The 72,089-nt window shown below is 40.9% G+C and overlaps 5 pseudogenes; 4 read left to right on the top strand and 1 right to left on the bottom strand.

Annotated features, from left to right (window-relative positions):
- Window positions 1-19,841: 19,841 nt before the first annotated feature.
- On the top strand, window positions 19,842-19,949 carry LOC127489453 (U4 spliceosomal RNA; annotated as a pseudogene).
- Window positions 19,950-24,220: 4,271 nt separating this feature from the next.
- On the bottom strand, window positions 24,221-38,314 carry LOC127489450 (delta(14)-sterol reductase LBR pseudogene; annotated as a pseudogene).
- LOC138845439 (CLIP-associating protein 2-like) lies at window positions 37,429-39,412 on the top strand (annotated as a pseudogene).
- Window positions 39,413-39,656: 244 nt separating this feature from the next.
- Window positions 39,657-40,280, top strand: LOC138845440 (CLIP-associating protein 2-like; annotated as a pseudogene).
- Window positions 40,281-40,388: 108 nt separating this feature from the next.
- On the top strand, window positions 40,389-41,417 carry LOC138845442 (CLIP-associating protein 2 pseudogene; annotated as a pseudogene).
- Window positions 41,418-72,089: the final 30,672 nt, after the last annotated feature.

Genomic DNA, 72,089 nt, shown 5'->3' with positions numbered 1-72,089 from the left:
TAAAACAGCTTTGTAAGATCAATATTAAAATGGAATCCTATTGCCACAACACTTGTGTCACATTATATTGTGATCACCAAGATATACAGAGTATAGTCATCCTAAAACTAGTGAGAAAACATGTAAATGAGCTATTTAGCCAGAATACTTTCCAATGATTCACTTTGCAAAAGTTTCTCCATTCCTTCTGGTTCCCCTCTGCATCTGGGTTTATGTTGCCCCATATTCAGTCCATCCCAATCTTGCTTAACATGGAAAAATAGAATGAGGATCTTTCTAATGTGACTGGACCTAGATATTTACATATTAAAATATACCCATTCATTCACCCTTACTGCTGACCTATTTTAAAGCACCATTTGAGATGTGTAGGATAGATGAACAAAACTGATACAAATCAGTGGCTTTGTGAGCCTTACATTGTATGAGAACCACAGTTTGTCAGACACTGAATCATTTTGTTTTTATTTATTTAAAAGGCAAAATAAAAGATAAAGAAGGCAGTAAAGAGAGATGGGGGAGAGGATGAGGAGGGAGAATAGTGGGAGAGACCATCCAACCACTGGTTCTATCCTTAAATGCCCACCTTTAAGACTGAATCAGGCCAAATCAAGAGCCAGGAACTCAGTCCAAGCCTCTCACAGGTGTGGCAGGACTCAAGCCCTTGGGCCATCCTCTACTGCTTTCCCAAGTACATCAGTTGCTAGCTGGATGGTGGTTGCTGGCACTCAAACCAGCACTCCAATATGGGATGTGAGCATCCCAAGCTTCAGCTTAACCTGATGAGATGCAATGCATACCACACACTGAATTATTTTACACAAGTTATATATCCCTCACAACAAGGAGGCTGGTGCCTTTATCATCCACACTTTATAAGAAATTGTAATAAATGTTTAAATGCATGGCTACATGTCCAGGTTTACACACAGGAATGAGTCCAATCCAGGCATCTAACTCCAGACCATACAGACTTAACCCAGGCAAAACCCCACACCTTATGAAATGCTGGTAGCATACAAATACATAGCAAATGAGGCATACACCACAATTATCCCCTAATTTGCTAACTTGTAATTGTCCTAATTATGTTTACTTCCCAGAAGAAAGCACGCTTTATGAGACAAGCAGGCTTTATAGCACAGGAGTTAAGGGTATACCTTATTGTATACTGTCCAGCTGCTTGGCCTCTTTTGGCCTCAGTTTCCTTATAGATGAAATAAAACCCCAGTGTCCAACTCACACAGTAGCAGCAAGGATGAAAAACAAATGTGTGAGGGATGCTTGGATTACAGGAAACACAATAAATTGCTGCTGCTATCAGTATTCGTAGACACAGAACTGGCTCCCACAGCTTGCAGCCAAAGCTGGGTATACAGTAAATCACTTAAAAAAAAAATATGGGCTATGGGCTTTCTCATATCTTCCAGGTTCCTTGGATATTTCTACTCATTCAACAAATATTTTAGCAGTTTCTATTCCACGTCAGGCTGTTCAAAAGGGTGAACCAAACAGAAAAGTTGTCTTCTACTCATTACATAATATTATGGTTGTCACCCTCAACTTGCTTTCCTTCCTAATACAAAGTTAGAAGACATGCACTCTCTCCAGGAAAATTTACCAAAATATTAAACATCTAACCCTAATGCCACAGAATTACTTTACCACATTCTTGCAAATCAATGCAGTCTGAAAATTATTTTTTTGTTTAACCTGTAAAAATAGGCTGGTTGGGGTCAGGGTTTTGAGGTAGGATGTTAAGCTTCCACCTGTGGTGCCAGCATCCCACATCAGCACCAGTTCAAGTACTGGCTGCTGCTCCTTTTCTGATTCTCTAATGTTGTTCTGAGATGGCAGTGGAGGATGGCCTAAGTGCTTGGGACCCTGTGGGCCTCTGTAACCATGTGGGAGATTCAGAAGAAGTTCCTCCACATGTTGCAGCAATTTGGTGAGTGAATCAGATTATTTCTGTCTCTCTATCTCTGCCTCTCTGTAAATCTGCCACTCAAATAAATAAATTTTTTTAAAAAGAAAGCCATAGAGCAAATATTTTTTTAAAAAGCATAGTATCCTGGGGCTAGCACTGTGGCATAATGGGTAAAGCAGCCAGTTGCAGTGCTGTCATCCCATATGGGAACTGGTTCTAGTCCTGACTGCTCCACTTCTGATCCAGCTCTCTACTATGGCCTGGGAAAGCAGTGGAGGATGGTCCATGGCCCAAGTCCTTGGGACCCTGAACTGACAGGGAAGACCTGGAGAAAGCTCCTGGCAACTGGCTTCAGACTGGCACAGCTCCAGCCATTGCAGCCAATTGGTGAGTGAACCAGTGGATGGAAGACCTCTCTCTGTCTCTCCTTCTTTGTCTCCTTCTCTCTAACTCTCCTCCTCTCTCTGTATTAGTCTGAATTTCAAATAAAATAATTTATTTAAATTATAATATTTAAGAATATCAGATAAGATTCAATCATTACATATCAAGATTAGTCTCTGTGTTACTCTGAATTTCAAATAAAATATTTTTAAATTATATCTAAGAGAATCAGATAAGAATCAATCATTAAATAACAAGGTTCTGTTTTCACTGGAGTAGGCTAATTAGAACACACTTTAAAAATAGCATTTAAAAAGTCAAATCTAATCATTTTTCTTACTTAGAATTTGGAATACTTTTATTCCCTCGGCTCATGATTCAACTATAGATTTGAATTCTCTGTGTGTGTGTGTGTGTGCTTGTGTTTGTGAGTATGTGGGGAATGTGTTAGAAAATCTCTTGAAATCAGTTATTTTATTCTCTAAAGAGTTACAACAGTGGCTGACACTGTGGTACAGCATGTTAAGCTGCCATATGCATCCTTTCTCTCTGTCTCTCTCACTGTCCACTCTGCCTGTCCAAAAAAAAAAAAAAAAAAAAAAAGCCGGCGCCGTGGCTCACTAGGCTAATCCTCCGCCTAGCGACGCCAGCACACCGGGTTCTAGTCCTGGTCGGGGCGCTGGATTCTGTCCCGGTTGCCCCTCTTCCAGGCCAGCTCTCTGCTGTGGCCAGGGAGTGCAGTGGAGGATGGCCCAGGTGCTTGGGCCCTGCACCCCATGGGAGACCAGGAAAAGCACCTGGCTCCTGGCTCCTGCCATCAGATCAGCGCGGTGCGCCGGCCGCAGCGCGCCGGCTGTGGCGGCCATTGGAGGGTGAACCAACGGCAAAGGAAGACCTTTCTCTCTGTCTCTCTCTCTCACTGTCCACTCTGCCTGTCAAAAAAAAAAAAAAAAAGCTGCCATATGCAGTGCAGGCATCTGATATGGGTGCTGGTTTGAGTCTTGGATGCTCCATTTCTGATCTACCTCACTTCTAATGCTCCTGATAAAGCAGCAGATGATAACTCAAGTGCTTGGGCCTCTGCGCTCACATGGGAGACCCAAATGAAGTTCCTGGCTCCTGGCTTCAGCCTGGCCTTGCACTGGCCATTGCTTCAGATTAGTGCAGCTCCAGCCTCTCCCTCCCTCCTTCCCCTCCTGCTCTCCCCACTTCTCTGCATTTCAAATACATAAATAAAGGAATAACAACAACAATCTATTGGGCAGCTAGTATGGTTAAAAACATCTTTCCATGGATGAGAAAGACTCTGACACAGCAATTTTCAGGAGACTTATTGGAAAAGGCTGGCTGGAGTGGAAAGCAGAATCAGCAAATTAGAAGTTGAGCCACATTGCAATCACAACAGAAGCCTCCATTGATCTCACAAGATGATCTGAGGTTCCAATGCCCATTCAGAAAAAGCCCAATTTGAGATAAAGGTAAGACTTTGAACACCAAACAGTTGTTGGGCATAGTATCCATCAGAAGAACAGAACCATGGCTGACATGGGAGATAATATCTGAGGAAGACCATCAAGAGCTAACACTACTGACAGATGGCAAAATAAGGAAGAAGTCATGTTGGCTGCAAGCCACAGCACACCTTTTATTAGAGTATTCTCATAAAAAGCTTAATGAAATAAATAATTCTATTATGGCCATTTTACAGATGTGAAAAATGACCTTAGAAAGTGTAAAGTTTAAATAACTTATATAATTCATACAGTGAGTTGGTAATAAGGCCAATGTTTTGCTTCTTAAGTCTGTCTCCAAAGATTCCATTATTATTCATTTTCTCTGAAATGAAGAGGGAGAGGAGAAGAAAGCCAATACACAGGGGAGGGAGAGAAGGTTCTACAATATGGTACAAGGCAAGACAGACAATAGACTGAAATTTCACATTGCTGTGGCATCTATATAGTATAACCACTCTGATAAGGCCAAGAGTTCAACTGCAAATGTGAGGCCTAATTGTGCACATTCCTCTTGGTTAACTTTACTTTTTAAATAAGATTTATTTATTTATTTAAAAGTCAAAGTTATACAGAGAAGGAGAAGCAGAAGGATGGGGGGAGCTTCCATCTGCTGGTTCACTCCTTAATTGGCTGCAACAGTCCAAAGCAAATCCAAAGCCAGGAGTCAGGAGTTTCTTCAGGGTCTCCCATGCAGATGCAGGGGCCCAAGGACTTGGGCCATCTTGTACTGCTTTCTCAGGCCATAGCAGAGAGCTGGATTGGATATGGAGCAGCTGGGACTTGAACTGGCACGTATATGGGATGCCAGCACTGCAGGCAGTGGCTTTAGCTGCTGTGCCACAGCACTGGCCCCTTGGTTAACTTTCAGAAGGAAGTCAACCAGACAGTGTCACGAATGGATGGCACATAGTAGTTAGAGGGCAGACAGATACTATCAACACAGACAATGAACCAGTGGTGGACTACTGAGTTATGCTTCAGAAGCTTCATTTGTATCATTGGCTTCAAATATAAAAGTGAATGAAACCTGTCACAGACACCAAAAAAGATATTGTTTCCTCATCAATAATGCAAAGTTAAGGCAGAGGCATCTGCGCATCTTAGAAGATACTGACAATGACTGGTAAAAGGAGGTAGGACTTTGCTTAGGTTGTGGTAATCAGAAGTATGCCTCTTTCTCCAGCCTTGAAAAGGGGCAAGACTGGTAAGTTACAGACACAAATTTCAGAACACAGGCTTCCAATATGTGGTGATTAACTGAAGCAACTTCTACTATGGCCTGCTTGAGTGTTGATGCTGCAGAGGGGCTTGAGGAAATGTGCAGGCTCCTCGTCAGCATACCCCACCTGTACAAGCACTAGGCTTGGTGGAGAAGAGATATTCCAGAGTGTCCATGCCAACCAAGGATCAGAAATGGTAAGAGAAGTGGGGAGGAACAATACCAGGGTTCATGGTAAAAGAAGAGTCCTGCCTTAATATGTTGACCATGCAGGTATACTAAGGGCTTGTCCTTTTTGCCAATGACCCAGCAGGGCTAGTTCATCACACTGATGAATACCTAATTCAGTGCCCAAGAGGTCACAATTATTTAGGCTATGAGCCCAGTAAACAGGTGACTGTCACCCAGAGAGGTGTCTGTGGAACGCATGAACTACTGTGCCAAGGGACCTGCTATGGAGACTGACTGGGAGGATGAGTCACATAAGTGCCAAGGAGTATCTAAAACAACACATGAGGTTTACCTGAAATGAGACAACTTGGGATCTCCCTTTGGCATGGCATCCAGCAGTGATCACTTTGATGAGGATGGCCAGGTGTGGTACCAGCAATGTGGAAAATGGATGAAGAGATGTCAAAGAAAACAGCACTTGATGGCACACCTCTAGCTGCACAGTTCTGAGTGACAAGCACAGCAGGAAGCTGCTGCGGTAAACACTCCATTGGGTGATTATGCTTGGGTATTTTCTAGGGTGTTGAGGGTCTGCACAGCTAAACTTCAGGGACTATAACCATCAGGGCCAGGAGAGTTGATCTGGACTGCTGTAGGAGTCCTCTTAAAATAATAGAGGGGTGAGCATTGGGGAACAGCATGTAATACGGCTCTTTCAAGACCCACATCCTATATTAGGGTGTGTGGGTTTGAGTCTCACTCCACTTCCAATCCAGCTTCCTACTAAAGTACACCCTAGAAGGCAGCAGATAATAGCTCAAATACTTGGGTCTGTGCCACCCATACTGAGTTCTGGGATCTTCACTTCATAAAACCTGATGTTTTCACATCACAACCTGGTTCAATCCCAGGTGCTGTGAATATCTGGAGAGAGAACAGTGGTTGAGAGATCTCTGTGCCTTTAAAGTGAATAAAATTAATTTTCAAAATTTAAATAAACCTCCTGCATCCATGTGGTCAGAGTGGGATTATTCCAGTTGTGCTCCTTCCCTGTGGGGATGGCAGCCACACAGAATAACTGAAAAATGCCTAAATACCTTAGTGGCCTCCTTTTCTCAGTTGTGCATCATTGTTTGACATAAGGAAGTTCGTGATGGAGTGTGTTATTTTCCACATCACCAACACACACTGCAGCAAAGGAACACCTTATGTACATCCACTCTGCATGGAGGACCCCATCAGTTCTGCTTCCCAGATGATATGAGTCTTCCATGTGGTTACAGGGACCCACATACTTCAGCCATCACTCCTTCCAAAAGTGAGTATTGGCAGAAAGCTGGAATTGAGAGTTGTGACTGTAACCTAGGCACACCAATATGGGATGTGGACTACTAAGCAGGGTTGTAACAGGTGCCAAATGTCGATCCCTCGATGAATTTTGGAAGTGCCTCCGTATATCCAAGGCTTTCAGAGAAAGGAGACAGAGCCTTCTGGGCCCAGCCCCTTCACTACATAGTTTCTACTTCTCCCCAACATTGCACACCGCTTCACATGTCTCTCTCTGTGCATGCTCACATCTGAGGTCTAGACAGAGAAGAGCAGCAGAGCACAGCAAATGGGTGTGGGAGACAAGGCAGATTAGGGATAAAATGCACTGTGACAGTTTCTGCATGGATCCTGCCCAGTTAGAGGCACATCTTTGGGGATGTTGGGACCAGCAAGTAACACCACAGTTACCAAGTGGCTATACACTATTTAGTGACCACATCTGAAGCAGAGGAAAATTGGACATCTACATGCCAAAAACTGAAATATAATATCTTTATATTACACCAGGCATGAAAGTCAACTCAAAATGAATTGAAGGCTTACATAAAAGGTCTGAGAATATAAAACCCATTACAAATGGAAGCAGATTCATTGATATTATTCTCAACAATGATTGTTTAGGTATGACACTAAAAGCACAAGTGAAAAAGCAAAGAATGCAAAAAATCTAAGAAATATTCTGCATACGACAGGAAAAACAGAACAGATAAAGCAAGGAATGGAAGAAAGTATTGGAAAGCCTGAGTTTGAACACAGACAACTCAAAAGCAAATATTGCAATAAAAATCCCACAAAGGATTGATCAGTTTTCCATTGAATATATACAAGTAGCCTACAGATAACTGAAAGGGGGCTCAAAAACTGCTAATGAAGACTACAGTGCTAATCAAGACCACAATGGTTATCATCTCATATATGTTAAAATGATTATTATCCAAAAGTGAAAAGCTAACATTGAACCATGGAGGAAATAATGGAATATAAAAACTGTTGGTGAGAAAGTAAATTGGTACATCCTATATAGAAAACACTGTGTAGGTCTTCAATCAAGATTAAACAGAACATAGTGACAAAGCAATCCCACTACTGCATATGTATACAAAGGAAATCAAATCAGTATCTCAAATACACACAGATCTCCACATTAAAGGCAGTATTATCTACAAGAAAAAGATATGGAAACAACCCCATTATCAACAGATCAATAAAGAAAATGTGACACACACACACACACACACACACACATATACACAGAAATCACAGCCAACCTTAAAAAGGAAATTCTTCCATTTTGTCAGAACGTGGATCCAAAAATATGAATGTGGATATTAGACTATTTGAAATAATGCACAGAAAAATAAATGCCATACAGTCTCACTCATATATGTCATCTAGGAAAGTCACACTTAATCACAGGACAGAATGGTGGTTATCATGGGCTGAGAGTGAGGACATGGGAAAATATTTGCTGAACACACATTTGCAGCTGTGAGATAAATTAACGCCCCAAGACCTTAATATTCAACACAGTAACTAGATGATTATGGTATCACACACTCAAAACTTGCTAATATCTTACATATTCTTTAATAACATAGGGGTGTAAAGTGATGGATATGTTAGATTGTCCTAATCATTTCATAATATACATATACAAAAGGATTCCAGAAAGTGTATGAAAAAATGTAATCAAAAGATAATGTGAATTGCCCATAACTTTTTAAAATCCCCTCACATAGCAAAACATCAGGGTACACACCTTAAATATGCACAAATTGTGTCAATCATACTCTGACATTCTTGAAAAAATTAAAACAACCAAAACAAAACTTCTATATCAAAATGTAAATCCAAAATAACTTAGTAAACTAGACATATCTTCGAGATTGGGAAGGCTTTAATGGAACAGAAATCGTTTTTAAAACACACACAAATTTAAGTAGCCAAATTTGTATCTTGAAAGTGCAAATATAGATGGCATCTGTTAGGAGGAAGTGTAAGGGCTAAGATGATACCCCAGTACCAAATTACAGGGGCCTCCTGCCCTTCTAAAACCTCGGTAAAAACTCTGAGCCAAATAAAACTTCTGTTTCTACCTTACTCAATCTATGTTACTGTTTTACTGCAAACAGAAAACGGAGACATCCCAGAAACAGTTACGTGAAGAGGCCAGCGCCCTGTAAAAGACCCTGCGGCGACATATTTAGAAATCTCGGGGGAACCAGGTCCGTGTTGGGAAGGGAGGAGAAACCCACAGCGCCTAAATATAATCGCATACACAGAGCCCGCGTTCTCCCTAGTGACCACCCAGACCCCGCTGCACAATCAGGGAGACGCGGAGCTGCCGCCACACAGCTGCCCGCTATGGCTCCGGGGCCCAGAAGTCCCCGGGAGCAGAGAAGGGGCACGACGTCGGGGGTCCTGGTGCCGGCAGAGCCCTCAACCCAGGGGTCTGGGAGACCGAGGGAAGCCCTGTGCCAGCGCCAATATGGAGTCCACGGTGCCGGGCCCGCGTCCGTTTTCCCGACTCGGGACCCCCAGGCCCACACACTCACCGTGGCGCGGTTTCCGGCTCTCTAGGTACCCAGCGTGCCCGGCGAGCGAAGGTGGAGAGAGGCAGAGCCCGACTTCACTTGGCAGACTCACGGCAGCTGAGCTGCCTCCCCAAACCTCACTCCACCGGAAGGCTAAGACGATTGTGACGTCAAGGCCCCGCGTGCTGACGCAGCGTGGACGGCACCATGCCTGATTGGACAGTTTCTCTTTTCTCTTGTCAATATTTGTTGTCCACTCTGCCTATTGACTTTTAATATTGTCTATTTCTTTCTTTCTGGTACTTGGTAATCTAATGGATTTTTAAATCATTGCTCTTTCCCACAAACTCATTAAATTCATTTATCATTTATTTCCAGTCTGTTGTGAGCCTCACATTGATAGTACATCTTGAACCAGGAACTCTGAGTCTCCCACATGGGTGGCAGGTGCTTAACCTTGAACAATCCTTTTTTCTTTCCCAAGCCTATTACTGGGAGCTGTGTTGGAAGCAGATAAGCTGGGACTCTAGCAGTCCAACAACAGATGCCAGTTAAGCAGTAGCTTAACCTGCTTGGTCACAGTGCTGGCCTCTCACTGTTTGCTTTGATTCTCCATAATACTGCTATTCAAAATTCATTATCTTAAAAACTTGAGAAACACAGTGAGAAACATCGCTAATTCCTAAATCTGTATATATGAAATACATCGAATTTGGTACCTTAAATATAATACAAACTGTGTAAAGAAAGGGAGATCATTTTATCTTGAGAAACCATAAATGAAAAGCTAGGAGGAGCAGGTATGTGCGTGTGTATGTGCATGTACACATATGTAAGCCCTAGGAGATCTATGCCTTCTTTCAAGCTTTAGGTCCTCCCTTTTAATCAGATTTGAGTGTCATTTCCAAAAGTTCTGCCCATATATTTCTTCACCCCGATCCTATTTAAAAAAATTAAGTCAGGCTTATCAAGAAAGAAGAATGGTAAATCAGTGATGGTGTTGGCCTTAGCCAGCTATGCTAGTAGTGGGGCTGGTCTACCATGATTCCATGGCCCTCACTGTTCCTTTAGTTTCCAAAATAGAGAGGATTTCAAGTTAAATTACTATAGACGCTGGAAGAAATAATATACTATAATTTCAAAGGTCTGGGACAGGTATCTATGTCTGTTCTACCACCAGGCAGGTGATTCCAGTAGAAACAGATGTGAGGTGTAATTATAAATTTCTTGGTAGTCATATTAAAAAAGTAAAAGTAAGGAGGTAAAGATATTCTAATGCTATTTTCTTCAGCCAAATAAAATACATAAAATATATTTCAATTTATTATAAAAATTATTGGTGAGGAATTTTAAATTATTTTTCCAGTCTGTTGTGAGCCTCACACTGACAGCACATCTTGATTAATGCTAGCTGCATTTTAGGCACTGGGTAGCAATAAGTGCACTCAACATTGCAACTCTAAATCATCCAAGACAGTTTTGTCAGGGAGAGGAAATCCACATTTTTTTTCTTTTTTGATTTTGTAAGGACATTTATATAAGATACATACTTATCATTCTTATTGTTTCAAAACATTTTTATAAGGTAGTGTTCTCATTTTGTGTATATCATTTGCTTCTAGTGTGAGTACACTCTTTCATAAGTGCTGTTCAATCTGTAACACTCCAGATACCTTTTCATGTATGACACTTACAAGGACTCTCAGAGAATGTGAGCAAGGAGTCATATCTAGATATATATATATATATATATATATATATATATATATATATCTGAGTGAATCTCTGCTATACTCTACTATAATGTAAATAAATCTATTTATATAAATGTATATAAGTATATGTATTTCTCAGTACTACCAAGGACAGATGAAATGTTATTTTTATTAAGCAGTGAAAGAGTTATTTTATATGCTATTTGGGATGGAATTTCAAGGTGGATGTGTACAGAAGCAGCATAAAGCTGTTCCCAGATAAGAAGAGTGGAATAGAGCAAGTATAACATCATAAATGGAAAATACAGAATAAAATATATGAATTTTATTAAGAGAAATTAAATATAAATGTAAATCCCTAAAAGAATGCCCAGTTGCTAGTGAATTTGAGTTCTATTTTATAAATTCAGGAATACTCTCAGTATTCTAAGCAAGGCAGAAGGAGAGTCATGGCAGTTTGTTGAACAATTAAATTTATACCACTATAAATCAAATAAGGAGGTTTAAGAGTTCTGAGAAGAAAGCATGCCTTATAGATTAGGCACACTGTCCATAGTGTAATAAGTAATTTTGCAGTTGGTACAATGAAGAAAAAATAAGAACAGAGACCTGCATTATCTGGGATAAACCAGGTTATACTAAATAAAAGATTCAAATGTGTGATAGCTCAATGTAGGAAGTTTGTTTCTCACCCATATAAAATGGACCAAGAATATTCTAGGAAGTTAGGTGGTGTATTGGGCCCATTTAAAAATATTCAGTCTTCTATAGTAATGCCTTTCTAATAGGCTCCCAAAATCATCCCAGAGGCTCTTCTCCTGTCAGCCAGTACTGAAGAAATCATGTATAATTATTTAATGCCTCAAAGCTGGAACTTTTGCTAATATTCCTTGATTAGAATTTTGTCTAACAATATAACAGTTAGTCATAAGGGAACTTGGGAAATAGGATCTAACTATGTCTCAGAAGAAGAAAAAATATTTTGGCAAATGTCTAAAATTCATGGCCACAAAGGTCATGGGGAGAAACAGGTAATTCCAACTCTTTGGATAAGGAGAAAGGAAGAAAACCAGTCACGAAAACCATCATAATAAAACTATAATGAACACTGACTAACTTCTCATCTCATGCACAGAATTGTGCTTTTTGCATTTTACATTTAATAACATTGTCATTTTTGAGGGAGGTAAAACTATTTTTATAATTTTTATTTATGATTTTTAAGGATATGAGAGAGGCCCTAATATGAATATATTTTAAGACATAGAGTCTAAGGCTCATAGTTAACATGCAAGAAACATGAAGAAAAGCAAAATGGTTCATTTATCGACTTCATCCTTCTTCTAAACCACTTGGGTTAGGTGTATTTATGTAGACTTCAGCACCACAAGACTACCCTCACTTCTAGCATCAACTACAAGTTTAGGAATATCCAGGATTACACTCAGGTTCAATAATATACCAGCAAGACTCATAGAACTTACTAAAAATTGTTGTACTCACATTTGTGGTCTATCACACTCCTCTCCCAGTGGAGTGGTAGAGGGCAAACTAATTTCCCCAGAAATCGTATGTGGCAATTCACGTGGTATGCTGCCAACCAGGGAAGCTCATCTGTGCCTTAGTGTCCAGTATTTTATCTGGGGCAGGTCATATCACAGAATTGACTGCCTACATGGTTGCTCTTAGCCTCTCACTATTCTGGAGATAAAACTGATATCCTATAACCCAAGGCTACCAAGTAAAGAAAATATTGTTATCATCCAGGAACTTCCAACTACCTAGAAAGTACTTTCTTGGAGCTCAAGGCAATTGCTGGACCTCTCCATAGGTTGGTTTACTTCTTTACTTGGCTTTATTGAACATCAGACAAGGCAGGCATGCCAGACATGGGTGTGTTGGGGAGTAAATGTAGTCTAGCAAAAGGTTATGTTTCATCTTTTTCTTGCACGAATCTTTAAAGACTGCTTTTCTTCCTAATTTTAAAAGACTACCACATATTTATTAGGCTCTCACATTTCTCACAGTTTATTCCTTTGTACTTGTTGGACTAGGGGATATAGTGATGTTCAATCATTCATTTATTTAGTGTTTTTTTTTAAACTTTTATTTAATGAATATAAATTTCCAAAGTACGGCTTATGGATTAGTCACTTGATACAGCATAGGCAAATACCCAGTCATCACTGCAACCCAGTATCACACCAAGAGCTAGTTTTCAAGTGGTACATATTTGGTTGCTATAGATGATATGTTCTTTCTTGAGAACATCTATGGTTTCTGGGTTGTGATCCTATCAAGGCTAGCCATGAAATCCCAAGAGTGTATTTTCTCACCAGGAATATCTCTGCTACCAGAGTATCTTTCTGGTTTTTTTTTTTTTGACAGGCAGAGTGGACAGTGAGAGAGAGACAGAGAGAAAGGTCTTCCTTTGCTGTTGGTTCACCCTCCAATGGCCGCTGTGGCCGGCGTGCTGTGGCCGGCACACCACGCTGATCCAATGGCAGGAGCCAGGTACTTATCCTGGTCTCCCATGGGGTGCAGGGTCCAAGCACTTGGGCCATCCTCCACTGCACTCCCTGGCCACAGCAGAGAGCTGGCCTGGAAGAGGGGCAACCGGGACAGAATCCAGCGCCCTGTCCGGGACTAGAACCCGGTGTGCCGGCACTGCAAGGTGGAGGATTAGCCTATTGAGCCACGGCACCGGCTCTTTCTGGTTTTATAGTAAAAGTTGTGGTTTTATAACCCGCATCTCAGAACTACTACAAAATTCTTTCCCTGTTTGAGTTCATTGTATAGCTGGAAGATCTTTTTACCAAGTAAAATAGTTCAGGGAGTGCGAACTGTGCTGCCTCTTGAAAGCCTACTAACTGTCAGCCTTCTTTCCTGGTAGGAACTGAAGTCCATCCCAAAAAGGAGACTTTTTTTTATAAGAATGGATCCCAGCATACTTCAGATCACTGGATCCCAACATAATTACTTATACGAAAGTCTTAAAGCTTGGTGCAGTTTACCTCTCATATTCTTAGATAAGTTTTAATAAGGTTTGCAATGTATTATTTAGATTTGCTCAACTGGTTTAACTCACATGGTGGCAGCAATTGAGTGTAATGCTGTGTTTTGTACAATAACTGAAAACAAATGTTTTCTCATGAGCTAAAGGAGAATGACAAGCTGAGGTTCTGATAAGACAAAAGGATTATGGAATGGGCAGTGATACACAGTAGTTACAAATTCTATCACAACTGAGATTTTTATGATGATTTCTTTTTTGTTTTGTTTTCTTTTGTTTTAAGGGAAAGGGTTTATTGGGGGAATCCCAACAGACCTGATGGAAGGGGCAGAGAAGGAAAAGAGGGAGAAGGAGAGTGCAAGAGGGATATCAAGAAAGAGAGTGAGAGATTAGGAGATGGAGAGAAAGAGACATGTATTCCGAAACAGCTCCACTTAAAACCTTACTTGGGGGTGGGCAGCAAAGTATGAGCAGCAAATCCCATTAGGATGGGGGGTGGAGCTGACACTGGTGGTTGGCCCATGGGGTCACCTGGCTTCCAGCCATGGCAGTGGGAGCTAGAGCCTAGGGTGGTAGTCATTGAATATTACTTCATTATTTTGTTATGAATGTGTTTATGTAAATATTTCTGTGCTTTAAATACTGCTCCCTTTGATCATGTTATCATATAACAGTTTGCCTCAGAGTATTTAAGTATTTTTAACTTTAAATCCTAAAAATTTTAGTTACAAGATATCAAGAAGAGTGACTGTTTATTCAAGGAATGTGCATGCTCTTTTAGGGAGTTTGTGCATTTTTGGTTCTAAGTATTTTTGTATTATTTGACATGGAAGTAGGACTGTTATTTCTTTGGGGATTACATTTGTTTTAGGAGATGTTTTGGATTCAAAATTGATAAGGATCCTATTGTAAATATTAACTCAACTCAGTCAACTTAGTTGGGCTGTTGTGCTGAGTTTGACCAAACACTGTTATTGATGTTGCTGTGTAGACATATTGTACATGTGATTAATATCTACCATCATCTAAATAAAGTATATATATAGTATATGTGTAAATATATGCAAATTCCTCCATTAAGAACCCAGACTGATACAGTACGCAAATACAGGTAAGAAAATATAAAGTTAAATTAGTAATATGCAAATCTACTTGTATTCTGAGAAATGGAATGTGAGTATAATTAGAAAGCTCATGGGTATAATTAGAAAACCTATGCTTAAGAATGAGCTTATTATTAAATTAATTAAATATTTATACTCTGTATAATGTAAATACATTTTTAACGGTACATTCTAGCATGTTGCTAGAGCAGTGCTTTTCAAACCATCTGTAGGAAAGGACCAAGATTTTCCCATCACATGGTAAATTGATATTTTGTAAAATGAACAATAATTACTATAAAAGTGAAATTCTGGGAGGACAGAAAAAGTGTAATCTTGCTTTTTCATTTTAAATTAGTTGCTCCACAAAATTAACAATTGCTTCTCGTGATAATTACCATGTTTTTAAAACACCAGCAACCTTTATATTTTGTTGCTGTCTTTGAATATATAACTACCACAAATACAGATTTAATGTAATTTGAATGCTCTATTTTTAGGTAATTTCTCTTTTCTCCTGTCACATTAGTATTGTTTCAAACAAAATACTTATTCCTTGTCACAATAATGCCAGCATATTGCTTTTCACTTCATAATATTTGCAGCACTTTAGAATTTTTTTGATCCTTGACATTCAGCATACCATTTACAGATTTCATGTATTTTATAGGCACAATTCTAAGAAGATAACCATAGTTCCTTCTCTCTCTCCTTCACCCCTCTTCACCCTTCTTTTTTTCTTTAATTTTTGCAAAAACATAAAATTGAAAAAAACATATTTTTTTTATCTTTTATTTAATGAATATAAATTTCCAAAGTACGACTCATGGGTTACAATGGCTTCCCCCCCCAATACCATCCCTCCCACCCACAACCCTCCCCTTTCCCACTCCCTCTCCCCTTCCATTCACATCAAGATTCATTTTCAATTATCTTAATATACAGAAGATCAGCTTAGTATACCTTAAGTAAGGATTTCAACAGTTTGCTCCCACACAGAAACATAAAGTGAAAAATAATAGATGATTTTTTTAATGATGATGAAATCAGATCAGACCTATTGTCATGTTTAATCCCAGTGAGAGTCAAGTTGGGAATTGATAATTTTTTTTTTTTACAGAAGATCAGTTTAGTATACATTAAGTAAAGATTTCAACAGGTTGCACCCCCATAGAAACACAAAGTGAAATATACTGTTTGAGTACTCGTTATAGCATTAAGCCTCAATGTACAGCACATTAAGGACAGAGATCCTACATGAGGAGTAAGTGCACAGTGACTCCTGTTGTTGACTTTACAAATTGACACTCCTGTCTATGGCATCAGTAATCTCCCTATGCACCAGTCATGAGTTTCCAAGGCTATGGAAGCCCCTTGAGTTCTCCGACTCTTATCTTGTTTAGACACGGTCATAGTCAATGTGGAGGTTCTCTCCTCCCTTCAGAGAAAGGCACCTCCCTCTTTGAAGACCTGTTCTTTCCACTGGGATCTCACTCACAGAGATCTTTTTGCCAGAGTGTCTTGGCTTTCCATGCCTGAAATACTCTCACGGGCTTTTCAGCCAGATCCGAGTGCCTTTAGGGCTGATTCTGAGGCCAGAGTGCTATTTAGGACATCCGCCATTCTATGAGTCTGCTGAGTATCTCACTTCCCATGTTGGATCACTCTCCCCTTTATTTATTCTATCGGTTAGTGTTAGCAGGTACTAGACTTGTTTATGTGCTCCCTTTAACTCTTAGTCCTTTCATTATGTATAATTTGGGACATGCTCAAGCTGACTTGCCCCAAATGGTAGAGTTAGAAACATACCAGGGGATTCCAGTTCAATCCCATCAAGGTGGCATGTACCAATGCCATCTCACTATTCCAAGTGATCAATTTCAGTTCACAATTGATCATAATGAAAAAAACATAATTTAATAATTTCCTTTATAAGCTCAGATTTAGTGCACCACTAACCATAATATTCAGCAAATAAAAAGTACAAATACCACAGTTTCACTAGAATATATATAAGGACAAAAAACAATAATCAAATCATATGTCCACTTCATTCTTATACTTTTTATATCCTTATTAATTCACATATATCAGGGAAAACATGATATTTGTCTTTCTTGAATGGCTTATTTCAATAAACATCATGGTTTCCAGTTGCATCCATCTGTTGCAAAGACAGGATTTTATTCTTTTTTATGACTGAGTAGTATTCCATGCTACTCATTTTCTTCATTCAGTCATCAGCTAATAGAAATCTGACTTGATTTCATATCTTAGTTATTTTCATTCAAGCTGAAAAAAACATGAGGGTTAGAAATAACTCTTCCATAGGCTGAATTCATCTTGTAGATTTCATCTGATTTCATATCGTAGATCTATTTTCAGACTTCTGAGGAATATCCTTACTGTCTTCCATAATGGTTGTACCACTTTACATTCCCACCAACAGTGTATTAGGGTAACTTTTTCCCTCACATCCTTACCAGCATTTTATTATTTTTTTGGTTTTTGGGTAATAGACATTCTAACTGAGATGAAATGAAACTTCATTGTGGTTTTCTTTGCATTTCCCTGAGGGTTAGAGATACTGAGCATCTTTGCATGTGTCTCTCAGCCATTTATATTGCATCCTTTGAAAAATTTCTGTTCATGTCCTTTGCCCATTTCTTACCTACATTGTTTTCTTGTTGTTGTAGTTGAGTCCCTTCAGGTCTTTATAGATATTGGATATTAACCCTTTATCAATTATATAGAGTACAACTATATTCTTCCATTCTGTACGTTCACCTTGCTGCTGAGTGTTTTCTTTGCAACACGGAAGCTTCTTTGCTTTTGCCTCTTTCTTTCATTGCCTGTGCTTCTGAGGTCTTTTCCAAGACATCTTTGCCTATGCCAATGTCTTGCAGAGTTTCCCCAATGTTTTCCTCTAGTAATTTGATAGGATCAGGTCATAGATGTAGATCCTTGATCAATTGTGAGTTGATTTTGTATAGGGTGTTAATACAGGTCTTATTTCATACTTCTGAATGTAAAGGTCCAATTTCTCCAGCACCATTTGTTAAAGAGACAGTCTTTTCTTCAGGGATTGATTTTTAGCTCATTGGTTGATTATGGATGCATGGATTAACTTCTGTGGTTTATATTTTGTTTCTTTAGTGTACATGTCTATTTTTGTGCCACTTCTAGGCTATTTTGTTTATAACTGCCCTGACCCTGTAGTACGTCTTGAAATCTAGTATTGTGATGATTCTGACTTTATTTTCCTTGTTTAAAATTTCTTTAGCCATTTGGGGTCTCTTGTGTTTCCATACAAATCTGAGAATAATGTCCTTGGTAATTTTACTGGGATTTCATTGAATCTATAAATTGCTTTGGCTAGTTTGAACATTTTTATGATATTAATTCTTCCAATCCACAAACATGGAAGATTTTTCCATTTTCTTGTGTGTTCTTCTGTTTTTTTTTTTCTTTAATGTTTTATAATTTCCATTGTGGAGATCTTTCACATATTTAGTTAAATTTTTCCAAGGTATTTAATTTTTTGGTAAACATGTTCATAGCATCAACTTCCCAAGGGTTTCAAGGGTTATATTTTGATACAATATTAAAATTATAAAAGGCACTGTTAAATACGCATCCCAGATAATAATTCCTGTCAAATCATGTGAAAGTAGATATAATTATAGATGTGAATTTTAATTACAAATATAGATATTGATTTTTACTTTTTACTATTGAATTTACTATGGTATTTTTGTTTAAATTTTAAGTCATTCCTGACATGAGTATCATAAAATTTGTGGCAGTGAAGAGTGTTCATAACTTACATTCCTACTTTCTCTGCATTCTGATTGATTCAAACCTAGACATGGAAGGAAAGGTGAGCTTTATATCCCAGAGTTATTAGTCTTGGTGCTTAGCAAAAAAAAAAAAAGACTCTCTTCTGTTGCTCCAGTACCTTGTATCCTTACCTAGTCACTAACAGAGCACAGATTTTGTGCTAAATTTACAGTATAAATGAGGGCAGACAAGAACTCATGTTCATTTGTAGGCATCCTAAAAACATCCTAAGTACAACACAAGGAAGTATGGTAGCTCATTTACTCCTCCCCATATCTCCAATCATGTAAGTCATTAATAAATCCCATATAGAGGAACAACTGAGGAGGGGTCAGGAGCAATGCTCTAATATTTAGGCATTTTTCTTTGTGGAGTAGGCTGAATCCTTGTCAGCCTAAATTCAAAGAAAACACTCTGTCCCAGAAAAATAAGAAGACTTGAAAAGTGATCATATCCAAATTGTTTCTTTTAATTTTAGAGAATCACTTGTGTGGGACCAGCATTGTGGCAGAGTGGGTAAAGCTGTTGCCTGCAGTGCTGGCATCCCACATGGGTGATGGTTTGAGACCTGGCTGCTCCCTGTCCAATCCAACTCTTTTCTATGGCCTCGGAAAGCAGTAGAAAATGGCCCAAGTCCTTGGGCTCGTGCACCCACATGGGAGACCTGGAAGAAGCTCCTGGATCCTGGCTTCAGATCAGTGCAGCTTCCACTGTTGCAGCCATCCAGGGAGTGAACCAGCAGATAGAAGACCTCTCTCTGACCCCTTCTGCCTCTGCCTCTCTGTAACTCTGCCTTTCAAATAAATAAATAAATAAATATTAAAAAAGAGAATTTCTTGTGTCCAGCTACAGTCACCATATTAAATACTGAGAAAAATGTGAAAATTTTGAACATTGATCAAGGAATTCCTCTCATATGACATGGGTATGACTATATTGTAAGAACAATATGTATTAGTACATGTTTATAGAATATTCCTGCAGTGGTTTTAGAGTTCTATGGACTTCAATTTTGTAAAATGATGCCAAATTGTTTTATTTACTTGTTTTCTCAAGAGATATATCAATTATTTTTCTTTGAAGCGAAGAGACAGTTTTGCACAGTGGCAGTATCATAGCCAATGAGGTTTATCTGAGGCGCGATTATTGCTAATTGAAGTCAAGAAACAAATTGTAAATGGTTGGAAGCAATTCTGGTAGGTGGTAGTTTGCAATAACCAGTAAGGATGAATGAAAATACTTATATATAGATAATGTTACAATTTTAAAATGCAAATGAAGTGCAAGATGCATTTCAAAATGAACATTTTATAAATGGTTCAAAATGAACATTATAAATTCTCTCCTTAAAATGTATTTCACTTTATAAACTGTCACTTCTTATTCTCAAGACATTAAACTGTGACATGCTTTTATTTGGAAGCAAAGAAAAATGTTGCATTTCACAATATTGAAAACATACAACTTTAAGTTTTGTTGAACAGTTTGCAATAGTTGTACTTAAATTTTTAGGCATAAATATATTTTCTTCATGATGCACTATGATAGATATATTATTTTAAAGGTAGTGGAATATATGGGGTAAGTGATCTAACAAATTTGTTTTCATTAGAGCAAGCAACTTGCCCCTGTGTATCTAAACTTAGACTGAGTTTCATATCACAACATAATTTACCTTCTGTGCAGGAAAAGTAAAGGATGTTAGATTTAAAATCACAAAATAAGACAGTCCAATTTACTTCTGGTTCTCAGTGATATATTAGTGTGGTTTATAACACCATGCATTCATGAAAGCTAGATTTTTATTCAAAAGTTCACATTTGTACATTTTTTTGTTAGCTCTATTGGTCTAAAATTTTCCTAAAGGACACATTTTTTTAAATATATGTTCATATGTGTTTTCTGCTGTAATCAATTTCTAAAGTATATACACTGACAAAAAGAACTACACAAAGTACGCTCATTGAACAAGGTATATCTTTGCTAAATTTAAAGATCGTGGCTTTACCCACTATGCCACAATGTCGGTGATGAGTACTTGTTTCTTTTTTTTTGTAAAGATGTATTTATTTATTTGAAAGGCAGAGTTACAGAAAGGCAGAGGCAGTGAAAGGGAGGGAGGGAGGGAAGGAGGGAGGGAGAGAGAGAGAGTGTGTGTGTGTGTCTTCCATCTGCCGATTCATTCCCCAGGTATCTGCAATGGCTGGAGCTGCACTGATCCAAAACCAGGATCCAGGAGCTTCTTCTGGGTCTCCCTAAGGGGTGCAGGGGCCCAAATATTTGGTCCATCTTCTACTTCTTTCACAGGCTATAGCAGAGAGCTGGATCAGAAGTGGAGCAGCTGGGTCTCGAAGCAGCACCATATGGGATGCCGGCACTGGAGGCAAGCAGCTTTACCTGCTATGCCACAGTGCCAGACCCTATATTTGGTTTTGAGTAATGTTCATCTGCAGTTTTCATAGGTTTTATCAGAAAGTGTCATTTGGTATTAAGATCTCAGTAAAAAATAAGAGTGGGGATAAGAGAGGGACAAGTGGGGTGGGAGTATGAATGGGAGGGCAAGCACAGTGGGAAGAATCATCATGTTCCTAAAGTTCCAATTATGAAGCATATGAAGCTTGTAACTATAAAGCTTTATAGTTCAGCATACACTCCTACGGACTTACTTCTAAGGGTACAGTTAAAAACTTGCCATAGGACCCCAAATCCCCTTAGGCTGCATGGTAAAAATACCGTCATTTTTTAACAATTTATTTTATTTATTTGAAACACAGAGTTACAGAGAGAGGTAGAGATAGAGAGGTCTTCCATCCCGTGGTTCACTCCTGAGATGGCTGAAATGGCCAGAGCTGCACCGATCTGAAGTGTGGGTGCAGGGGCCCAAGGACTTGGGCCATCTTCTACTGCTATCCTAGGCCATATCAGAGAGCTGGATCTGAAGAGGAACAACCAGGATTGGAATCAGTGCCCATATGGGATGCCAGCACTTCAGGCCAGGGAATTAACTCACTGCGCCACAGTGCCAGCCCAAAAAATACCATCTTAAATGTTAAAGTGATCATATGGATAGGGTTGAATGTCTGGTAATAATAATAATAAAATCCTCACAACAGACTCATAGAATGGCAATCACTTTAAATAGCACTCTGACCTCAGAATCATCCCTTAAAGCATTCTGGCCTGGCTGAAAAGCACAGGAGAACATTTCAGGCATGGAAAGCCAAGACACTGTGGCAAAAAATCTCCTACATAAAGGATCTCGGTGGGTGAGACCCCATTGGAAAGAGGTGGTCATCAAAGAAGGAGGTACTTTTCTCTGAAAGGTGGAGAGAACTTCCACTTTGCTTATGGCTTTGTCTAAATACTGGTAGCATTTGTGGATTCAAAAGACTTCCTATTTCTAATGTTGTGCTTAAGAAATTTATATTCCTTAAAACATAAATTTAAAAAATAAAAGCAAAAATTAGCCTTGAGTTATCACTGATGTCATACATAAGAGTGTTATTTATTAAATTAAGAATCACCATGCACTAACTTCTCATGAAGGTCCTCTGTTCAAGGAATTGTATTATTACTATGTATAAGTGTTCACAAAAGATGTATCATTCTTGGGTGCTTGTTTAAAGTTAAGTTTCTAAAAAAAAAGAAAGATTTGAAATTAACTATAAGATGCAATTATTTTGAAAAGTTCTTGTATCAACAATCAAGGAACTGTTTTTTTTTTTTTATGGGAATTGTTGAACTTTTTACTTAGTATAGAGTTGGTCTTTTGTGTATGCAGTTAATCGAAAATGGAGCTTAGTGGAGAATGGGACAGGGGATGGGAGAGAAAGGGGGGGGTGGAGACCAGGTGGGAGGGTGGGTGTGGTGGAGAGAATCACTGTATTCCTAGGGTTATACTCATAAAATGTGCTGGATTCTGTCCCGGTTGCCCCTCTTCCAGGCCAGCTCTCTGCTATGGCCCGGAAGTGCAGTGGAGGATGGCCCAAGTGCTTGGGCCCTGCACCCCATGGGAGACCAGGAGAAGCACCCCGCTTCTGCCTTCGGATCAGCGTGGTGCACCAGCCGCTGCACGCCAGCCGCGGTGGCCATTGGAGGGTGAACCAACGGCAAAGGAAGACTTTTCTCTCTGTCTCTCTCTCTCTTACTGTCCACTCTGCCTGTAAAAAAAAAAAAAAAAGATTGCAAAATGCAGACTGCTAGAACAAGCCAACTCCATGATCACATTCACATATGCTACATTATATGCACTTCAAATTGCAATGCAGAATGAACACTGCATATTCAAATGGCTCATATATAAAAGGAATATTTAAAACCCAACATACATACTCTTATGTATTACACTTCCCTATGTTTAAGATACTGAGAACAATTTAACTCTGAATATAAAAGTTGAGTGAATTTGCTACTGTTACATTATTAGACTGTAACAACTTCACTAGAACTTTAACGGTTATAGCTACCTTATGCACATCTGTTAAACTAAAAGACAGAAATGATTTTAAACTATCCTTTCCTTGTAGATAGTAAATATAAAGAATGCATAAAATACAGTAAGCACTGCCTGAGCTAAACAGTACCAAAAACACTGTTGGATTTAAAAAGTCAAAAACCAATAAAAATATTAGCCTAAAATGGAAAATTTCCAAACACCAGTGTGTGTAAAAATGTTTAAATAAGGGTGTTACTTCAAAAATCCCTTTTTTTTTCTATTTGCAGCAGTTTTAAAGGGCAAAAAGGCTGGTGCTGTGTCTCAATAGGCTAATCCTCTGCCTGCAGCGCCAGCATGCCAGGTTTTAGTCCCAGTCAGGGCGCCAGATTCTGTCCCAGTTGCTCCTCTTCCAGTCCAGCTCTCTGCTGTGGCCCGGGAGTGCAGTGGAGGATGGCCCAAGTGCTTGGGCCCTGCACCCGCATGGGAGGCAGGCACCTGGCTCCTGGCTTCAGATCAGCGTGGTGCACCGGCCGCAGCACGCCGGCCGCAGCAGCCATTGGAGGCTGAACCAATGGAAAAAGGAAGACCATTCTCTCTGTCTCTCTCTCTCACTGTCAAAAAGAAAAAAAAAAGGGCAAAGAAACACCTGCAGTTGAGGTAGCAAAACCAAATTCACAAACTTTGGACTAGGAAACATACTCTTCCTATGTTTTAACAGCATCTTCTATACAATATTGATTCTAATTTCAGCAGACTTTTTAATTCATGTGTTATTGTATAAAAATTTAAAATACTGAAAATGTTTCTGTTAAAAAATATTTAGTCCTCACAATTATCTCACATTCAAAATACAGAAAAATCTCAAGTCACCATATATTACATAAAAGTATAAGCTATACTACATTTGCAAAGGTAAATTTCTAGAAGTTGAGGTTAAGCCAACTGCTACTAATGGTTTCCTTTAGATGGTGCCTGCTACTGTCTCTCATCACTTTTTACATAACAGGATTTAACAGAGCATGAGTTTTGAATTTTAAATCATATCACTAATAAATGAAAATTCTATTCTTGATGCAATAAATGTAAATGCAATTTAAGTGTAACAGTATTTTTCATGTAGTCAAGAACTGGTGAAGTAAACAGTCAAAAATTCAAAGTAAACAACAAGCCATAAGCATCAATACTATTCTTTGCAAGTGCATTTATAATAAGAATTTTATTTTCAGATTTTTAAGGATTACAAATTCTCCATTAAAATGCTAATTCTAATATTTTGTTTGCGTTTTTCCTTATTGCTATCATAAAAAGAAATGGAGCTATATTAAAAGACCTCCTACTTGGCTCTGTAGTCCTGTCTTGGGAAAGAAAGAAACTTACAGGTCCCATCAGTGCAAGGAGAGGGAATTCATTTTGGGTTCTGCTGGCCTAGTACAGACAGGGCATGAGGGGTAGGGCACGCGGTGGCAGTACTTCTCCCAGGCCAGGCTGTACTTGCTCTGGCAGCAGTGCTCATCATGGGCCTTGTGGTGCAGGAGCAGCACTGTGAAGTAGATGACATAGAAGCAGGGCAGCGTGTGTGAGAAGCTGCATGGATGGACCAAGCAAGCACCATCAGGAGATCACCCAAGTAACTGTGGTGGCGGACAAAGCCCCACCATCCAGAGATGAGGAGACATTTCCATCGAAGTATGAATGGTTTTCAAATGTGCCAGCTTGGGATCAGTCCGGTTTTACCAGAATGCATTTTTCCTGAGAATTTGCGCATCAGAAGATCACATACCCTGAGAGTTTCAGAACAATAATTAAAGAAGCCAATGGCCAAGACACTTCATTAAGATGATGGACTTAGTAAAAGGCTTAGAAGCTGTAGATAAATGACACCCACACCAGATCTCCAAAAGCCAGCATGAATCCGAATCCAACACGGATGATATCCATGGTGTCACCACTGCTTCCTCATTCCAGAGAGCATCTACCACATATAAGAGCTGGAAACTGTTAGCCAAAATCATTTACAAGGATGGAGCAGCACGGTTGTTTAATTTCACTTCAGTCAAAAGCAACACCAAGTTAATAAGCACCCATCCAATCAATCCAGGGTGCAATTCACAAAAGTATTTGAGATCAAAAGTACCAATTCAAGGATTTAATTCATGGCCAATGAAGAAATCATAGACAACATTTCCAGAGCTGGCAGGTGACAATTCTTCTCTGGGTGCTTTCAAAGAGCAGAAAACACAGTGGCTGTGAGCACAAACTGAAGGAAATTAGGGTACATGTAATGAAGCTCCAGGCTCCAACAGCTGATGTCAGGAGGAATGCGTAGAAACCATTTAATCTGTTCTTGAGTCTTCTCCCATTAATAAGAGGCATTCCTTCTACAACCTTCCCAATTGGCAGTAGGTAGAACAGAGCTTGAATGAAAAACCAGAGGAGGTAGACCCCAAACACTCTCATTTCCCAGAAATCATCCCAAGCTGGCAGAGGAGGAGGGAAGTTGAGAAGACTGAACTCATCCTGTTTACACATCAACAGCAACAGGAAGAGGAAGACAGGCAGGCCAATCATGATGAGGAACACACCAGGGACTCCTCTGAACTCCAGGTCCTCTGTCTGGGTGGTGCTCACTTCATAGGTCCTGAACAATGCAGGTCTTTTGGTAACAAGTTTTTCTTCATTAAAATCTGTTTTTTTAATTTGATCTCTTCTAGGATGAAGGCTATACTGTGTAGATACGTAACTGCTCCTTGTGGTAAATGGAATTTTCCTGCGTGTTCTTATCAGGCAGCTCATTCTTCTCCACATTCCACTCCACATGCTCTGCTTCCCCATTGTATCTGCTGATGCTATTTCCAAATGGCCTCAACACCAGAGGAGTCAATTTGACTTCCAATATTTCCCTCTTTGTTTCCTGAATGTCAGGCTGGTGGGAAGTAGAGGCAGATCTTTGGGAACTTCTAGGTGGTCAACCAGGGGCCTGGGAGTGTGATCTTGACTGACTCCTTCGACTCCCTTTGCTCCCCCACCATCTGGAGGGAGAATTGGAGGTTGAGCCACTTTTATTTTGCTTAAAAGTAGTTAAAGGCTTGATGTCACTTTCCTCCAATTCCAGCTCAGTTCCATGCTCGTATTTTACAGTGTATAGTTGAGATTTGTCATCGTGGCTCAAAATCTCCACTTCATAATAAAGTGAACTCTGGGCCACCGACCTCTTACCACTTCACCATCTGCAAACTTTCTACTTGGCGTTTTCTAATAGCCTACAGCAAGCTCCAGTGGGAACTCAGACTATGACAGGGAAGAGTCCGCAGCAGCAACTCCCTGGTGGTTCTGCATGCGTGACACTGCCTGCCGTGCTATCCTCCATATTCTTTTTTTTTAAAGATTTATTTTATTTATTTGAAAGACAGAGTTACAGAGAGAGGTAAAGACAGAGGTCTTATATCTGCTTGTTCACTCTCCAGATGGCAGCAATGGCCAGAGCTGTGCTGATCCAAAGCCAGGAGCCAGGAGCTTCTTCCAGGTCTCCTATGTGGTGCAGGGGCCCAAGCACTTGGGCCACCACCTATTGCTTTCCCAGGCCATAGCACAGAGCTGGATCAGAAGAGGAGCAGCCAGGACTACAGCCAGCACCCATATGGGATGCTGGCACTTCAGCCCAGGGCTTTAACCCATTGTGCTATAGCACTGGCCCCAGGATTTATTTATTTATGAGACAGAAAGAGCTACAGAGAGAAAGGAAAGACACACAGAGAGATCTTCCATTTATTGTTTCACTTCCCAGATGGCTACATATCTGAGACTGGGACAGGCTGAAGTTAGGAGCCAAAAGATTCTTATGGTTCTCCCACAGGGGTAGCAGGGGCCCAGAGACATGGGCCATTTTCCATTATTTTGGAAATATATTTTAAAAATAATTACATAATATTTATTTTAAATAAGTTCACACAATGCCTAGATATAAAATGCATTGTGGGCCAGTGCCATGGCTCAATAGACTAATCCTCTGCCTGTGGCACCAGCACCTCAAGTTCTAGTCCTGGTTGGGGCACACTGGATTCTGTCCTGGTTGCTCCTCTTCCAGGCCAGCTGTCTGCTATGACCCAGGAGTGAAGTGGAGGATGGCCCAAGTGCTTGGGCGCTGCACCTGCATGGGAGACCAGGAGAAGCACCTGGCTCCTGGCTTCAGATCAGCACAGTGCACCGGCCACTGTGTGCTGGCTGCAGCGGCCACTAGGGGGTGAACTAATGGAAAAGGAAGACCTTTCTCTCTGTCTCTCTAACTGTCCACTCTGCCTGTCAAAAAAAAATGCATTGTGTTCTTCTGTCAGATTATAACTTCCTTACACACACAAACAGCACCTTGCTTATAGCATGGAATTAAGGTAATCACAGGATCTCTGGCATGATTTGCCCACCTTCAATCTCCAACCTTCAATGCCACTGCAGAGAGCTCTTAAAAGGTAAATTTTATCCAGTCACATACTGCTTTACAATTCCATCAATAGCATTTAGATTAAAATGCAAATTCCTGAGTTTGGCATACTAGATCCTCTAATATCTTACTCTTTCTAATCTATCTCCTATTTTCATAGAACTATGTGGCTTGAGCTATGCTGAACTGTATGTACATGAGTTGTGTACTTCACTCTGCTGTCCCTAGGTGTGGGACTATATGTCTCATTTGGCACAGTGTGTCCATCTTTTTTCTCAGTGAATTTCACTTCATTCTTAAAGGCCAGTCCAGACACATCACTTTCTTCTAAGAATCCTTTCCAGGCCGGCGCCGTGGCTCAATAGGCTAATCCTCCACCTTGCGGCGCCGGCACACCGGGTTCTAGTCCCGGTTGGGGCGCCGGATTCTGTCCCGGTTGCCCCTCTTCCAGGCCAGCTCTCTGCTATGGCCAGGGAGTGCAGTGGAGGATGGCCCAGGTGCTTGGGCCCTGCACCCCATGGGAGACCAGGAAAAGCACCTGGCTCCTGGCTCCTGCCAGGATCAGCGCGGTGCGCCGGCTGCAGCGGCGGCCATTGGAGGGTGAACCAGCGGCAAAGGAAGACCTTTCTCTCTGTCTCTCTCTCTCACTGTCCACTCTGCCTGTCAAAAAAATAAATAAAAAAAAAAAAAAAAAAAAGAATCCTTTCCTGACCGGAGACTAGTTAGGGTGACTCTTTTGTACTCTAAGAGCAAAAAGATGTTTGAGTACTTATCATAAGATACCATCAGTTTTGAAGCCTCCAAGAGGATTATTTTCTTGCTTAGTGGCCTCAGCAGATGGCATATGGCAGTAATTAAGGCATGTTAAATAAATCATATAAAGAATCAAGATATTAAGGATTAGAACTGCAAATACATGATAAAACACTTTCAACTTAACCTTACATGGTAGACTATGAAAAATATTTGAAAGGAAATAAGCTACAGAACTATCTGAATGTTTATGTAAATTATCTTTAAGTTTTTGTTTTTTATTCTTAAGCATAGGTTCCTTAGGTAAAAACAAACATAAGGTGATTTTTTGAAAATTAATTAATTTAGAGATGAAACAATAACTACAAATTTTAATAAATAGAATACAGCACTTTGATAAAAACAGAAGCCATAGAAATTAATGTACAATGCAATCATATTTATGTACATAACATGAAGCAAATTACTTAAATTCACTACTTCTCAGTTAGATGCTATTCTTCTAATCCTAACTTTTCTATGAAAGTAGCAAGCAAGTAGGAAACTAGTTAGAATAGTAAAATATTACAAATATCTACGATCTTGAGTAATAAATATTGGTGCCAATTTTGAAAGCATTTCAGAAAATGCTTAATTTCCAGAATTAAGTACTATTAATCAGAAACAGAAAATAAAACATCTATAAGGAGCACAGCTTTGTGATTCTACCTGAAAATAATCTCATTATAGTTGGATATCTATAAATTTCAAATGGTGAAAATACTAGAAAGGAGATTACAAAAACAAACACCTCTGGATCTCCAGAGCACTTTTCAATGAGGTGCAGAGTTGACTAGACATAGTAAATAAGGTTAATGCCCCAAATTTCACTTAAATAGGTTATAGAGATTCTGTAAACAATTAAAAATAAACACAAACACAAAATAACTGTTTATAAATTCTATGTAGGGTTGTCATATGGCTAGCCCACTGTAGGGGACTATGTAGAACCTGAGATCCTTTGTTGGAGGATGTCCAAATGTCAGTCTGTATAGGTCACATCATCTATTGAAGCCAATTCTCTAGAGAGAAGTGTGTTGAAAATAGTGTCTCATCTTTGATAGTGCAGTCCTCTATGAAGATTTTCTTTGTCTATCTCTCCTGAGAGCAAATCTCTAAATCTTTTGTTGGAATGAAGAATCAGCAATCATGTTGTTGAATAAGGTTGTTGAAAGGAATAAGAGTTATGCTCCTTAAATCCAAGCAACCACCATAGCCTTCACAAATTTGGATCAAAAATTCTAAATTAGCTATAGAATTCTGTTTTAGTCTTGCTGTTCCTTGCAGCATCCAAAACTAAGATCTTCTGACTTCTGTTTGTTTCTTTCCTCTTCTCTCTGCTCCAGCACAATATGGCTTCTTAAATGTCCTAAGGTATAGGGGAGGTAGCTAGAGGAAATGCACTTATTTATCACAATTCATTTAACCTAAGGGTACATTATTTTATTTTTATATTTTACAATTGTTATAACTTAAAATATTAATTATATATTTAGTAGTGTTATACCAAAGCTAATGAAATTAAGTACAGACTTCTGTTAGAAATTTCCCATTTCTTCTTCCAACATCAGTAAAATGGTGTCAGGTCTCAAAAATGGAGGCTGGGTAAAGAGGAAAGAAAGCAGAAAAAGAAAGAAAACAGAGTTTCTGAATAATTTTTTCCATATTTATTTCTTCTTTCAAAAAATACCTACATCTTCTGCTTCCAAATACCTATATTAGGCACTACTTGGTATGGTATAATGATTTTTCTATCCATTGCTGGAATCTTTATAATTAAATATGCCATTTAAGAAAACTTGCAAAAACTAGCTATACCAAATGCCAGCTCCTCAATTTTATTTTTAAAAAATAGTTCAATATCCTATTAGTTCTTTTTTAAAGATTTATTTATTTATTTGAAAGTCAGAGCTACACAGAGAGAGGAGAGGCAGACAGAGAGGTCTTCCTTCTGCTGGTTCACTCCCCAATTGGCCGCAATGGCTGGAGCTGTGCTGATCCAAAGCCAGGAGACAGGAGCTTCTTCCAGGTCTCCCACACTAAGTATCCCATCAGTTCTAATGTATGGTAATATTAAGTAGGAACAGCATGGAATACCTAATGATTTCAAAAATTTGCAAGGCTGAGAAAATTTTGATCAGTGTAATTAAAAGTTTTTCTGTGAGACTTCCAAGAAAAGATGAGAAAAGCTCCATTTATTACACACTAATTTTTCCATATTTTAGGTATGATAGAAGCCTATTTTTACACTTTCCTGAATTTTATAAATAATGAAATACTTTCTCTGAGATTTTGAGTAAGGAAATTAAAACAAATATTATTTTATCATTAAATGCTTTTAATTTAAAAAAGCTGTAATAGTATATAATTATTATTTGGTTTGTGAAATAGTTAAAGTGATAAAAGTGTAAATATCTTCAATATTGGATATAACTTTTCTATGAGCTCTGAAAGAAATCTTATTTTTCAAATTAAAAATATCCTGGTGCCGTGGCTCAATGGGCTAATCCTCCACCTAGTGGCACCAGCACACTGGGTTCTAGCCCCGGTTGGGGCATCGGATTCTGTCCCGGTTGCCCCTCTTCCAGGCCAGCTCTCTGCTATGGCCCGGAAGTGCAGTGGAGGATGGCCCAAGTGCTTGGACCCTGCACCCCATGGGAGACCAGGAGAAGCACCTGGCTCCTGCCCTTGGATCAGTGTGGTGTGCCAGCCACAGCGCACCAGCTGCGGCATCCATTGGAGGGTGAACCAATGGCAAAAGGAAGACCTTTCTGTCTGTCTCTCTCTCTCACTGTCCACTCTGCCTGTCAAAAAAATATATCCTAATATACTATAATTCATTGGGAAATTATTCTGTTGAATATTCTCACCTAATACTGCCTTAAATGGTAATCTTATGGTCACTGCAAAAAAAAAAATTATCATTATTGATAGAACACAGAAAAAGCCTTTAAAATATCATCACTTAAAACATTATAAGACCTAAAATATAACATCATATCTTAAAACCCAAATGAGTTAATACTATTCAAAATTTTCAAATATGCATATATTTCACACCGTCAAGCAAATAACCCAATTAATTGGCATGTATAGGCGGTGCTGGCATCACAGGCAGTGGTTGAACATGTTGAGCCACAATGTCAGCTCCAAACTGCAAATAATTTTCTTTATATTGAACCCTGGAAATGATTAACAATCTGTTAGTTCTCACTCTGTCTCTCCTTCTCTCTGTCAGCCGCCTTTCAACTAAATAAATCTCTAAGAAAAATGAGACCAGTGCTGTGGTACAGTGTGGTGAACTACTACCTCCAAGTCCCAGCTGCTCCACTTCTATTCCAGCTCCCTGCTAATGTGCCTGGGAAAGCAGTGGAAAATGGCTTAAATACTTTGGCTCTGTCACCCCATGGGTGACCCAGATCATGGAGTTTCTGGCTCCTGGTTTCCATCTGGCCCAGTCTAACTGTTGCAGCCATTTGAGGATGGATGGATGATGGATGATCAATTTATCTCTCTGCCTTCCTCCCTCCCTGTCATTCTGCTATTCAAATAGATAGAATAAAACTTTTTATTTTTAATTTTATTAGATTGAGAGAGAGAGACTTCATCTACTGGTTCACTATCCAAGTAGCTTCAATGGACAGAACCAGGCCTGTCTGAAGCTAGGAGCCAGCAGCTTCTTCTGTACACAGGGGACCAAGTATATTATTTAGTACATAGAATAAGTACTAGATATTATTGTTAGTATTGAAAGAAACTACAGAAATAATCTAGGCAATAAGCTTTAAAATGCAAATTGACATTAAGAAGTCTAATATGAAATTTCTGTGTTCATGAAAATACTCTAAATTTTCTCACCATTTAACTTTATACTCAATAAAATATTTGACCTCATATTAAAAACAAATGTATAAATGTTATCATAAAAATCAATTACTGTATTATAAGATCCCTTTAATTCTAAATGCCTGTGACTCTTAAATCATTAGCATTTACTGACTTCTTTTCACCTAAGAAAGCATAATCCACACTTACTTGACTTTTATGTATCAATACATGCTTTTGCAAGAGTCATATAATGTATGTAGGGAATATACCTTCCTTCCAGTAAAGTTGCCATGCTCAGTCCTGTAAGCTGTGAACAAGACAGTTTCAATTCTTCAGCATTACACACAGCTGTAAATTCCAGCAGTATTATCAGTATATACAAAGGAAGATAGAGATTTACAGAATTTTTGGAAAGGCATTATTATAGTAAATAAATATATTTATTCTAAAGTTAATAACATTTGAACATTTAGAACAGGAAAACTAAGCATGTCCTTGCCAATAATAACCTATATTGGGGCCTATACAGAACTCATTTTCCATCCTATGATACTAAAAGAATTGGGGTTATAATGAAAAAATGAAGTCACACATGCAGAAATTTTAACCAAAACAGAATATAGATAGTGTATTTGTGTCATCTATAATCAAACACATAAGAACATACAATATTCCAGCAAATGATTTCTGAATATTTTTAAGTTTTATTGATGAAGGAATTTCTTTTTCATTGTACAGCAGTTATTCCCCTTTCCATAAAAGTGAAAATGATGTTTCTTTTTTTTTTAAGATTTATGCTATTTATTTGAAAGACAGGGCCACAGACAGAGGTAGAGACAGAGAGAGAGGTCCTCCATCTGTTGGCTCACTCCCCAGATGACCACAAGTATTCCCTTTCACCCAGTTTCCTCCTTCAGGACTTCTCCTTGTCCTGCTTTCCAAGGCCTCAGAAGTCCTGATTCCAGTGCCCCAATAGCAAACCAGTTCTTAAATGGAGAATAAGAAAGAGAAGAAGGGGAAAAGTAAAGTGGTTGCGGTGTCTGCTATAGGTAAAATATGCCACTTTTCCTTTTTTATATGTCTACTGATGTCCTTTTATGTCACCAGGACTCTCCCTGGTATATATTTTATGTTACCTATTTTGTTTTCATTTTAAAAATTTAGACAGGGGCTGGCGCCGTGGCTCACCTGTGGTGCCAGCATCCCATATGGGCACTGGGTTCTAGTCCTGGTTGCTCTTCTTCCAGTCCAGCTGTCTTCTGTGGCCCAGGAGGGCAGTGGAGGATGGTTCAAGTGCTTGGGCCCCTGCACCCGCATGAGAAATGAGGAAGAAGCACTTGGCTCCTGCTTCAGATCAGTCCAGCACCAGCCATAGTGGCCATTTGTGGAGTGAACCAATGGAAAAAGACCTTTGTCTCTGTCTCTCTCTCACTGTCTATAACTCTACTTGTCAAATAAAAAAAATTTAGATGGAGGGAGAGGGAGAGAAAGAGAGAGAGAGAGAGAGAGAGAGAGAGATATTCCATTCACTTGTTTACTTCTTAGATGGCTGCAATGGTCAGAGCCAGGAGCCTCTTCTGGGTCTCCTACAGGGTTCGAGGGGCCCAGGTGCTTGGGCTACCCCAGGCACATCAGCAAAGAGCTGGATGGAAAGTGGAACACAAAGATCATGAACTGGCTCTCATATGGGATGTTGATTCCACATGTGGCAGCTTTACCTGCTACATCACAGAGCTGTCTGCCAATATGCTACTTTTCTAAAGAAAGACCTCAGAAAAATTAACCACAAGAAATGAGCCCAGGGTCTGACATTGAGCCTCAAGGGGTTGAGACACAGCCCACAGTGCCAGCATTTCATATAGGTACTAGTTCATGTCCTGATTACCCTACTTCTGATCTAGCTTCCTGATAATGTACTTAGGAAGGCAGTGGAGGATGGCCCAAATATTTGCATTCCTGCCATCCATGTGGGAGACCTGGATGGAGTGATTGGCTCCTCACTTTGACATTGCCCAACCCCAGCTGTTGTGGCCTTTTGGGGAGTGAACCAGTGGATGAATTCTCTCTCTCTCTCTCTCTCCCTCTCCCTCTTTCTCTGCCCTCCTTTCTCCTTCTCTTTTTTGCTCTATAACTGTCTTTTCAACAAATAAATACAAATAAAAAAGAAAGTTTCAAAAATATGAGCCCATTTTTCTTTGACAGGGTCCTATTCCTCCTGTCTCCCAAGTGCCCAATGTTGAGGTTCTCTTCTTCCCCTCCTACTTACTATAGAAGCAGCTCCCACAGCAACAGGTTTATGCAGCCTAATGGTGTAGGCCTGCAAGACAGTTATAGTCCTAAAGCCAGGAACAACCAAGGCATGCAATATGGTAACTGCTGCAGCTGCCCTCAAAGTACACACCAAGCACTTCAGGATCATAATGTACATGCCTCCCTGCTGCCACTGCATGCTTCTAGAACAACTGTATGAGGTAAAAAAAAAAAAAGTCTTTGAGCACAGTTAGATATAAAAGACAATAAGCAAGCCAAGAAATTTTCTTTTCCACCTACCAAAAATGTACTTATTTAGTACACATCTAAGGTTGCTCTCAAGAAATTATCCCAGCTCTGGCATTAAAAGTCATTAGATCATTAATCGTTACTGTTCACAGATCCTGTGAGTTGGGAATGTGGAAAATGATTGAGTAGCTGTGTGGTGCAGGGTCTTTCCTGCAGCTGAAATCAGACACCCACTGAGCTGCAGTCATCTGAGTGCTTGACTGAGGCTGATGGACTCACTCAAAGCTCATTCACATGATTGACAAGCTGTCACTGGACTTTGCCTATATCCCGATTTCTACATACATGTGCCTGTACACAGGGTTTCCTGGGTGTCCTTGCAGCATGAGAATTTCCCTCAGAGGAATTGATCCAAGGCAGATTGGAGTGGTCTTTACAACAGCCTCAAAAGTCACATGTCATCTCTTCCATGACATACTACCTTTTCTACAGGGCTGTCTCGGACTCAGTGAGTGTGCAAAGGGTGTGAATACTGATAAGGATCATTGGGGATCATTTTGGAGATTGGCTGCAATAGCGCTTAAAAGAATGAGAAGCGTATCAGAAAGTAGATGGAGAGAAAGAGAGAGAGGATGGAAGAGAAGGATATGTTTCAATTCATAAGAGCTGAAAGCAGAGAGAAAAAAAGCACCCAGGTCTTCCTTGAGACCTCTGAACCCACTGTGTAGGGTCTACTCACCCTAGAGTGCCTAAAGCAGGTCCAGCTTCTAAAGCAGACTCCAGAGAAGTCAGAAAAAGCCAGGATGCTATGAGAAAGCTCCTCTGGGTCTTAGGAATCACAACCATCCCACCCCCCTTTCCTACCTCAACTTTATAGAAGCTATGATGTGACAGCTACCTGAGGATGAATTTGTGGCTTGACACACATGGTCTCAAAATCTAAAATGTGGTGATGCCTCTGAGGAGGGAATGATGTTATTGTCACCATGGATGCATTAATGCAATGGCAATCAACATTCTAGCAAATATGGAGCACAAATCTTGAACAGAACAGGGATAAAATAAATGGGAACTTAGCCCCTTACTTGCTCTCAAAAGTAAATACAAGGAAAGGGAGTTGCTATATTCTGAAAAGATGACAGAATTTAAAAACAGAGAGGCATTGGCCGGCGCCGCGGCTCACTAAGCTAATCCTCCGCCTAGCGGCGCCGGCACACCGGGTTCTAGTCCCGGTTGGGGCGCCGGATTCTGTCCCGGTTGCCCCTCTTCCAGGCCAGCTCTCTGCTGTGGCCAGGGAGTGCAGTGGAGGATGGCCCAAGTGCTTGGGCCCTGCACCCCATGGGAGACCAGGACCCCATGGGCTCCTGGCTCCTGCCATCGGATCAGTGCGGTGCGCCGGCCGCAGCATGCCGGCCTTGGCGGCCATTGGAGGGTGAACAAATGGCAAAGGAAGACCTTTCTCTCTGTCTCTCTCTCTCACTGTCCACTCTGCCTGTTAAAAAAAAAAAGAAAAAGAAAAGAAAAAACAGAGATGCATCTAAAATTTTAGGGAGGAAAGTAAAGATGAGAAAGCCTGGCCACTCCTCCAGTACTGTGTCCACTGAGGCCCTGCCCTAACTAGTCTTCAGTAATGCTCTCACAACACTTCCATCTCCCATGTCTCTGCCTCCCTCTTCTAAATCACAGTACTTATTACTGGAAGTTCAAAACCTTCACTCCAGTACCTGATGTATTATTACAGCTCTGAGTCTCCCAAATTATTTTCAAAACAGCATGCAACACTGGCCCTCAGTTGTAGATGGAATGCTGAAGCTCAAAAGAGGGAAGTTTGAAAAGTCTGTGAACACTATGAGTGGCCATTGTTCACATAAAAGCTCAGGGGAAGAGACCAAGGCTTTCTGCTCAGCCTAATTAATGATCACTTGCCCCAGATTTCCTGTCTCAGCTTGGGCATCTTTGCACAGTCTCTTCCTTTCTCCCAGTGTGAAAACAATGTCCACCACAGGGGAGTTTGCTCAGGACATTCTGGCAATTTCTCAACCCCCTACACTAGGAGGTAGCACGCTGGGGGATTGAAAAAGGACTGAAAAGTGCAGGTGACTACAGCCTTATGCTTTTCCATTTGCTGCATTCAGTCAGACCCACTCTCCCCAGAGGCCCTGAATAACTACAGGACTATTTAAATATAGAAAGAAAGAAAACACAAATTCAGTAGTAATGGGAGCATTGCTGAAATTCTCTAAAGTTTTTCTAAATATGTGAAAAAATTATTTGCTCTTGACATTTTTTCTTTGAAATTTGCAAGATGTCTGACCTTCAGAAGCCTAATTAAATATAAAAATCAGGGGCCAGTGCTGTGACACAGCAAGTTAAAGCCCTGGCCTGTAGTGCCAGCATCCCATGTGGGTGCTGGTTCTAGTCCTGGCTGCTCCTCTTCTAATCCAGCTCTCTGCTATGGCCTGGGATAGCAGTATAAGATGGTTCAAGGACTCCTGCAACTGCCTGGGAGACATGGAAGAAGCTCATAGCTCCTGGCTTCAAATTGGAGCATCTCTGGCCATTGTGGCCATCTGGGGAGTAAACCAGTGGATGGAAGACCTCTCTGTCTCTACCTCTCTCTGTAACTCTGTCTTTAAATATATATATATATATATATATGTGTGTGTGTGTATACACACACACACACACACACACACACACACACATATATATATATAAATCAAGGCTTGAGCTGGAGCCATGGCACAGTAGGTTAATCCTCCACCTACGGCATCAGCATCCCATATAGGTATTGGTTCTAGTTCTGGCTGCCCCTCTTACAAGCCAGATATCTGCTATTGCATGGGAAAACAGAAGATGGCCCAAGTACTTGGGCCCCTGCAACCACATGGGAGACCAGGAAGAAGCACCTGGCTCCTGGGTTTGGATCAGCACAGCTCCAGCTGTTGTGGCCATTTGAGGAGTGAACCAACGGAAGGAAACCCTTTCCCTCTGTCTCTCTTTCTCACTTTCTATAATTCTACCTCTCAAATAAATAAATAAATAAAATATTTAAAAATCTTTTTTTAAAAATCAAGGCTTAAAGTTCACTTACAAATAACTCAAGTTTCAAAAACTAGAAACAATAAAGGCAGCAATTTTGTGCCTTTCCCCTTTTTAAACCCAACACCTACAGTTCTCACTAACTCAATTTTCAAACAATGAATTTCACTTCCTAGCCAAAAATTGCCACGGAAGCAGGCTGGAGTCCAGGGGATGCCAATTTTGACTAGTTTGGGGGCTGCTGGGCACCTGGCACTGCTCCTATCACCAGCTTAGCCCTGAGAGCTGCACCTCTGGTGGGCAAGGCACTTCCTGTGGGTTCCTGGCACCAACCCACACTAGAGGCTGGGTGAAAGTTGGCCCCTCACTGGCTGCAGCCGTGGAACCCTGCAGCATGGAGTACTTCAGCACCCAGGTGTTGCAGTAGGACATCAGTGGCAGGTTGCAGGTTGTCCAGGAGCTCCTGCTGTATCTCAGTACCCCCAGTGCCATCTCAGACCTGGAAGAGGACCAGAGCCACCGAGCCAAAATCATCGATGCACTCACTGGCTGGATGAGGTCGAGCAACTATCAGGTATCATTTATAGGAGTGGCAATTTTAAGTGCCTTTTTCATAAATTTTCAACGCAATTTAAATCTTATATAGAAATGATTATTGAAACTTTAATAGAATGGGAAATGCCAAAAACAAGGTTTGAGATGAAGCTCAGAGATATTGAAGTTGAATGAAGTAGCACTACCTGTGTATGTATAAGGGACTGTTGGCTTCAAGAATTTTTAATCGTGAGAAGGCACATGTCTGTGTCTTATTGAAGCATTAAACACTTTTGGGACTCAGCCATTAGTCCTCAGCAAGTTGGTACCACATTTGTGTGTCCTATTGGGGATTCTAATAGGTGAGAGGAGCTGCACTATTGGCTATAGTGGAGATTTACAGACATGTGCGAGAGAAAGTGTGAGTAGATCTTTAACAAGAGGAATTCCTTCTGCTAGATAAAAAATGATCATTGCCAAATTTAATGAGGTGCAAAATTCAGATGGTATGATTTTGAATGTCTGCAAAGATAAAAGCTTTGGTGATGAAAAAATCTTGGTTGGAAAATGGGCCATCATCAGCCACTTCAGCCTTCAAGGTTCCTGAACCCAAAACATCCAGAAATCCTGTCAATAGTGCAAGGAAACCTGGTTCAGCAGGTGGCCCTAAGGTTGGAGGTGCTTCTAAAAGAGGTTCTGGAGCAGTTGACAAGGAAGATTTTATAAAAGCTTTTACAGATGTCCCTTCTACTCAGATCTGTTCTAATCAAGAACTTGAAGAAACTTTAAATAAAATCAAGGAAATTTTGTCAGATGACAAACATGATTGGGATCAGCATGCCAGTCACTGCTGGTTGCTGGAGCTGCACAATATGATTGCTTTCTCCAACATTTACACTTATTGGATGGGTCACTTAAACTTTCAGCTAAAGATTTTAATCTCAAGTGGTTCAGGAAGCTTGCATTACCATAGCTGGAACAGTCACGGCAACTTCTGGATATGCAACAATCATGTTCATCATTCAGAATACTCATGTGCCCAGACTTATACCTTTAATAACAAGCAATTGTGGCTGGTGCCGTGCCTCACTAGGCTAATCCTCCACCTTGTGGCACTGGCACACCAGGTTCTAGTCCCGGTCGGGGTGCCGGATTCTGTCCCGGTTGCCCCTCTTCCAGGCCATCTCTCTGCTGTGGCCAGGGAGTGCAGTGGAGGATGGCCCAAGTGCTTGGGCCCTGCACCCCGTGGGAGACCAGGAGAAGCACCTGGCTCCTGCCATCAGATCACCGCAGTGCACCGGCCGCAGCGCGCTGGCCACGGTGACCATTGGAGGGTGAACCAATGGCAAAAGGAAGATCTTTCTGTCTCTCTCACTGTCCACTCTGCCTGTCAAAAAAAAAAAAAAAAAAAAAACAAGCAATTGCACATCAAAATCAGTCTGTGAGAAGGCGTTCATTTGAATTTTTAGATTTGCTGTTGCAAGAGTGACAGACTCATTCTTTATAAAGACATGCAACTGTCTTGGTCAAAACTATCAAGAAGGCAATTCATAATGCTGATGCCGATGCTGAGGCAAGAGTAGAAACAAGAAACACATATATGGGTCTTAGAACCTATTTCCTGGTGGAGCTGAGACACTGTATAATTCCCTTGAACAACCTTATCAAAAGAGTCTTCAAACCTGCTTAAAGAGTTCCAGCAGTGTAGCATCTCTTCCACAGACAGGTCCTCATCTAGCTCAAAAGAAAGTCTCAATTGCCCTTTTTCTTCCAAATGGTCTACAGAAAATCTGTCAGCTGTGGCTGGAAGAGTATCAGCAGGTAGCAGCAAAGCCAGTTCCCTTCCAGGAAGTCTGCAGTGTTCACGAACATTGATGTGAATGCTGCTGCTGGTGCCAAGGCACATCATGCTTCTGGACAGTCTGCAAAGTGGGCAGTTGGGTGCAGGTGGGTGCAGGTGCCCTAAATCCAGCTTCCTAGGTTTCCCTAGGCCAGGTGATAGCAGAGCTTTCAGCACCACATACTGGCATGGGAAATGCCAAGATGGGTCCTAGAGGACAAATCTGAATGAAAATGTTCTCTCAGCCACAACCTGATAGCCAGTCAGGTTATCCTGAGCTCTGGTGTTCCAAGAGTCCTGGTCAATTTGCCCCCAGTGCAGAAAAGAAGAAAGATACCAGGCAGCCAGGGATGTAGCAGAGAGGCTAGTCCATCAAGGTCTCAGTTGCCCAGAGTAGTCATATTCCTCCACCAAGTATGAGTCAGGTATGCAGCCAGGAAGCAAGTCAGGAGAGCAGCTGGGATGCAGGTCCTGTTTGCTGTTTTCAGCCCCTGCATCTAGGGTATGAGATCAGCCAATCAAGCTGACTGTCATCTTCTGTCAGTGCCATGCATGTCCTGAACACAGGTTCCAATGTGGAAGAGGCAGTAGCAGATGCCCTGAAAAACCTGCTCAAAGATATGAATCATAGGGAATGTATTCAGGTGATGATGCCGATAGTGATGTGTCTAGTGCTTGTTTAGAAGGCTCATATAGTTCTTGAAATGGTAGTATTCCTATGTATCTGAAGCAGATGGAAGATGTTTCAAAAGTCCTTAATAGATGTGCTAGTTCAAATTGGTCAGAAAGGAAGGAAGGACTCCTGGGTTTGCAGAACTTATTAAAAAATCAGAGAACCTTAAGTCAAGTTGAACTGAAAAGATTATGTGATGTTTTCACAAGAATTTTTGCTGATCCTCATGGCAGGGTGTTCAACGTGTTTTTGGAGAGTCTAGTGGATTTGATACAGGTCCACAAGGATGAGCCTCAAGATTTGTCATTTGTGCTGCTGACACAGCTACTTATAAAATTGGTGCTGACTTGCTTGGGTCTGCTCAGGCAAAAGTTAAGAAAACCCCTGATATCACCAGAGAATCTTTTCCAATTGATCTTCAGTTTAATATTCTAGTGAGATTTACAGTTGATCAGACCCAAGCACCAAGCTTGAAGGTGAAGGTTTCTATCCTTAATTACATAGAAACTCTAGCCAATCAGATGGATCCAGGAGATTTTAAAATTCCAGTGATGATTATGCCAACCAGTTTCCTGATGATCTTTTCCTAGACCATTCTGACCTAGTGGGCAGAATTATTGAAGGAGTTGCCTAATCACAATGAACTTGTGGAAGAAAAGTCAACCTCTATGAACTCATGAAACTAGCATAGGAAAAATCTTTCAAGGATTAGGATGAACATTTCAAAACAGTATTGCTTTTATTGCTTGAAACCCTTGGGGATAAAGAGCCAACAATTAGGACTTTGGTGTTAAAGGTTTTGAAAGAAATCCTAAGGCATCAACCAGCAAGACTTAAAAACTATGCAGAGGGGCCAGTGCCATGGCTCACTTCATTAATCCTCTGCCTGTGACACCGGCATTCCATATGGGCACTGGGTTCTAGTCCCGGTTGCTCCTCTTCCAGTCAAGCTCTCTGCTGTGGCCCAGGAGGTCAGTGGAGGATGGCTCAAGTGTTTGGGCCCCTGCACCCACATGGGAGAAGAAGCACCTGGCTCCTGGCTTCAGATCTGCGCAGCCATTTGGACAGTGAACCAATGGAAGGAAGACCTTTCTTTCTGACTCTCTTTCTCAATGTCTATAACTCTACCTGTCAAATAAATAAATAAATAAATAAAAAACTATGCAGAACTGACTGTGATGAAAACATTGAAAGCACATAAAGATCCTCATAAGGAGGTGATGAGATCTGCTGAGGAAGCTGCAGCAGTATTAGCTACTTCAATTAGTCCAGAGCAATGTATCAAAGTGCTTGGTCCTATCATCCAAACTACAGATTACCAAATTAGCCTGGCTGCAATCAAAATGCAAACAAAGGTGATAGCAAGAAAGTCCAAGGAAACCCTTAACCTACTTTTGCCAGAAATTATGCTAGTCCTAATACAGGATTATGATAACTCTGAGAGCAGTGTTCAGGAAGCTGGTGTCTTCTGTCTGGTTGCTGTTCATGCAGTGATTGGGGATGAACTAAAAGCACATCTCAGTCAACTCACCAGCAATAAAATGTGTGTCATCTTTACAGCCCAGAATACTATATCCTGGAAAGCTCTCATTTGTGAATGAAGGTGAAATAAAGACCTTTCACAGCAAATAGAAATTGAAAGAATTTGTTGCCACTTATCCAGCTGTGCAAAAAATGCTTAAAAATGTGCTACACACAGAAACAGAAACAGGGCCATCAATATGAAAGAAGGTAAAGGAAGAAAACCTCACAGTAAAAGATCACAAGTTCAAAGCATATACTAGAAAATATCTTTGGGAAAATGGCAGGGCAAAATTACTACGTATACATAGTCACATTGAACGTTAATGGCCTCAGCTCTCCAGTTAAAAGACACAGACTGGCTGAATGGATTAAGGAACAAAACCCATCTATTTGCTGCTTACAACAAACACATCTTTCCAACAAAGATGCATGCAGACTGAAAGTGAAAGGTTGGAAAAAGATATTCCATGCCAACCGAAACCAAAGAAAAGCTGGAGTAGCCATATTAATATCAGACACAATAAACTTTAACACAAAAGCTGTTAAGAGAGACAAAGAGGGGCACTATATAATGATTAAGGGAACAATTCAACAGGAAGATGCAACTATTATAAATGTATATGCACCTAATTACAGGGCACCAGTTTATTTAAAAGGTATGTAAAGGAACTTAAAGGGAGACTTAGACTCCAATCCAATAGTACTGGGGCACTTCAATACTCCACTCTCAGAAATAGATCAACTGGACAGAAGATCAACGAGGAAATAGCAGATTTAATTGACACTATTGCCCAAATGGATCTAACAGATATCTACAGACTTTCAATCCTACATTTAAAGAATTTACATTCTTCTCCACAGTGTATGGAACCTTCTCTAGGATTGACCACATACTAGGCCATTAAGCAAGTCTCAGAAAATTCAAAAGAATTAGAATCAGACAATGCAACTTCTCAGAACACAGTGGAATGAAGTTGGAAATTAGCAACTCAGGAATCCTTAGAGCATATTCAAACACCTGGAGATGAACAACATGCTCCTGAATGAACAGTGGGTCACAGAAGAAATCAAAAGAGAAATCAAACACTTTCTGGAATTAAATGAGGATAACAACACAACATGTCAAAATTTATGGGATACAGCAAAAGCAGTGTTAAGAGGAAAGCTTATAGCAGTAGGTGCCTACATCAAGAAATTGGAAAGGCACCAAATAGATGAGCTTCCAATGCATCTCAAGGATCTAGAAAATCTGCAGCAAACCAGACCCATAACTAGTAGGAGAAGAGAAATAATTAAAATCAAAGAAGAAATCAACAGGATTGAATCAAAAAATTATAAAAAGCCAGCCAAATGAAGAGCTGGGTTTTTTTGAAAAAATAAAAGAGATACACCATTGGCCCAACTAACGAAACTAAAAAAAGAAGAGAAAAGACCCAAATCAATAAAATCAAAGATGAAAAAGGAAATGTAAGAACAGACACCACAGAAATAAAAAGAATCAAAAGAAATTACTACAAGGAGTTGTATGCCAGCAAACAGGGAAATCTATCAGAAATGGATAGATTCCTGGACACATGCAACCTACTTAAATTGAACCAGGAAGACATCAAAAACCTAAACAGACCCATAACTGAGACAGAAATTGAAACAATAATAAAGGCCCTCCCAACAAAGAAAAGCCCAGGACCAGATGGATTCACTGCTGAATTCTAGCAGGCATTTCAAGAAGAACTAACTCCAATTCTTTTCAAACTATTCAGAACAATCGAAAAAGAGGGAATCCTCCCAAAGTATTTCTATTAAGCCAGTATCACCTTAATCCCTAAGTCAGTGAAAGATGCAGCATTGAAAGAAAATTAAAGACCAATATCCCTGATAAACATAGATGCAAAAATCCTCAATAAAATTCTGGCCAATAGAATGCAACAACACATCAGAAAGATCATCCACCCAGACCAAGTGGGATTTATCCCTGGTATGCAGGGATAGTTCAATGTTCACAAATCAATGTGATACACCACATTAACAGACTGCAGAAGAAAAATCATATGATTATCTCAATAGATGCCAAGAAAGCACTTGATAAAATACAACACCCTTTCATGATGAAAACTCTAAGCAAATTGGGTAATAGAAGGAACATCCCTCAATATAATGAAAGCAATTTGTGAAAAACCCATGGCCAGCATCCTATTGAATGGAGAAAAGTTGGAAGCATTTCCACTGAGATCTGGTACCAGACAGAAATGCCCACTCTCATCACTGTTATTCAATATAGTTCTGGAGGTTCTAGCCAGAGCTATTAGGCAAGAAAAAGAAATTAAAGGGATACAAATTGAGAAGGAAGAAGTCAAACTATCCCTCTTTGCAGATGATATGATTCTTTACTTAGGGGATTCAAAGAACTCTACTAAGAGACTATTGGAACTCATAGAAGAGTTTGGCAAAGGAGCAGGATACAAAATCAATGCACAAAAATCAACAGCCTTTGTATACACAGGCAATGCCACAGCTGACAAAGAACTGCTAAGATCAGTCCCATTCACAATAACCACAAAAACAATCAAATACCTTGGAATAAGCTTAGCCAAGGATGTAAAAAATATCTACAATGAGAATTACAAAATCTTAAAGAAAGAAGTAGAAGAGGATACCAAAAAATGGAAAAATCTTCCATGCTCATGGATTGGAAGAATAAATATCAACAAAATGTCCATTCTCCCAAAAGCAATTTATAGATTCAATGTGATACCAATCAAAATACCAAAGACCTTCTTCTCAGATCTGGAAAAAATGATGCTGAAATTCATATGGAGACACCAGAGGCTTGAATAGCTAAAGCAATCTTGTAGAACAAAAACAAAGCCAGAGGCATCACAATAGCAGACTTCAGGACATACTACAGGGCAGTTGTAACCAAAACAGCATGGTACTCGTACAGAAACAGATGGATAGACCAATGAAACAGAATAGAAACACCAGAAATCAATCCAAACTTCTACAGACAACTTATATTTGATCAAGGATCTAAAACCAATCCCTGGAGCAAGGACAGTCTATTCAATAAATGGTGCTGGGAAAATTGGATTTCCACATGCAGAAGCATGAAGCAAGACACACCTACCTTACACCTTACACAGAAATACACTCAACATGGATTAAACACCTAAATCTATGACCCAATACCATCAAGTTATTAGAGAACATTAGAGAAACCCTGCAAGATAAAGGCACAGGCAAAGACTTCTTGGAAAAGATCCCAGAAGCACAGGCAGTCAACACCAAAATTAGCAATTGCAGTCGCATCAAATTGAGAAGTTTCTGTACTGCAAAAGAAACAGTCAGGAAAGTGAAGAGGCAACCGACAGAATGGGAAAAAATCTCTGCAAACTATGCACCAGGTAAAGGGTTAATAACCAGAAGCTACAAAGAGATCAAGAAACTCCACAACAACAAAACAAGCAACCCACTTAAGAGATGGGCCAAGGACCTCAATAGACATTTTTCAAAGGAGGAAATCCAAATGGCCAACAGGCACATGAAAAAATGTTCAAGATCACTAGCAATCAGGGAAAAGCAAATCAAAACCACAGTGAGGTTTCAAATCACCCAGGTTACAATGTCTCCCATACAGAAATCTACAAACAACAGATGCTGGTGAGGATCTGGGGAAAAAGAGACACTAACCAACTGTTGGTGGGAATGCAAACTGGTAAAGTCACTATGGAAGTCTGTCTGGAGATGCCTCAGAAACCTGAATATAACCCTACCATACAATCCAGCCATACCACTCCTTGGAATTTACCCAAAGGAAATTAAATTGGCAAACAAAAAAGCTGCCTGCACATTAATGTTTCCTGCAGTTCAATTCACAATAACTAAGACCTGGAAGCAACCTAAATGCCCATCAATGGTAGACTGGATAAAGAAATTATGGGACATGTACTCTATAGAATACTATACAGCAGTAAAAAAAACAATGAAATCCGGTCATTTGCAACAAAATGGAGGAATCTGGAAAACATTATACTGAATGAAATAAGCGAGTCCCAAAGAGACACATATCATATGTTCTCCCTGATCGGTGACAGCTAACTGAGCACCAGAAAGGAAACCTGTTGAAGTGAAATGGACACTATGAGAAACAGTGACTTGATCAGCATAGCCCTGACTGTTAATGAACAACTTAATACATTATCTCTTTTAGTATTTTTTTGTTCTATTTAATACTATTGGTTGAACTCTGTAATTAACACACAAGCATTCTTAGGTGTTTAAAGTTAACTGAAAAGTGATCTCTGTTAAATATAAGAGTGGGAATAAGAGAGGGAAGAGATGTACAATTTGGGACATGCTCAATCTGACTTGCCCCAAATGGTAGAGATAGAAATGTGCCAGGGGATTCCAGTTCAGTCCCATCGAGGTGGCATGTACCAACACACCTCACTATTCCAAGTGATCAATTTCAGTTTTCAATTGATCATACTGATAGGTCTAAGAGTCAAAGGGATCACATAAACAAGACTAGTGTCTCCTAACACTAACTGATAGAATTAAAAAGGAAGAGAACGATCCAACATGGGAAACAGGAAACAGAGCAGACTCATAGAATGGCAGATGTCCTAAACAGCACTCTGTCCTCAGAATCACCCCTTGAGGCTTTCAGATCTGGCTTAAGAGCCCATGAGAGAATTATAAACATGGAAAGTCAAGACACTCTGGCAAAAAAAAAAAAAAAAACCAAACAACTAAATGAAAGATCTCTGTGAGTGAGATCCCAGTGGAAAGAACGGGCCATCAAAGAAGGTGGTACCTTTCTCTGAAGGGAGGAGAGAACTTCCACTTTGACTATGACCTTGTCTAAATAAGATCAGAGTCGGTGAACTCAGAAGGCTTCCACAGCCTTGGCAACTCATGACAAGAGCCTAGGGGGATTATTGTCACCAAAAAGAAGAGTGTCAATTTGTTAAGTCAACAACAGTAGTCACTGTGCACTTACTCCTCATGTGGGATCTCTGTCCTTAATGTGTTGTACAATGTGAATTAATGCTATAACTAGTACTCAAACAGTTTTTTCCACTTTGGGTTTCTATGTGGGTGCAAACTGTTGATATCTTTACTTAATATGTCCTAAATAGATCTTTTGTATATAAAGATAATTGAAAATGGATCTTGATGTGAATGGAATGGGAGAGGGAGTGGGAGAGGGGAGGGTTGTAGGTGGGAGGGAAGTTATGTGGGGCAAAAAGCTATTGTAATTCAGAAGCTCTACTTTGGAAATTTATATTTACTAAATAAAAGTTATAAAATGGAATCTCAAAAATATCTTTTGGAGCTTAACTGTTGTTTCCTAGTTTTAGATTTTTGTTTTGTTTTATTTTGTGCTTTCTGGAACAGGACTGCTCTCAGTCTGCATGTAATTTTTATAATAGTTCTTGCAGATTCATGAAGAAGCAGTATATTTTTTTAAGATTTGTTTTATTTATTTGAAAGACAGAGTTATAGAGAGAGGCAAAGACAGAGAGAGACATCTTCCATTTGCTGGTTCACTCCCCAGAGCTACACTAATCTGAAGCCATGAGCGAGGAGCTTCTTGTGGGTCTCCCATGTGGATGCAGGGGCCCAAGCACCTGGGTCATCTTCTGCTTTCCAAGGCCATAGGAGGATTAACCTACTGCACCACAGCACCATCCCCAAGAGGCAGTATAAACATCATCAGTACAAAGAAACTTTTAACCTAATTCATCATTTCACATATTTGTACTTCTTTGTCTTCCCATTAACCTTTGCTGGTTTTATGATTATATAATTTTTTAAATGCTGGTTAAACAGGAATGCTTAAAGCTTTAAAAGTTAACACACTCAAACATTTTTTGCCTTTATTCCATTGCAGAATAATGTTTTTATTTCTACTTTGAGTTTTGTTCTGTAACATGTCCTATGCTAGGAATACTTAAATGATGTGAAACAATGCAGGACTAAGTTGAACTTCAGCTGGCCTCTGTCATTTTGATGGTGATACATGTCATTAGTTGCCACTTCTTCAGGGTGATCTATAGTTTGAAAACTAAGAACCCAAAGAGAAATGTTACAGAATCATCTAGTTCTGTAAAACTGACATTGTTTGTTGGTTATTGATCTTGCCTTTTTTGTTTAAAACAATGTCCTTTCTCTGATCCCTTAAGAAAGCTGCACCAAATCATTTCCTTGTTGTATTCTTGATACTTATGAAAATAGAAGGTTTTATTGCAGGGGTTTTGGCTTGTATCTTTGTTATGAATGATGCCTTTTTATATTTATTAATATAAAATTCACTTTTAAATAAACTTGATAATGGAAACAGACAAAAATGAATCAAGTGCATGTGTGTCCTTGACCATGTTCTGTTTCTTATGTAATAGACTGATTATTGAGACAGGGGAGTTGACCAGCACCTTTTTGTTCAGTTATGGAACCTGGTTTCCTATTACCATGAAATTGTCTTACTTGAAAATGTTGATCCTGATGAGAGAGAAGATGGTGCCAAAACTGTCTTCAGATGATGCGCTCAAATTTTCTACCTCTTCAGGGCTGATATTTCTAGCTGAACTGCTGCCTATAGAGTCTTTTGAAAGTTTTAACTTCCACTGTGCAGAGACTATACAGAGTATGTACAGTCAGCTGGACTGTGACACATCCAACTAAAATTAAGCATCATCATTAAGAAATCCTTGCAGGTTTGAATGTTGGTTTTTCCACTTCTTTTTTTTAAATTAATTATTTATTTGACAGATAGAGTTAAACAGTGAGACAGAGAGACAGAAAGAAAGGTCTTCCTTCTGTTGGTTCACCCCCCAAATGGCAGTTATGGCCGGAGCTACACAGATCTGAAGCCAGGAGCCAGGTGCTTTCTCCTGGTCTTGTTATGCCCAGTTCAGTTGTCCCCAAAGACCACCAAGAAGCTGATACCACTGTAAAGCTCACGAGAGTTTTATTGCAGGTCTGGGCCTGGACTCTCAATCAAACTGATGCAGCAGGTCTGAATTGAGAGCCTAGACCCTTCAGTTAACAGGGTTTTTATAGGGTTTTCAGAGACATTCTATACATCATGGTACGATTTAGCAAATCATCTCATGCCATGGGAAATTCAAAGGACATCTCTTAGAATTGATTCATGCATCCAGTGGTGGGAACGGACCTACTAAAGGTGGTTGGATGGCTTTGGGGTTGATGCCTTTTGAATTGATTGGCCGAAGCATAGGGTCTGAGCTGCTGGGGTGTATGTGCCGAACTGCAGGGTCTCAGGAAGCTATTAATGACCTTATCTGCCCTGAGAAGACACCAGGAACTCTACTTATTTCTCTGTTATCTGCTAATCAGCTGTTGCTAGGAGAGTTTTTCACAAGGGGAGTTCATTTATTTACTTTTAGGAGCTTCTGGCTTAGGGTTCAGGGCCCCATCAGGCCCAAGTTACAAGATGGAGGCCTAATTTAAAATAATTACACCTTGATCCAGGCTCAGGTCTCACAGTCTCCCATGCAGGTGCAGGGCCCAAGGACCTGGGCCATCCTCCACTGCCCTCCCAGGCCACAGCAAAGAGCTGGACTGGAAGAGGAGCAACCAGGACTAGAACCCGGTGCCCATATGGGATGTTGGTGTCTCAGGCAGAGGATTAACCAAGCCACAGCACCGGTCCCCAGTTTTTCCACTTCTTAGCAATAGCATCTTGGGAAATCTCTGTTCTTCTTCACCTGTAAAATTATGATAATAATAATACCTACCATTTAAGCAAGAATGAAATAGGGCAACACGTTTAAAATGCTAAGAGTCATATCTGGCAGATACTTACTCAGTACTAGCTTGCCTTTATTACTACTGTTGTCCCATCAGGCTAAGTCCAATGGGCCACACTTGAGTTTCCATACTCTGAGCCTATAATACACATGATGCAGTCTCAGACATAATAATGTCCCCTGTATCCCCAGAGTGCTCTGGACCTCACATAGTGCAAACTATATCCAAAAGGATTGTAAAAAGTTCACAGGAGAAATGGAGTTAAAAGGTAAGTTAATTTGGTATAATTTTTAAAAATCAGTATCTAGGTTTTCCCTTATAGACATTTTTTAATGGAATTCTTGCAGACTCCTCATGCACCCTAGTGTCTACTATGGACAATATGTTTATTGCCAGAGTCCTCTTGCTTGCACATTATCCTTTCTCATCTGATTTCACTCACATAAAAAAGCTGTAGGAAATCATGGGGTAGCCATTAGGAGATCAGGCCTCCCAACAGTCCCTGGGTTCCACATTCCCTTTTCTTAACACAACTACTAAGTAAAGGGAAAAAAGTGTAGCTCTTTGTCTTCTCTTCCTGAAAACTTCACTTTCAAAACATTAAGTGAAGTCCTCTTTAGAAATTTCAAGTTGGATAAAGGACACAGCCAAGGTCTATGACCTTGATAGCTGATTATTTTCAGCACCTTTGGGTAGGAATTGTTAATGAGATTTTAATCTGAAGAGCTTAAATCACCAAAGTGTTAAAAGCTTTAGTGAAGCATCACAGAATTCATAAAGGCAATCTCATCACTCTCTTCCCAGCAACTCCCTTCCTGACACCCACCTCCTAATAAAAGTAGCCAAGAGGGTTTCTAAGATCACAGAAACACATTAGTAGAGTTACACTCCAAGTCCTTGTTTACAAATTGGCTTTTAAATTGTAGGAGATTGAGGTAGTATACTTAAATCTCCAAACACAAGCTCACAAGACATGCTGTGAGTTAGGAAAGAGGAGAAAGCAAGAAGCCACAGTCAGACCAGTTTTATTTGGAAGACTAAAACCTGGGAGGGGCTCCCTCTCAGGTGAACTCATGAAAGAGAGTTGCCAGTGAACATAATGCGAAAAAAGAACACCCTCCCTTACAGACTAGTGGTTTATACTGTAGGAGTTGGAGTCTTCTGTACTCTGGCTGTTTGCTTGCCTGCTATGCTCCCCTGGAATTTATGACCTCCTGCCCCCCACCAGCTCCCCTGGGATTTATGGCCCAATGCTTCCTGCCAATTCTTCCCCGTGCCATCTCCTTTGTGTGGCCTTCCTGCCACATAATGTATATGGTCTTTATGTTTAAATGAACCAATGAATATGTTAGGTCCAAATACCTTGCCATATAGAGAATAAGAAGGTGCCCTAAGTAGGAAATGACCTGCACCCTTGTAAGTGTGAGGCTATAAAAACCTCTCTTATGCAAATGAGAGGGCCTTTTGCCTATACACTGCTAAATGGCTGTGTGCGGGTAGGGGGTCCCAGCTGGCTGGTAACAAATAAACCTCTGCTTTTGCATCCAAGACTGTGCCTTGTGCATTGATTGGGAAATTCAGACACAACAATATAATACAAAGGGGTTGGAAGGGACTTGGAGGTTTGAACTGAAGCTGGGCTGCTGAGACAGAGGAAGAGTTTGGGCGAGTTTTAAAGGTCCTTTGAGATAACAGTGTGAGATGGGAGGGGTTTAGACTGAGGCTGGACTGTGAGGATGATCTGAGAAGGGGGAGACAGCTGGGGGGAGATGGAGAGCTCTCAGACTGATATGAAGAGTCTTCAAATAGTGTTGTGTCCAATAGGCCAGGAAGGGCAGGAATAACCAATGCAGGGTGGGGTTTCATTAGCAAGGTAGAGAAACAAGGGATGGCTTGTTATGTAAGTGAGGGGTTAACATGGATTTAAGGCTTTTGTCCTTGCTCCATCACTGTGCAGGAAAAAGTCAGAATAAAGCAGACTTTGATGAAGATGAGTTCTGCTAGAAACTTTGTAATGAAAATTTAGCAATTACAATCTATTGCAGTTCATATAGATTTTAGTCTTTTTTTTTTTTTGACAGGCAGAGTGGACAGTGAGAGAGAGAGACAGAGAGAAAGGTCTTCCTTTGCCATTTGTTCACCCTCCAATGGCCGCCAAGGCCGGCGCACTACGGCCAGTGCACCATGCTGATCCGATGGCAGGAGCCAGGAGCCAGGTGCTTTTCCTGGTCTCCCATGGGGTGCAGGGCCCAAGCACTTGGGCCATCCTCCGCTGCACTCCCTGGCCACAGCAGAGAGCTGGCCTGGAAGAGGGGCAACCGGGACAGAATCTGGCGCCCCAACCGGGACTAGAACCCGGTGTGCCGGCGCCACTAGGCGGAGGATTAGCCTAGTGAGCTGTGGCGCCGGCAGATTTTAGTCTTTAGCTAAAAAGATTGATGTTTGGTGCCTTTGAGCTGTGAACCTGAAGAAATGACTAACAAAGGTAAATGCAATAGGATTGGCCAGAGACTCCTTTGTGCTCTACCAGAGGCAAAATCCAGCCCTAAAGATGAAACTCCAAACCCCAACGAGTGGCCACACATATAACATGTTTCAAGGCTGCAAGGACTTTTGTAAGAACTCTCAGTAAGGCCTCACACTATGTGCGTGCCTGTTTTTGTTTTAAGGAAATATTATTTGCTGGGCCTTTTTCAGGAAAGACAGGCAGAATGTTAGCCACATTAGTCCCTTCTTCACAACTTCAAACATCGCTACTACCACCAATTCAGATTTAAGAAGAGGACAACTGCTAACTGAGGAGGGGGCAAATGGGATGTACTATCTGCTATCTCTTTACTCTGTTTCTAGCCTGCAAACCTCTCCTCCCCTTCTCTAGTAGTCTCAGGTAAGAAGTCAGCCTGTTCACTCGCTCACCAGACTATCTTGCAAACCCTATGCCCTACTTTCCCTGTGTCAGATCCTCATTCAGATCATGCATGTGGGTTACTACATTGGCCAACACCCAGTGTTGCACATACTCTTTGCACGATGACTCACAACCTGCATACATTAACCAGAATCTCATCTGGTGGCCTCTCAGCATCACCCACCCAGGTTGTTGTGCTCAACCCGGGCTCAGCTAAGCTTAGAGGAGCATAAGAGGAAGGACATAGGATCAAGAGACCAGTCCACCTTCCCAGGGCTCCTGCCACATCATCCCCTGTAAATGCCATTGCTATGGCAACTCTCCAACCTTGCAGCAGTGCTTCCTCTGACTGTAGGTCTCCATGTATCTGTTGGCCTCAGCAGGCACTCCAGGTGCAGGCTCTGTCCGTGCATGCTATGGTGCTGGCCAGAGACAGGGATAGCTTAGAGTGCTGCCTACCACTCATTCCTAGTGTGTCAGTAGCTGCAGTCAGTATCACAAGGCCACAACTCACAATACACCTTCATGCCCTCTGTGTCTTGCCTCCCCTATGGGCAAATGTGTGATGAGGCCAGCCTCTGAGGCTTCTGCTGGATCCTTTGACCAATGGGTTCTAGTGAGTTTGGGCTTTTTCTCCCCATATGCTTTCTAGGGTGTCAAGATGGTGCCTGCCCCTACTTCTGGCTTTAGGGAATCTATCATTTTCCAGGAGCATGTACTCAAGAGGTAGGCAGCTGGGCATTTCTGAGCTATGCAAGATATTTTTTTTTTCTTTCCTTTTTTTTTTTTTTTTTTTTTTTTTTTTTTTTTTTGCTTTTTAAGGAGGACTGTAAGGTTGTAAGGTTGAGCATGACCAAAATCCCCTGCCTCAGTTTTCTCACCTTGCAGTACCCCCATAAGGTAAATTTTGACTCTTAAGATGAGTCTTCTATTTAGATGACACCTCAATATTCTGTGCACTCAACAAGTCATTATCATCTGCCCTCTGATGTGGGCCTGTGGGAGATCTGGTGGTAGGACAGGTTTATGCTAAGAAGCAAATGCTAGAAAAGAGCCTTCTTATGAAAGAGAAAACCTCTGGGTAAAAAGATTCTGGCCTCAAATGTGGGGAGCTCCCACAGTCCCTCTAGTCAGCCAAAGACAGAGATGAGTTCCTCTTTCTTGGTAATGCCTCTCTGCAAAGATATGGGCACCAAGACAGAGGCTGGGAGAGCTCAGGCTTGTCCAGGTTAATGATGGGCTTGACAGCCTCCCAGTTAGGATCCATGTTCTGGCCCCAGCTTAAGTTACCATGCCTCTATCTATCATTTGCCTATCTTCATTTCAGACTAAAGTGTCATTTCTGGACTCCGCCACCTCTGAAATCTGACTTTAACCCAATGTTTCCTGACTGTCATGGGGATAGTATCCACAAATGATGTAGGTGATTCTACTGTGCATCTATAGTGTTTTTCACATTCTTTTGTAATTGTTTATATCTTTGTCATCTGTTCCCCAGGAATGTAAGTGCCTTTATGGTAAACATTATATCATATCATTCATGTTGTATCAATTATACCTAGGGAAGATCCAGGCATAATGCAGACAAGTCACCCCTGTCTTCCTCCCTCCTCAGTTCCTCACTCCCACAGTGCTAGGGGCTCTTGCTCATCTCTTCCTCTGCCACCCCTCCTTCTGCACAGCTATCACCACCATGAGACACCCACACACCATGCTCCTGGCACCTTGTGCTCTCCTGCTCCAATGGCTCCAAACAGGATGATAGAATAATACAGCAAGTGAGTTAGGCTTACTGGTATCCATGAAGCTAAGCTACTGTGCTCCATTCTTACTAAGTGAATTGTGGATTCTGGCCCTGAATGCTCTGATTATGCTCAGTTCTTATGGTTCCATGATAAGTGAGAGCATGGCAGTCTCCTAGAAATAAAAAAAAAATGCCTGCCTGTGTATTACATTAGTTAGGGCCCATGGAACTCTGCAGCACTCTTGTTGGAGCCCTTTTCACTTCCTGTTCACATCTATTGCTTTATTCTTCTTTTTGCCCATCCACTCCCACCAGAGTAGCCAAGACAGTGAGTTTATTTAAGAGCATGATGCTGACCCAGTGGCATGACACCTCACTTGGACTTTATAATGCATATTTTGTCTATTCTAGAAAATTTTTACTTATTTTCTGCTTCATTGCACATTGAGTACTTGAGGTTGGTGGATACATGAACTGTGAATTAGTGAGGTATGCCAAATTCAGCTTTGAATGATGCAATTTTATAGGTTTTTTAATTTAACTTTTTTTATTTAGATTGTTCTCATAAACACTGATTATGTCTTCTAGTTTCTAAGTAACTGCATCATAATAAGGACTATTGTATATGGTAGCAGTTAAAAATGTTAGGTTTGATGATTGACATAGGGCTTGTAGATAGCATCAACCTATGAGATTGTGTCCTGGTTTTATGGGAATCCTATAAATTGATTGGAGGTAGACATTTATTATTGATGAACATTATGTACTGAGAACACATTGTACTTTAAATAATAAAATCCAATTTAAGATTTACACAGGACTTTCCTTCTGCCTTCATCTACCATATTCAAGCATTGAAATACTGTTGATTCTACCTTTTAGATCTCACTGTAATGTGTTGCTGCTTCTTCATTGACAATTGGTGCAGGTCCTACTAAATTACCTGTAAAAGACTCTTTGACTTTCCTGCCTTTTGTCTTTTTACTTTTGTGTCCAAAACCTTTCATGATTCAGCCCACTCTCTCTGCCTATATCTGGTTGCTCAGTATATCTTACTCCAATTGCTAAAGAAATCAAATGGCTGGTAGTTCTATCAACACACCACACAAAAGATTGCTCAATAAATGCTTATTAAATAAATAAATGGAATGTCTTACCTAGCTAGGGTGAACATTTAGCCTGCATCACCCTGGATGATCTTTGTTTATATACTTCAACCCTGTGTAGTGATTTCTATGCCCCCTTTATGATGAAATTTTTATCAGAACAACAGATTATATATCCATCTAATTGTGGCAGTCATCAAATAGACTTGAATCCTCTACTAGACAGTTTTTGGAGGTCAGAAATCTTATTTGTTTATTTTTTATATTTTCAGTTATTCATTCAGTTAGACTGTCAAGATGCTGAGCTACAATATCAATGTAAACACATTTCATGTCTTCATGCAATATTCAATTTGGCAAGAAAGAGGAATCTACTGAAAGAATATTGCCTAACATAGTAAATACTAGCGTGAAGTAAATGGATACAAATTTAACCATTCCTAATCCAGCAACAGCCTAACCCCATGGACTATAATGGACAGAAGTAATCATAAACATAGAACTCCATGTCATCCAGTTATCCAGTTACATTTTTACTTAAAAACTTTAAAAAAACCCACACATATGCTTAAGAATACTTATATTGCTTTCTTGATATTAAACCCAAGAAAAATGACCATGGAATAATAGCAACTTTGAATCTCCTTCCTTTTTTAGACAAGTTATAAGTTATAATTGTTGGTAGTTCTCTATAGCGTAGATTATTTCTCACTGTTTTTCCAGATGGGAAATCTGGGGTTTTAGAAACTGAGCCCCAAGACAAAAGAAAGATTTCCTAAACCAGTATTAGATGTTGGTTGACCTTGAACCCAGACCTTTTAGTGGGTAAATGCTCAACTCTTTGCACCTCAGTTTCTTCTTTGTAAACTCCTGACAATACTGTCTCCAGAATTAATCTAAGGTATAAATGATATGATGTAAGGCATTTAGTCCCTTAACTCGGCTCCTATAAGACACACAACAATGTTAGTTCTGTATCCAGTTCCTTTGTTTCTGTGCTTGGTGAATTAAAAGATGGTAAAAAATAATTTGAAAAGAACTATAGGGGCTGGCACTCTGGTGTAGCATGTAAAGCCACTGTCTGCAGTGCTGGCATATCACATGGGTAGTGGTTTGAGTCCAGGCTGCTCCACTTATCAATTTCTCTGCTATGGCCTGGCAAAGCAGAGGAAGATGGCCCAAGTACTTGGGTCCTTGCATCCATGTGGGAGACCTGCAAGATACTCCTGGCTTCAGATAGGTTCAGTTCCAGCCATTGCAGTCATTTGGGGAGTGAATCAGTGCATGGAAGACCTCTCTCTCTCTCTCTCTCTCTGCTTCTGCCTTTCTGTTACTTTGCCTTTCAAATACATAAAATTCTTTAAAAAATAATTATAAACATCAATAAAACACAAATAAAAATTGTATTCTCTAATTTGGATGTTAAACTATGCCTTCTACACCTCTGCTAAAAATTACATTGTATTCGTAGTCGTTTATTATTTGAGAGAAATTTCCAAAGCAGCAAATAAGACTTTTCCAGAAGAATGCATTTTACGAAGGCGCAAAGGTTTGCGTACCAGTTAGCAGCAGAGGGGGTCGCTCATTAAGATTTTTGTTCAGGAAAGGAAGAATACCAACTTACCCTGGAAATTTTGAGGTGAGAAGGAAGAGAAGGAGGGATGTAAACAAAAGCAAATGCCCTCTGAAGCCCTTGGGGAGAGCCAGATGCCCCAGCCTGGACTCCATTTCCCAGAGTCCTCAGGTGTCCCGCCGTATTCTGTGTTACGAAAGAATCTGTGCATGCGCATTCCTGCCCATGAACCTCTGCGTTAGGAAGAGAGGAAGCTCATTCACAGACCAGAGTCAGTACCAAGAGCGTCCTCTGACTGCTCTGATCCTTTCCACACATTCACTGCCTCTCGCTCCGCCCTGCAATCCCAGGCAGTTTGCGAGCACACACCCAGAGCCTGCCACCCTCTGCAGTTGTACCTCTTCATTTGCTGCCTGTGGATCCCACGTGCTGGGGATTTTTCTGCCCCACACTCTACTTTGCTCCTCGTGTGCCCTGAAGAAAGAGGACGTGCTCCCTGGACTTTCTATGGCAAGTAGGGAGAATAGGAAGGGGCCGGGATGCGTGTGGGGGAGGGGTGGGTGGGAGGGCAGCTGGCGGCTCCCAGATGTGGCTCACTTGCTTTTCAGTGATCCCGGCAGCTTTTCCCTGCAAAATCAGGGCTGGAATCCGGGCTGTCCTGCCTCCCACCGCTGTTTGCAGCCTTCCAGTGCAAGAAGAGTGGCATGTTACCTCGCCCAAACTTTTCCTTAACGTGCTTTATTTAGTGGTTAGAAGGGGCAGGTTATCGGATGGGGGAGCTGCACAAGCAGGACAGGTAAGAGCACAGCAAAGAAGACAGTGAGACTCCTGTTCTCTAAAATTCAAATATGTTTATTTAAATATTAATAAGGCTGGTTCTCAACTTTGAGGGGATCAGAGAATGCCGTCTGGTCAGGCCTCCTGCCTATCCGGAGGCCATTCCAGCAGGGTGGGGCTTGATGGCCTTCAGCAGGGAGCTCGAGGGGGCAGGGGTTGGAGAAGGAGGATCAGACTAGAATCTGCTCGATAGTCCCCTTCCTGCACCTCGTTGTCCCGGTTGCGTCCTTGGGGACACAACTGGCAGCTGGGACCCTAAGTGTTCAGCTGACTTTTTCCAAGCTGGAGCAGCATGAAGGGTGTGCTGTAGCTTTGTGGATTTATCTCTCTTCCTTGTTTAGTTGACAGACTTTTTTTCAATCTTGAATTTGAGGCCATGGAATCATAGCTGTTGACTTATTTTGCTGCTTTTTGAGGTCAGTCTTCCTTCTTCTGTTAGCAAGGATGTCAACAGTTAGTACTGTTAGGGAAAGAGTTGCACATTGGTTCCTCCTCACACAGGCACCACAGTGTTAGGAAAAGAGGCACAGAATAGAGAGGAGGCAGTGTATGAATTTACAGCCAGACTGAGTTTATTCAGAGAAAATAAATTCGTAGAGGTGTGTGACCAACTGCCTTCATGTACATTGATGGAACTTGTGGCAGGATGCCCGGACCCCCAGGGGCTTTACCTTTTATTTTAGGAGGGTTAGGGATGGGGTGGGGTAGGGAGGCAGCAGGTTGAGGGGAATTCCTAGAACTGGGTGGGGCTTTGGGAACCTGAAAAGAATGCAGGGTGGGGAATGAAGGCTATAGGGTGTGAGACTCAATTGAGATTCAAGGGCAAGGAATACATTCCAATGTTTATTTTGGGCAATGAGCAAGAATGGCTATGGCTTATATCCTTGTTAATCAATTAGCTGCCACATTGCCTTTGCAATGTGAGCTGAAGTTAACACAATCTACAGTGTGGGTCAACTGGAGCTATTTTAATCTGGATTTGCATAAAGTGGAGGACTATGAAAACATATAGAAAAGTAACACTTTTTCTCTGCCAAGTTTTTTACAGTCACCCAATGATCCACCAAGCTGAATATCTTAATAGTCCATATTATTTTAAGAGGGCTCATTGTTTGTCTTATTTTAGGTTCTGTGTTTAAGCCTATGACATTTTTGACATGAGAGGATATTAGTTGTATATTTTCTTTTTTTCTTAAGATTTATTTAATTTATATGAAATACAGAGTTACACAGAGAGTTAGAGATAGAGAGAGAGGTCTTTCATCTGCTGGTTCTCTCCCCAGATGGCCACAAGGGTCAGAGCCACGCGGATCCGAAGCCCGGAGCCAGGAGCTTCTTCCAGGTCTCCCACATGGGTGCAGGGGCCCAAGCACTTGGCCATCTTCCACTGCTATTCCAGGCCATAGCAGAGAGCTGGATCGAAAGTGGAGCAGCCTGGACTAGAACCGGTGCCCATATGGGATGCTGGCACTTCAGGCCAGGGCATTAACTTGCTGTGCCACAGCACTGGCCCCTAGTTCTATAGTTTCATGACTGTTCCTTGGAAGCATCTATACAAGTTGTTAATGTGAGGAAGGGTAAGAAAAGAGAAAAAGACAAAAAAGTACCCCTCTTTCCACACAACAATACCCATATAGTGGAGTAGAAGATGTGGCCTTGAAAACTCTGACTTTCAGTATAATTAAGTTTTCACATGCATAACTGTATTTTAGTGGTTTATGGTTTTTTTTTGTTTTTTTTTTTTTTTGTTTTTTTTTTTTGACAGGCAGAGTGGACAGTGAGAGAGACAGAGAGAAAGGTCTTCCTTTTTCCGTTGGTTCACCCCCCAATGGCTGCTGTGGCTGGTGCGTTGTGGCCAGTGCACTGCACTGATCCAAAGCCAGGAACCAGGTGCTTCCTCGTGGTCTCCCATGCAGGTGCAGGGCCCAAGGACTTGGGCCATCCTCCACTGCACTCCTGGGCCACAGCAGAGAGCTGGACTGGAAGAGGAACAACTGGGACTAGAACCCAGTGTGCCAGTGCAGCAGGCAGAGGCTTAGCCTATTGAGCTGTGTCACCGGCCTATGTGTTGTGGTTTTATCACAAATTACTAATTGTTGAGCATAATGAGACTATCTAGGAAGTAAAAATAGAAAGTGAATCCTGGATAGTGTCCTTGGATAGCTCAGTTGGGAAGTGAATCATGCATAGAGCCTGGAACACCTTTTGGGACTCCCATGTGGCTGGCAGGGACCCAAGTTGTTTGGTTTAAAATAGCTCAGGATTCTGGCCTTTCATACCCCCAGGAGAAGAGATGGAAAAAGGAAACAGATCAACCTCAACAGAGACAGGTTGCTTTATTGGAAACAAAGAGGGGTCACAGCCCATTCTCAGTAGAGGGCTGTGGGCAGGTGAGTCAGGACTCCAGGTTTTATCCAGTTAGGAGGGAATTTTTCACTAAGGGGTGGGGAGGTATAGAAAGCAGCTGGGGAAAAATGGATGTCTCTTTGAAGCCTCAGGGGACTTTCCACTTATTTGTTTCATGAGATGCTCTGTGCCACTTATCAGCTTTGCTATTTGCATTGCAAGGAGACAGGAAAGGTCCCTTTGGTACCTAGGATCTCCACAAAAGTGAGGAAGTGGGACAGGGAGCAGGGAAGGAGGAAGAAAGAGAGGAGGAAGGGAAGGGTGGGACAAGTCCTTTACAAGTGTTGGGCCATTTTCTGCTGCCTTTCCCAAGCCTATTAGTAGAGAACTGGATTGGAAGTGGAGCAGCTGAGACTTGAACTGGTGCTCACATAGAATGTTGGCATTGCAGGAGGTACCTTAAACCAGTGTGCCACAAAAGTAGGCCATCAATAGACAACTTCAAGAGGAATTAGTGGCTAAGAAAATGCATTCTATGGGGCCAGTGCCATGGCACAGTAGGTTAATCCTCTGCCTGTGGTGCCAGCATCCCATATGGGTGCTGGTTCTAGTCCTGGCTGCTCCACTTCCAGTATAGCTCTCTGCTATGGCCTAGGAAAGCAGTGGAAGATGGCCCAAGCCCTTGGGCCCCTGAACTCATGGAGGAGACCAGGAAGAAGCTCCTGGCTCCTGGCTTTGGATTGGCACAGCTCCAGGTATTGTGGCCATTTGGGGAGTGAACCAATGGAAGGAAGACTTTTCTCTGTCTTTCCCTCTCACTGTCTGTAACTCTAACTCTCAAATAAAATAAGCAAATCTTAAAAAAAAAGAAAGAAAGAAAATGCATTCTAAAGTTACAAGGAAAATGGGAAAAAGTTTCTGCTAACTCCAGTAGGTTCTAAGGGCCTTTATTGGACATCGGCTCTGACTTGGCCAATAAGCAAAGCTAAAGTAGTCAGAACTTTAGTTATCATTTTACTCTAAATCAGAGGTGAGGAACAGCCAATCTATGGGTCATTTAGAGTCCATGAAATTATTTGTTCTGGCCCTGCCAAGGCAAGTGTGTGTGGTACTGGATTATCAATCTATAGCATGTGAATTTCTAATTTTGTAATTTTGTGTGATCCATCAGTGATTATAAATATCCAAATGACTTGGCAGAAAAAAAAAAAAACATTCCGACCGCTATCAAATGTAAATGGCAGGCCAGTGCAGTGGCTCACTAGGCTAATCCTCTGCCTGTGGTGCCGGTACTCTGGGTTCTAGTCCTGGTTGCAGTGCTGATTCTGTCCCAGTTGCTCCTCTTCCAGTCCAGCTCTCTGCTGTGGCCTGAGGAGGCAGTGGAGGATGGCCCAAGTGCTTGGGCCCTGCACCTGCATGGGAGACCATGAGGAAGCACCTGGCTCCTGGCATTGGATCAGTGCAGAGCACCAGCCATAGCAGCCACTTGGGGGGTGAACCAATGGAAGGAAGACCTTTCTCTCTCTCTCTCTCACTGTCTAACTGCCTGTCCAAAAAAAAAAAAAAAAAAAGTCAATGCCAAATCCAAGGCAGTTCACAAATCTGTTTGAATGAATGGCTACAATTACCAATCCTGTGGAAGACAGACACTTCTAGACAACACATTCCAAAGACATCAATTATGTTTCTACATACTATCAAAGGACGTCAATCATGTGGTTGAAATTGATTTATTACTTCTCAGAAAGAGAAATAGGAATCCTGTGTGATGAGAGAGGTGTGTGCATCAAAAGTAGTGTTGGTACTATTGATTCACAAAGAGCCTTGTTTCTGGAAACAGTTTTAAAATGGCATGTAAAGATGCATGTTTATGGCCAGTGTGCATGAAGTATCCATGTGTACAATTTGTATCAACTCATGTACAGATGTTCTTTTCTAGATGTGCATGATGTGGAGATTCTTCAGTGTTTGGTCTTTGTTGGGGAGATGAAGGGAGGATGCATATGTGGGTGAATTGTAAAACTCAAAACTGGTCTCTGAATATCAGGTCTACCTTGAATGGTGCTTCTTTAAAATATAGATTCCCCCACCTACTCTATTGGGTGACTTGGCTTTGCAAAGTTCATTCCCATGGAATATTGTGTTTGAAGGTTTTTGTAAGCCTTTTTCTTCACTTGATTCAGGTTCATTTCACCTGGAATGTGTATAGACCAGTCAGCTATGTATAGACAACAGGAAGCTGTCTGTTGATTTTTCTGAGTGACCATGATGTGCTGCTCCCCCTCAGTGGCCCCTTAAACCTGTGGTGGGTCTTGCCTGAGCATCTGTAAGCCAGAAAGATGGAGTCTCCACAAATTGAGGTTTCCATTTTTTTTCTTCCCTAACTTTCTTCTCCACTTTTTCTCTTTGCTGTTACTGCTGGTCTGCAAAGGGGGTGCTGGCCCAGCAATAGTCACTGCCTTGATCCAAGATGCCACTTGGCCTCTCTCACTGGGAAGACTGCTTCTCATGTGACTGTGGCCATTGAAAGAGACTCTGATGGACTCACATTGGGCACTTTCAAGTAGACAACTTGTTTTACCTTCCAAGGGTTTGTCAGTGGAGTGAATGCCACCACATTAGCAAGTGTGGGTTCCTAGGGAATTTGATGGGGGAAAAGCTCTGAAGAAACTCATCCATTTCTAATTTCATTGCTTTTCTCATTATATTTCTCTGGTCTTGACATTTTCTAGCCTTTCCATTGATTCACATCTAGTAGACTGCATGTAATTCTGTTTTCATAACTGTCAGCTCTTGTCCACTTCAAGCCATTTTTAGACTAGAATAAAGGTGTTATCAGTCACCATAAAGCATTTCAGGCAGCTGAGTTTTCTTTGTGACTGCAAAGCTAAAAAGCTGACTTCTCTTGGGATCTAACAGGTTTACTGAGGGGTTATTCTGGGGCTCACATTGAGCACTAGACATAGTTGTCTTTTGTGTCTGGTTCATAGTTCATGTTTCCTCTTGTGGAAAAGCTTTGCTCGTATTCTCTGAGTGCCTGGTTGGGTGACACCTGCCCATAGTGGGAACTAAACTGTTATTTGGCTCACATGGGCAGTTTTCCTGGCTCCTGGTGAGAATTGATGAATTGATGTTGTTTTTTCAACCCACATTATATTCTGAGATTTACTTCATTTTATTTTCTTAAGAAAACTATATCTGAGTTTTTATCCTCCTCTTCTGAAATTGGTATGCTTCCATCTTCTTTATAACCACAGATATGAATACCTTTTCTCCTTCTGTTTATGATGTTGAGAAGAGTAATGGAGACATTTCAGCTCTCTCCACTGTCAGCACATCTTCCTCAGGCTGTCTCTTTGAATTAGGCACTGGGTTAACTTGGGTGCACTAAAGGGGATCTGCCTATTGTTAGTGTAACTTTACAGTAAAAGTCATCATAAAATCAACCTGCCTTGTAAACCTCTCATCTGTTATTTTGAAATATGTTGTAAGTGTCTTTTATGTCAGTGTCTGTAAGCTGAAGACTTCCCACTTAAGGCAGAAGGCTGCCGAGGGATAGCAGAACCATAGTTTTACTCTGTTATTTGTATGTGGCTCCTCTTTTACCTTTTCCCTTTTTTTGTAAGAATTAAGCATTTTATTTTAAAGGTAGATTTACAGAGGAAGAGGGAGACACAGAAGGAGGAGGATCTTCAATTTGCTGGTTCATTGCCACAATGAGCAGGATTGAGCCAGTTGAAAGCCTGGAGCCTGGAACTCCATCCAAGTCTCCCATGTGGGAGCAGGGGCCCAGATGCTTGGATCATCTGCTTCTTCCTCAAGTGCATTAACAGATCAGAAGTGGAGCAGCTGTGACTTAAACTGGCACTCATGGGGCCAGCATTTTGGCACTATGAGCTAAAACCACTGCCTGCAATTCTGGCATCCCAAATAGGTGATGGTTCATATTCCAATTGCTTCACTTATGATCCAGCTCCCTGTTAATCATCTGGGAAAAGAGTGGAGGATGGCTCAAGTGTTTGGGTTCCTGCTACCTATGTGGGAGACCTGGATGAAGCTCCTGGCTCCTGATTTCCACCTGACTCAGCCCTGGCTGTTGTGCCCATCTGGGGAAAAAAAACTGGCACTCATAGGGGATGCAAGCATTTGAGGCTGTGGTGGCTTAACCCACTGTGCCACAATACCAGCCCCACCATTCCCCTTCTGTCAAATTGTGTGTCACAGTCTTGGAGATGCCTGTTGAACAGGTGTCAGCAATCCATTAGAATGTTCTATTTTAGTTTGTCATTTGTTGAGTGAGAGGTAGTGATCAAGGCTAGCTGTAATGTGATCAGTGGCTAAAGCTGCTATGTGTTAGGATGGAACTGACTCAATCTTTATTTCCTCAAATATAAGTAGAAAATGAAACTCTGAAGGCTAATATGCTACAAAGTAACTACTGGAGAGCAATATTCCTTTCTTCTCACCTAACAGATTCAGTTGATTTTTGTGTTTCTATCTTTTTTTTTTTTTTTTTTTTTTTTTTTTTTTTTTTTTTTGACAGGCAGAGTGGACAGAGAGAGAGAGAGAGACAGAGAGAAAGGTCTTCTTTTTGTTGTTGGTTCACCCTCCAATGGCTGCCGCGGCCGGTGCACTGTGGCCGGTGCACCGCACTGATCCGAAGGCAGGAGCCAGGTGCTTCTCCTGGTCTCCCATGGGGTGCAGGGCCCAAGCACTTGGGCCATCGTCCACTGCACTCCCTGACCATAGCAGAGAGCTGGCCTGGAAGAGGGGCAACCGGGACAGAATCCGGCACCCCGACCAGGACTAGAACCCGGTGTGCTAGCGCCGCAAGGCGGAGGATTAGCCTAATGAGCCGCGGTGCCGGCATGTTTCTATCTTTTAATTCAAATCTGTATCAGAATCCTAGAGCTTTTTAGTGCATTCAGATCTCATAGATGTTATCCATTCTCCTCAGAGCATCAAAGCCATAACTCTGCTATTAGCCTGGTTTGCATTGTGTGGTGGTGCCATGCCCCCAGGGAAATGGATTCTTCACACAGGAATATATCTGAGTGGAGAAAAGGTCAGATAGTCTATTTCTTGAACCAAAATGGCATTTTGATCAGGACATTCTTGAGTTTGTGGTCAGCAGGGTGGAGAAATTTTGTTTAACACATTTCTGCCTGTGTTCTCCTTCCAGTGTACACACAGGGAGCCTATGACAATGTCTGTGATTGACTGTGTTTGGGCAGCCCTGCAGTATCTGAAGTTCCCTGTGTGACCATCTCCAATTAGAAACCAAGGTGCAAAATGAGGATCCTGTCACCCTGAAACCATCCTGGGTTTGTGCCCCTTGCTCCTTTTCTTTTCCTTCAATACTGAAGCAGCCTTAAACAGAGTTATACTGGGTAGCATTGGTGCTTTTGATATTTGAGTACTTGGAAAGCAAGATAAATGATTTTTCTGTAGGAAAGCATTAAGGGGCACTAGACAGCAGTAGCTTTCTTGGATCCATCATATGTCAACTTGAGTCATAATATTTATGATCAGTTTTTCATTTTATAATTTTTTAAATCAGAAAGGCAGAATGACAAGAATTTTTTTGTTTTTGTTTCTTTTTAATTTTAATTTTTTCTTTTATTCTATGATGTTCCATCTGCTGGTTCACTTCCCAAATAGCTGTAATAGCCTGGGCTGTGCTAGACTGAGGCCAGGAACCATAAGCCAGATGCTTGATGTGGCTGCAGGAGCCCAAGAAGTTGGACTATCCTCTGCTACTTTTCCAGACCATTAGCAGGGAGCTGGATGGGAAGTGGAGCCACCAGGAAATGAACTGGTACCTGTTAGGGATGGTGGCTCTGCAGGCTATGGTTTTAACTAGCTGCACCACAGTGTGGATCATTTTTTTTTTTTAATGTTCATTTATTTACTTGAAAGGCAGAGTTAGAAATAGGGAAAGATACCTGCACCCCCACCACACACAGAGATAGAGATAGAGAAAGAGAGAGAAATGAATCTTCCATCTACTGGTTTGTTCCCTCAGTGGTCTCAACAGCCATGGCTGGGCTGGGTCAATGCAGGAACCAAGAGATTCATCCAAGTCTCCTATGGAGGAGCAGGGACATAACCACTTGGGCTATCCTCTGCTACATTACCTGGAAGCTGGATTAGAAAGAAGTAGGGTAGCTGGGACATGAACCACAGCCCATGTGGAATGCCAGTGTCATACACAGTGGCTTTACTTAATATGCCACAATGCTAGTTCCACATATGCTAGAAATATAGTTAAGGGATATTAGAAGACCTGCTTATTGCCATTAGATGCCATTCAGGCATGCCCTACAGAATCATTTTGAAATAAGTAACATTCCTCACATGATTGAATGACAGTCTACAAGACTGCTCCAAAGGGAGAGTTGCAGGGGCATATGGGGCAATGATGCAGAAAAGGGATGTGGGGTGAGGGAGGAGGGGAAAGCCAGAAGAGAGGTCAGGAAGTATTCAAAGGCACAAATAGGGCACAGGTCATTTGTGTAGATTGTCAAAATTAACCTTTTATCTTTTAGTTTTTATTTTTTAAATTTAGAGTTTAATTTTTAAAATAGTTTCTGATAGACTCATTTTTCAGTTTTTTATGGAGATTTTTTATAAGAGTAGAGAACTGCTATAATTAAATGCAAAAAGATACTCCTAAATAAGCAGTTTATAATAGTTTTCATACAGGGGTGAATATGGCTGTGTGCATGTGTGTGTGTCCCTTGCTAAGAGCAGAAGTTTTATGACTGAATATGAGGTCATTAAAATCAGTTGTATAATGCAAACACTGACCACTTCTACTGACATGGTTACTGCTGGCTCACATTCTACTTCCCTATATGGATAGTTCACATGTGAGTAGAATGAAAAGGGGTGCAGACCTGGAATAATGCACATGGGCCCTTTGCTTAAACCAGGGGACTGAAGGACAGTTCTTTGTTTCAGGTTGCATTTTTCTGTAGAATGAAATATAGCCATTTGGGTAAAGTGTCCTTTCTCCTAGAGGATGACTCCAGTTGGCTTGCTTGTCCATCCATCTGACATCACAAGTGATTTCCAAGGCAGTTGTTGGGCTATCTGGAAAAAAAGAAGCCTCTTCAGGAGTGAATTATTTCCCCTGAAAAAATAATGCAAATAGCAACAATAAAATGAAGAAATTATGAGCTATTGATTCCAAGACAATAATACTATCCAGTACAGAATATAGAAAAAAAGATTTTTTTTTAATGAAAAATGAGATAAGTAGTTTGCAAGAAGAGCTTCATGTAGGGTGCAGAATTCCCTGGGTATGGGACTGAAGTAATTTCCTTTAATTGTTCCTCCCTGAGGTAGTTCCTGGTGCTCATTGCTCAGGGAAATAGTAGTAATAATAATAATGATATTTATAGACCAATTGCAAATGGCCCATGTGTATCCTACATACGAATTGTCTACAGATATGTTCCCCAAGGCCTTTAAAATAAGACTTTACAACAGAAAAGAAGGTCGGCATTGTCTGCTGTCTTGGGCTAGAATCTGCATTTATTACCCACTTATCACCCTGGCTCCTATTGTGCACATCTGTTGCTAGTTCTTTTTAGGTCACTCTTGTATCCAGATTCCTGAATAGGTGACACAATTTTTTTTTAAGATTTATTTATTTATTTGATAGGCAGAAACAGAAAGGCATCTTCCATATGCTGGTTCACTTCCCAAATGGCTGCAATGGCTGCAGCTAGGCTGATCTGAAGACAGGAACCAGGAGCTTCCTCCAGGCCTCTCATACAGGTGTAGGGGCCTAAAAATTTGGGCTATCTTCTACTGCTTTCTCAGGCCATAGCAAAGAGCTATATCAGAAGTGGAGTAGCCAGGACTTGAACTTGGGCCCATATGGGATGCCAGCATGATAGGTGGTGGTTTTTACCCACTTCACCACAGTGCTAGCCCATTGATGCAATCTTTGGCCAGCCTGTTGGTCTGTTCACTCAGTCTAAATTGGAGTTGGCTAGTTTTTGCACCCATTCCAGGTTAAGGGGGCCCAGAACTGCCATGGCTGGCTCTTCCTTCTTTCTCACTCAGGAGATGGACTCTGCTCACAGGTCCCAAGTGGCTTTGCTTGGTCCTCTTTCCTTGGTTTCCCTAGTGAGCAGGCTGATTCTCAGGTAAGCAGGAAACCTGTTGGCTCACAGCAGCCTCAGGGTTAATGTTTTGCTCTCCTCTGTGATGCAGCTAAAGTTTTCTCTTAGATCCCAAAAACCTTCAATAGGAGGTGTTATGTTATACTGAGATGTGTCTTCATAAAGGCAGATATCACCGAGGGCTCTGTCCTTGGGATCAGCTCACCCAGGCCTGAATGGAGTTCCAGGATCCCTGCTTCAGTTTGGCACATTCCCAGCTGTTGTGGGCATTTGGGGAGGTACCAGCAAATGCAAGAAATCTCCTTCTTCCCCTGCCTTTCAAAGGAAATAAAAAAATAAATAATTAAAAAATTGGAAAAAATATATTTTGCCTTATGTCCTCAGGGGGAACAAAAATCACTGTTGCTGTATGTAGTACTCATTTGCACACATTGCAAATATTCGTAAATCTCAACTTAAAGGCTGATTGATCACTGCTGTCTGGGCTGCCTACTTTAGCTCTCATTCTGTGATCCATCCTTTTCCATCATCTGTAGTTCACTGTGAGTGTTCATAAATCACCAAATTGCCTCACAACTTTATATCCTTGTGTTCTTTATACATAGTTTGGCCATAATCTCACTTTCTTAGCAGCATGCTTATTTCTAAGATGCTTCACAGGCAGAAAGATAGCCAAGTGATTTATTTTTCTCTGAGTCTTCCTCCTAAGTGGATTATTTTATGAAGCTGATTCTGGGTGATTGCTCAGGAGTTGGGGTGCAGAGGTTGCTATTAGAGGAATAGGGCTGTCACTGCCCGTTCTACTCTGCCCCAATCCTGCAACCCATGCTTGCCTTTGGATTCTATTTTTAGAGCTCTGGAATGAGGCAGTAGCAATTCAATAAAAGAAAAAAAAAAGCTTTTAATTTTTAAACAATTTATATTTATTTATATAAACAGAACAGATTCCATGTATTTAATGGATACAATTCTAAGAACGTAACAATACCTCTTTGCCTATTTCCTCCTCCTTCATTTCTGTTTTTAAGGCTTTAAGAAGTTGGCTTTATTTCTTAACCTTATTTTTATTACCTCTTCTCCAGTCTTCCTGTCCAATATGGTACTGATAGGTTTTAATTTTTTTCCTTTCTTTCATCTACTTTTTTGCCTGCTCCCACTCCAGTTCCAAAGAAGGAATAATGAATAAAAATATGAGTTATTGTTTCAAAGACAGGAATTCTATCTAGTATGGAATATAGGAAAAAATATTCCATTTTTTTTAAAGATTTATTTTGAAAGTCAGAGTTACACAGACAGAGGAGAGGCAGAGAGAGAGAGAGATCTGATGGTTCACTCCCCAGTTGGCTGCAACAGCCGGAGCTGTGCCTATCCGAAGCCAGGAGCCAGTTGCTTCCTCTGGGTCTCCCACAGGGGTGTAGGGGCCCAAGGACTTGGACCATCTTCTGCTGCTTTCCTAGGCCATAGCAGAGAGCTGGATTGGAAGTGGAACAGCTGGGTCTTGAACTGGTGCCCATATGGGAATGCCGGCACTTCAGGGCAGGGTGTTAACCTGCTAAGCAAGAGCGCCCGCCCTGATTCCATTGTTTTTAAAGTTACTTGTATATTTTTTATAAGGTTTATTTATTTCCTTGAAAGGCAGAGTTACAGAAAGAGAGAGAGAGATCTTCTATCTGCTGGTTCACTCCCCAAATGGCAATGGCCAAGGTAGGGCTAGACTGAAGCCAGGAGCGAGGAGCTTCATTCAGGTCTCCTACATGGGAGCAGGGGCCCAAGCACCTGGGTCATCATCTGCTGCTTTCTCAGGCTCATTAGCAGGGAGCTGATCAGAAGTCGAGCATCCAGGACTCAAACTGGCACCCTTATGGAATGCCTGCACTAAAAGCAGGAGCTTTAGAATGGCTATGCCACAGCAGCAGCCCCAGACTCCATTTCAACAAAAGACAATATAGAATTCTTCTAGATGGCTTTTCCCTGTGGCTACACCAATAGGAATTTATTTCTTCTTATAATGTGACCTAGATTAATTATTTCCATGTTTCCTGATTAACATTCTCTATTGGTTCAGGAGGCTGGCAGGTTGGGAGGCCAGGGAAAGAGCACCTGTTTTCTGTTCAGTTGTGCTGAGCTCCATGGAAGCCATACAGGAAGTTTGTGAGCAGGAAAATGAGGTTGGAGGCAGGAGAGAAGGCAATGAAGAGGGTGAGTATAGAGGAAATAAGTGCAGGACCATATTCATAGAGAAGTTGGTAAGAAAACTAAGTGTGATCAGAGAGCTAGAAAGAAGAAAAGAAAGCTTAAAGATAGGCATCAAAAGAGATGGTCAATGGAAGCATCTGAGGGAATTCTGACTGATCACACATACACTTATTGAAGGTGTGAGTGTAATGCAGCAGAGTCTCTTTGGAGGAAACATTTGACAGATCTCTCTACAAAATACTTTAAATGCAAATGTTCTTTGGTATGATTCAACTGCAGGAATTTATCTTACATATATTTGGGCAAATACATAAAGCCATGTAAGTTCTTTGTAATAAAACAGAAACAACCTAAATGTATATTGATAGAGAATTAGTAAAATACATTATGGTATATGTGTACAATGAAATAGTAAATATGTAATGATCTGAAAAATGATTTAGGTACAGAGTGCTTGTAAGTAAAACAAGGTACAGAAAAAAATGCTGCTTTGCAATGAAAAAAAAAGAGCACGTGTGTGTGTGTGTGTGTATATATATATATATATATATCTTTTAAAAATTTTATTTACTCATTTTCATTTCATTCATAAGATAGACAGGCAGGGAGGGATTTTTCACCTGCTGATTCACTTCCCAAATGGCTGCAATGGCTGGGGCTGGGCCAGGCTGAAGCCAGAAGCTGCAACTGGGTCTCCCACATGGGTGCCAAAGCCATGGACTTTGGCCATCTTTTGCTGCCTCTCAGACACATTCACAGATATTTCAATCAAAGTGGAGTATCCAGGACACAGACAAGTGCCTATAAGGGATGCCAGTATCAAAGACTTTGGCTTCACCCACTACACCACAATGCTGGCCCATGAATATATATCTTTATGAAGGCCCTTCAAAAGGTTCATGGAAAATGGAGTTAAAAGCTGACATTATTTTTGTGCAAAAATTAAAATTATTTGAATATTTTTTCAGAACACACTCAAATGGTTTTGAAACCTTCTTGTATGCATGCATTTAAATTTGTTACAGTAAAACAGACAATAATTTAATTCCACTTTTTTATGATGCTTTAAAGTACCCTTATATATATATGCATATGGAAGTCTCAGAATGGAATGTAAGAA

This window comes from Oryctolagus cuniculus, chromosome 15 (assembly GCF_964237555.1).
Source record: "Oryctolagus cuniculus chromosome 15, mOryCun1.1, whole genome shotgun sequence".
NCBI lineage: Eukaryota > Metazoa > Chordata > Mammalia > Lagomorpha > Leporidae > Oryctolagus > Oryctolagus cuniculus.
The sequence above is the reverse complement of the archived record's forward strand: the minus strand, read 5'-3'. Positions and strand labels throughout refer to the sequence as shown.